The following is a 72,089-nucleotide window of genomic DNA, read 5'->3' as shown; positions in this document are numbered from 1 at the left end:
CAGCCAATGAGCACATGAGAAATGCTCAAAGTCATTAGTCACAAAGGAAATACAAATGAAGTCTGAGTTACGTACAGTGTGAAAACTTAAAGGCCTATGTATTTCAAGTGTATTACACTGTGCATTTTAACTGAAGCTAAAATATGAAATGCCTTTTGATAATTTACATGAAGTGTTCAGAGGTAAAATAGGATTCCAAAAGTCAAAGTGCATTAAAAATGTTGAATTAATGGTAGATAAATGAAAATGTAGAATTTAGGTTGTGGACACAAGTGTTTGCTGTATCATTCTTGCGGTTTGTCTTTATCAATCTTGTAATAAAATGTTGGAAAACTATATGAAAGTGAAGAAATACAAATAAAGCCTGGGTTTCTTATTTGTGACTCTTTATATAGCCACAGCTGGGTTTTGGCTTACCATGTTTTTATCTGCTCTGTGTTCCTCTTGAAAATCAAAGTTGTACTCCCCATAATCTGACACTCCAGATGGGTTCAATCCCCATCTTCCCCTTGATCCCTTGAAACTTGTCTCCAGGAGCAGTTACAGCTTTTCCTATTTAGGACTGTACCACCTGGTGGGCACAGCCATGGCCTCACCTCCTATCATCAGTTGATTGCCATTTCTTGGGGGCAGGGGGGAAAGGAAGACCTTCTACAAAAGCTCCACCTTCTCATGGGGGTTGCAGAGTGGCTAGGTCTGACTGGATGGTAACCACACAGCATGGGACTTCCCCAGTGTCTTTTTTTTTTCTTTTTTTAATATTTGACAGAGTGTACACAAGCAGGGGGAGCAGCAGAGAGAGAAGTGGGCTCTCCACTGAGTAGGGAGCCTGATGGTGGGCTGGATCCCAGGACCCTGGGATCATGACCTGAGCCAAAGGCAGATGCTTAACTGACTGAGCCACCCAGGCACTCCTTCCCCAGTGTCTTAACAGGAAGGATAGATATCCAGACTTGGAAGTATGAGAGTTACCACCCCACAGGCACACTTAAAGATGAATCACTTATACAATAAGCTACCACCTCACACTGGTTAGAATGGCTAAAATTAACAAGTCAAGAAACAGAAGTTGGCGAGGATGCAGGGAAAGGGGAACCCTTTTACTATGTTGGTGGGAATGCAAGCTGATGCAGCCACTCTGAAAAACACTATGGAGGTTCCTCAAAGTTAAAAATAAAACTACCCTACAACCCAGCAACTGCACTACTAGGTATTTATCCAAAGAATACAAAGTGATTTGAAGAGGCACATACACCCCAATGTTTACAGCAGCCATGTCCACAATAGCCAAACTGGAAAGAGCCCAGATGTCCATCGACAGATGAATGAATTAAAGATGTGGTATAGATAAACAATGAAATATTACTCAGCCATCAAAAAAATGGTATCTTGACATTTACAAGGATATGGATGGAACTAGAGAGTATTATGCTAAGCGACATAAGTCAAAGACCAATACCATATGATTTCACTCATGTGGAATTTAAGAAACAAAACAGATGAACATAGGGGAACGGAAGGAAAAATGAGATAAAAACAGGGAGGCAAACCATAAGTGACCCTAAACTATAGGAAACAGGGTTGCTGTAGGGGAGATGGGAGATGGGGTAACTGGGTGATGGGCATTAAGGAGGGCCCTTGTGATGAGCACTGGGTGTTATATGCAACTGATGAATTATTAAATTCTACCCCTGAAACTAATAATATGCTACACGTTAACTACATTTAATTTAAATTAAAAAAAAAAATCACTTGTCTTTCTCTCCAATGTTTCTGTCAGACTCCTTGGACCCATATGTCTCTCTAAGGACCTCTCCTATGATTAAGCAACCTGCTATAAAGTTTTCTTGAAGCCATACCAGCTCAGTAATCCCCACACCTGTGATTACTTTTCTTCCTTTCTCCTCCACTTCTTTCTCTCCATTCCTCCTTCCTTGGGATTCTTCCTCCAATGATGTGTTAGCTTATGCTCTCGAGAAAAAAGCCTGAGGCAAGTTGCAAGTGCCCCTATTTGCTTGTTCTGCAACTACATTTTCATTTTTGTTTACTTATCTTGTGTTCCTTAAACTCTACCATAGTTCTCTAGAACTGTGAATTGAATATCTAAATAGACAACAAAATTACCATAATTTTACAATAACATAATTGCAGTCACCCAAAGGAATACTATACACCCAGTAGAAAACTTAGTATTTAGAACATGCAGAACTGACACTATATTTGATTTTTATTCCAAGTATGTATTTACATGTTGAAAAAGGAAGAAATAGTTTGCTTTACAATCTTAATGAAGATATGTGCAAGATTGCCCTCAGCAGCAGAAATGCAATAGCTGAAAGCCAAAACAATCCAAAAGAAAGTAGTAGATAAATTCTGTATGTCTTAAAATGAGAATTTTCCAGACAAAATACAGCTTAGATTGCTAAGCTTTCAGGTAAACAAGATTTCTAAGTATAAACATCACAAATAGTGCACGGGACATACCAAAACGTGTTTATCTGAAATTCACATCTAACTGGGTATCTTAAATGTTTGCTGACTCTGGGAACATACTGGAATACTACACAACAATGAAAATCAACAGACTCTAGCCACATGCTCAAAATGAATTGTTGAGCAAAAATGTCTCTACACAAAACTTGGTCAGGGCTCAACGATAGCTTAAAAATCAAGATAGTGGTTAGTAGGTGGGGAATAAGAGGCTAGTGATCTAAGGGGACCTGAGAGGATCTTCTGCTGATAAGGTCTCTTAAATTAGGTGGGGGATATTGTTCCACAAAGATTTTTTATGTTGCTTTAAATCACAGAGCTGTGACAATTTTTGTGCTTTTCTGTATATATTACAACTCAGTAAAATGTCTTAAGTGAATAGTGATTACTCTGGACTGAATTTTACTTTGTGCTTTTCTATCTTCTCAGTGTATTCTTTTTTGACTTGGAACCTGAGAATTGGGCTACTTTTCTGTAATCAGAATTTACCGAAGTAATATTGTATGTAATGATGGCACCTCTATCTTTGAATGAACAAAAAAACCTATTCTGCTACAAAGTTTGGCTGTGAACTCTTTCAGATTTGGGAGAGGAGAGAACTTAAATATTTTAAGATAACTTCATTGTTAACCACCATTTTTTTTTCCTCCCGATCTCCCACTATTTAGGAGCTTGCCTTTTCTCCATTACTCAACTTTGAGTATTCAGGAAAGAAAAAAGCCAGTTTCTTCCTGGTGGGCTACATAAGTTTTAGAAACAGCAGGGATCTCCTTGAAGATTTGTCAAAAATAGGTTTAGAATCATGAACAACCTGTCTCAGCACAGGTTCAGAGCCTGGAACTTTGGCAAAACAAAGTTTGAATCCAGGTCTGATCGTAACCACCTTGAGCAAGTTACTAAGGCCCCCAAGCTTTGATTCTCTCACTTAAAATTCATTTATGTCTCCACCTAAGGAGTGACCTGCTTCACCCAGTGCCTGGCACAGAAGAAGCCTTCAGTTATCAACATGATAAACCCACAAGTGTCCTGATGAAGTCTTGCATTAAGGGCTCGCCCTTCAGCCTTGAACTTTCTGTGGACCTAGGTTTATGTGCCTGGCAGCATGCCAGATCAATTTACTTACAGTTTCTTCCCTCCTTGACTTTTAGCAATAAAACACTCCATGAAAGTGGGAGGTTGATGAAATTATGTAAGTTAAGATGGTTCCTTCCCCAAGCCCTCTGATTCCTTCCCAGAATAATCATATGAGAAGAGCTCTTTGTAAACTAGACCAGTGTCTTTGTCAATGTCCCAGAGCAATGACAACGAAATGCCTCAGCTACAGGATGCTTATCTTGTTGTAAAATAAGAGACCTGCTCTGCCCACGCCTCATCAAAAGGGCTGATTTCACTGTAATGCTGTATCACTTGGCTGCCCTCCAGGGTCTCCGAACATGCTGGGAAGAAAAGAATGGAAGATGTGCATTATTTCATTGCTTAAGCTCCCATGAAACAGCAAAATGGCAGAAACAGCAGTCTGAGATGTTGGAGATAATTGCTGTTTAATTCTAGATTTGATGTGTTAGCACCATACAAAAGGCATACGATGGGGTCTCATTTACAGCAAACTGTGTCACTGTGTGTATCGGGGGAATGTGTCATCTGTGTGTATCCTTGCAAATTACATTTTTCCGCGTAAGCAGTAATCCTGCCAAACAATTACAATGTTTACAGAATCTGATGCAATCCATCTGTTGAAAAGACTTTTCTGTGTTTAGGCTGATAAAATATAAAACAGTTGAAGACTTAACAAAATCCATGGATCTTGATTTTTGGGGAGAGTGTCATGTTCTTTCTATGCTGCGCAATGACAATTGATGGTGGAAAGCTTCCAGAGGCTTCCTGGGTTCTCTCCAATTCTGTGGAATGGAGAAACAGCAACACTGTCAAGGCTCAACTGCCTTTCCTCATATACTACCTTCTTGCTGAGAACGGACACATAGTCAGGAGCACTTGCGATGCAAAGTGTTCAGAGTACATCGTTTCTTCCCTCTGCTGTCAGTTCTTGCCTTACAGTTAAATTTGGGACAGGGTTAATAGTGATTTAAAGCATCTTGGTTGAATAGCCTTTCTCCCATGAGAGTTGGACTTTACTACTGAGGTGAGCTGAAAGACAATGAACCAGATACTTTACAAATGTTAACTTTTTTGAGACTTGGTTCCCCCCAGATGCAGACCCTGAGACAAAGATGTGATGCAAGTCGTTGACTTGGGAGGTATAGTGAGCACAGGCAGGGGAATGGAGAAGTGAAAGAGGGAATACAGTCAGTAGTGAATGTATTAAGCTAGCTACCACAGTTGGTGGCTGGAGCTTAATCTCAGAATGGTGTATCCCTCAGGATTTCCCCACTGAGAGGCAAGACAGCTGAGGCATTTACATCCACTCTCCCAGCCATCCTTAGTTGAGGACTGCTTCTGGGTGGTGGTCAGTCCCCACATCCAGCCCGCCACGCATGTGGCAGCTACACAGCATTCTGGAAACAGCAGAGATGCAGTCACTGGGAGCTGATTGGAACACAATAAAACCATCGACGCTGAGGGATAAAGGTCGCACTGAAGTCTGCCTTACTCTGTTCCCATTTTAGAGGGAATATTAATACTGCCCATGCTATGTCAGTATTTGAGGGTCCTATGGGCAGTAAAGCCTTAAGTGGGGAGTAGGACCAATAGGACTTGTCTTGAAGCAGTCTTGGTACGGCAAGCAACCGGTCTCTTCCTGGAGAAACATGGTGGTGGTTTGTTGCTTCGATAAGGCCCATGGGGGGGAGGAATCCGAATATGATGGGGGAGGTACGACCTTCTCCCTTGAAGCGATGACTGTGAGTTCCCCCTACCTACTTCATATGCTTGTTAAGAATCTGACTTAAGATCCTATGACTGATAAGTGGTGAAGCCAAGATTCAAACACAAGTCTATCTGATAGGAGAACTCAGGGCATAATTATTGCTTATGAAATAAAAGCAGTGGTTCTCAACCACGGTAGGGATGGCAACTGGGCTCCCCAGAAAACATTTGGCAATGGCTGGAGATAATTTTGGCTATCACAACTCGGAGGTACCTTACTGGCATCTGGTGAGTAGATGCAAACATCCCACAACGAACAGAAGAGTGCCTTCAATAAAGAATTATCTGGTCCAAAATGTCAACGGTGTGAGGTTGGGAAAGGCTTCCCTAAAGGTTAAGGGCATGGCTCCTGGCCCTACAATCTACTGACAGTGTTACTATGGAGCCCAAAGGCCATCTCCTAATCCACCATGAAGAGAGGTGGGAATTACTTTATTGAGTCTCACACTTCAGTGCCCATAACTTCAGGGCGAGCTGAAAATCGATGCCTCAGCCCCATAGATCTAAGTTATTCGAGAATAAGGCCCAAAAGTCTGTTATAAAAAGTACCCCCAGGTATTTGAAGTGGACCATACTTTGAGAAACTTCATTATACAGTAGTTTCCACAATTGATGAAAAACAGTTTATCATTTTAAGTGTGTAACATGGTTTAAGGGACTCTAAATATAAGCTGCTATCATGACTACTTGTCTTGACTTTGCCAACAGAACCAGCCTTGGCAGAGAAGTGAGATCATCCAGAATAATCAGATTGGGAAGTTGATAGGGGCAGACATCCTAGGCAGGGCTGTGGAAACACCAGATGTAATCTTATAGGGCTTTAAGATTAAATGCCCTGTCCTGATGAATGGTTTTGTGACTACAGTAGACTGGGACTTCAGTTGCTGTATAAAATCTTAATGCGGTCTGTAAAATGCTGGGAATAGGGTGTTCATCATAGCAAGATTGTCTGATTTATTTCCATATCCTCAAAGCATAGCATGGTGTTTGCCATAGTCCAGATTTAACAAACTTCACGTTAGGTGCTCCGGGATGTGGGAGATAGCTGGGGAGATAAAAGATCTTCTCTGCCATGGAGTATTCTCGGGTGCAATTTCTCCTTGGGGCCTCTCTGGAGAAGTCCCACATGCTGTTACAAGCTCATCTGCCAAGCAGTATGCTAGGTCCCTTCAGTTTATCACAAAGTAGCTGCCAGTACAATGTAGCACTTAACTTTGCTTCAATCCTTCCTTGCCTCCCTTCCCTTTCTCCTCATCCTTGCTTCCTTGGGTGTGGCATCCCTTAAATAAATCCTCAGCACTTTAATCCTTTCCTCAGGCTCTGCTTTCTAGAGAACACTGGCTCACTTTTGATTTGGTGAATTTCCACTTATTTTTCATAACTCATTTCTGGAGTCTCTTCCACAAAGACTCCTCTGATGACGACCACCCTCTTCCCTGCCTGAGTCAGACATCCCTCTATATGCTAGAGCATCAGACTTCCATATCTCCCAGCACTATTGATCACCTTTTGTATCTAATAAAGTGTGAAACCTCCCACCTTCTAACTAACCCCCCTCACCCAATCAGGCTGTCTCTATTCACAAGTTTGATAATCTTTTTGTTGTTGTTGTTGTTTTGCTGGCATCAGCCACAATGATTTTCATAGCTCAGGTCTCAAGAGGTATTTATAGAATAAATGTGGGGAAAGCATGAAAAGAACATAACCAGTGGGCGCCTGGGTGGCTCAGTTGGTTCAGCGACTGCCTTCGGCTCAGGTCATGATCCTGGAGTCCCGGGATCGAGTTCCGCATCGGGCTCCCTGCTGATCAGGGAGTCTGCTTCTCCCTCTGACCATCTTCCCTCTCATGCTCTCCATCTCTCATTCTCTCTCTCTCAAATAAATAAAATCTTTAAAAACAAAAACAAAACATGTAAAAAAAAAAAAAAAAAGAACATAACCAGTTCTCTTGCTAGCTCATGGAAGCCTGGTTTGCCATATAAGGAAGGGAGCTGGAATAGTCGTATGTCATTAGGGCATCTGATTCACATACAGGAAGAATTGAACAGGTTCTGAGATGGGAAGGATCAGGTGGCTCAGAGCACCAGCCAAGGGAGGCCCCTAGGGAGGCATTGTGTATGGTTCCATAGGAATGAAGGCTGCCCTTATAAGGTGGGAGAGCAATGTGTCTCAGACAACCCTGTTCAAACTTGGGAGTCCTGTCTCTGCTGCATGAGCTTAAACAGGGGCTCTTAAACATTCATTGCCCTGAAGAAAGGTGATGTTTTAATGGGCCATAATGAAAGGAAAGTTCCACAAGTGCGTGGATTATCTGCTCTCAGGATCTCCGAGAACCACATGTTAGGTGCTCCATGATGATTAGAGTGGATGATTCTCAAAGACTCCACTGACCAATAAATCTTAAAATGGTTTCCAACAAGCTTATTTGTATACCCAACTCCTAGTATACGGCTTAATCCAATGGCCAGGGGCCTCTTCTATGCATGGTCAGGTTTATTCCTTTCCCTGCAGGGATTTACAACACAGTGGAAGAAGTGGCCCTATAAGACTAAAACAAAGGGGTTGTGGATATTTGTACACTAACTGTTCCCTTGTCACAGATTCATTCCTTCCTCCCTCATACAGGTACACTTTCCAGAAAAAAATTTCATCTTACCACCTTGGTTCCTGGACACTTATTTTGCAGAATTAGGGTAATTAATAAGGGAAAGAATTACGAGCAGTTACATGACCCGAATAGTAATTTACATTGGAGAGGGCAGGCATTTTGTGGCAGAAGAGAAATGGATATATCCAGGTAGTAAGTTACAAAAGTGGGAGGCACTCCAGTTGAGGTTTAGAATTCAGGAAGTTTGGGAAGGGAAAGGAGACTGCTGGACAACTGCTTTGCATGTTAGAGAAATGGGAAAAGAACAACTTAGGAAATACGGCAGTATGTCACGAGCTCTTTCCCTTTTGCATTTTTGAACTATGTCTAAAAATGTGAAAAATCACTTTTTTAATGTGACATTATTCTAGGGTTGGACCGCTAGACCTCAATTCTATTTGGTTTGTACCGCATTTTAATCCCATCCAGGGAATTTGAAACCATGACTAGAGTGTTTTTGAGGTGATTTTAACTAATATCCACTATCTCAGGAAAACCTACTGTAAAATCCTGACATGTACATGTTTATGCATATTCTTTAATTTTTTTTTTCTAAAATCAGCTAAAGTCCTTTTTTTTTTCTTAGCATTGTATTTAAAATGACTACACACATTGACTACAATGAAGGAGTAATTCTTTTTGTGGATCTAATATAAACAAGGTTAGAATGACTTTTTGATGTGAATGTTTCCAATGATTATTAGCATACATTATAACTGCCCTTTGCTCTATAGGTCTTGTGATGTTTGTGGCCAAAAGCAATATAATTTTGACTAGAACTGATTCAGCAGAAACATTTACTTAATCTTGTTAACATTCTCACTAATGAAGCATCCAATGATCATAACTTATAGAATGTGGCCAAGATATCCAGGTGCCCCTCATCACGTGTCTGGCTGTTGACATTTTCTGTTTACTCTAATCCCATACAGCAATGTGAGCAGGCGAGGCTTGAATGTGGGAGCAATCTGCACATCATTCACTGGTCATTGATTTCTGACAACCAATTCAGAGGGAAAAATTTTTGACTTAAAGTCCAATTAGTCAAGGAGTTCCTCCTTTTTCCTTTTTACGGGATTAGAAAATTTGGAAACTAGCTTGGAAGATTTCTGTCCATTAACGCTTCTACCAGCATGTAAGCAAATAAGGGAGACAAAGCAGAAATCTCAGCAAGTCTAGATTCTGCAGTAGTCCCTGGACTCGGGAAGGAAAGTAATCAAGCATTTACAATGCCAAGGAGGTGCACTGCCCAGAAATGCTTAAAACCATTAAGAGTAGGAGTGGCAACATCTTAAAACTCCAAACTCCATCTCCAAATGGAGGGCTACCTTGGGGTAGGAGATGCAGATCCTAAAGAACAGTGAGCAGAGCATTCCTTCTGCCACTGCCCAGAATCCAAATCTCCCAAGGCTTCATGCTCTGGGCAGCGTGTCCACCACCCCATGACTTGACATGGTCTGCCCAGTGAATGCCTACTCAGCCTTGAGATCTCTTCTACTTAGCACTTCTCTTGGAAGTACCACAGTGGCACAGATGAAACATGTTTATGCCTACACTTCTTTATAGTACTTATCCCAGTCCTACTTCTGTGTTATAGATCCGTCTCCTCTGCCAGTCTTTAAGCTCTGTGAGGGCAGGGGTCCTCCCCTGATGAGATCATTGTGCCACGATGAATAAGGGCTCAGTGGCTTGCTGGATGAATTTCTTCTCTGGCCCTAAATTCTCTACCTTTAAAAGGAGGGGTTTGGAGACTTGTAAAGGAACAAACTTAACGCTAAGGGGGTGGCTTTCAGATGATGGAAAAGACCTTCACCAGCCCTAGGGCATACCAACCTTGCCCCCTAAAAGAGGTTTCGAGCAATCTGGAATTGACAGAGCAAGACTCCTACAGACCCAGTGTTGATTTCTCATGAGAGGACTTCAAACACCAGTATTCCTGGGGATCAGGGGAAAGCCACGGAAACCCATTCTGGAACTGTTTTGGAAATGTGGGCTCACACAAGCCATGAGGGCTTTAAAATAGCAATGCACGATGTTGTATGGATGCTGATAGAAATGGATCTGCTATTTTTTAAAAAAAATTTTAAACCCCGAACATGCTCAAATGAACCTCAGATTAAAATCTTGAGTGGCTGTTTTCTTAGTTCCTTTAAACTTTTTTTTTCCTTTTGGCATGTCAGTGACTAATAAATTACAGTAAAGCCTGAGTTTATACTAGCTCATAGGTGATTACAGTGGACAAGTAGTTTTCCCCAAACCCAGGGCCCCTTGGAAAATGAAATAACCCACATATGGAAGGAATCAGCAGACAGAGGGGCCCCTACCTACCTGCATTCTCCAGCTGCTGAAATTGTGTTTTGATAAGATAAGAGGAAACAGGGCAAGAAGGAACTCTGACTCCTAGAAACTGAAATCTAAAGCTCTCTTTGCTGTAAAAGCGCCACAGAGGTCAGCTGGGCCTGGATGACTGTGGTGGGACCGCTGAGCTTGGCCCTAACCTGGGTTCTTCATTTCCATCCCATCCCAGCCTCTTGCTGCCTCTGTCCTCCATTGTCCCGTTATTCTAGAAACCGTATTGCAGATGTTCCAGGAGAATCCCAGTCTCCATCGTTGTTGTCCTGATATGTCCACAACGGCCCGCAACCTTGTCAGCCCAGCTGTTGTATGTTTGCCTTCAGCAGCATGGTCCTGGAATCACAAGTCGGAGGGGTGTTGCAGCCCCCGCAAAGCCGATGGAGGCCAGTAGCTAGCAGAAATGATTGACGCCAGCCCGCTAGGATGGGGCAGTTCATTACTAAAGCCCCCACTAGTCATGGCCTGGGAGAAGACAAGCCCGGTCTTTTAAAACTTTTCAAACTTTTAAGTGTGGATAACCAGAATAGTCTATTAAAACAAAACAAAACAAAACAAAACCCATTACAACTAACCTGGACAGAAAAAGAATGAGTGTGCGAAGAAACAAAAAATACAAAAGCCCATTTGTCTATAGGCTCATGGGCCACAGCCTGCCAGATTCCTTCCATCTTTCCCTACATTCTCCATGGTTTTTCCTGTCTGTGGATGTCCCCCATATATTTCACCAACTCCTCCAACATCTTGTGAGCTAGCTGAGAGTTGTCCTGTTCAGTTCGAGGGCGCAGTGGTTCAGATGCTAATTTGTCCTTGGTTACACAACTCGGAAAAGATCCAGGTTTTGAAAAGCGTCCTTTGGGACTCATGTCCCATTATTTTTTCCCCCATTGCAGCACTCCATCCCATTTTTTAAGAAACTACCATAATAGACCCCAAAAAAATCTATTAAAGGGAAATAAAAATTTTAACAGAATAATTTAGCTATCAAAAATAGGGTGTTTGGGGTGAACAGCATCAAGAAGCACAAGTTGAAGGGAGCAAGAAATAAGTCACACTCCTAGTGGCCAAGTACATAAAGTCTTATTTTTTAAAAAAATATTAGATTCAGTCTTACCTTTTTGTAAATCTGAATATAGTTGACACAAGATTAGCAGTGACTGCTTCTGTTCTGCTATGACAAGTGTAGCTACCTAGTCACCATACAATGCTATTACAGTAATCTGACCATATTCCCCATGCTGTGACCTTTAAGAAATAATATTTAAACATTCAAGTTGAATTGTTGTTGATTCTATACTGTGAGACAACCCCCCCCCCCACATTGTCCAACCACTCGATAAGTCTGGTGCTGCACAGCTGGTATCGGTGGTGGTCAGAGGGTAAGAGATGGGACCATGAACCATAGAAAAGGGACCCACCCCCCCCCCAAATAGACAGCCAGGCAATGGATAAGATGGTCTAATTCACGAGAATCGGGAACTCCTTGCCATAGCCATTATATAATCAGGAGAAGCACAAACCTCCCCAGAGGCCTCCCACCCTAGAATTCCAAAGGAGAGGACTAGGGCAGTGGGTTTCTCATCTTGTGAGACGGTGGTCAAGGGAAAATGCTTTTGTATCTTAAAGAGCAGGGTGACTCCTCTTGTGTCTTCATTATCCCTGGAAATAGATACAAGAAAAGGTCTCCATAACCATCGCCCTGATGACAAGCAAAGCGAATCGCTGCAGCATCTGTGCTCCCATTGTACTTCGTTAAAACCTGCTCTGCACTGTGACTGTATAATCTTGGTGGAAGAGCGAACGCCCTCAGCCCCACACCTCCAGGACCTACCACAACAGGCACAAAGATGCACACTTGATAGGTCAAAGATTTTAAAATCCCCCCACCATCTCCACATTAATAGCTGTGTATGTCATGTCCTTTCCATCAGTTATGTTTACACTTAGTATTCCTTTGTAACTGAGTTTAATTTTCCAGAAGGTACTAATTTTATTGCTGCCAAAGTAGTCAATTTTTCTGTTTATATAGCATTTTATGTTTCAATTTTCCCTTAGACCCGTTTGCAGACACCCGGTTGGGATATGCACTTGGTAACATAAACCCAAATTAATTTGCGCAGTTTTGCTTGACTGGGCTTTTTTTTTTTTTTCCCCCTTGAAGTCACGCTCCATGAAAAATTCTAACCAGGTGAGCCTTGGCGAAGCAGCTGTTCCTCTCGTGGTCTGTAGGGAGGAACCACCAAGGCATGAGCTAAGGGGAGGCAGGTAATAATTGCCTTGCCTATTTGGGGTCTTTGTCTAATACTGACTTTTAATTACCAAGGCCAAATGTTTATTTTCTTAAGGGATCCATTTCTACCCCTTGGTTGTTGACACAGTTGGAATATGAAACAAGTTTACTTTTTTTTTTTTTTAACATGGGGGTGGATAGGTATGTTTACATTATAGTAATATATTCTGAGTGTCAGCTCTGTCAACTCTGACCACATGATCAGTTTTAGATCTTTATACTCCATAAGCTAACTAAAAATACATTAAAGATGTATCCCCTATTCTGGAAAACACCCCAAAAATGTACACCAATACTGTAGTTTGTGTTTATTGAACATTGGGGCTGACCCATAGGAGGGGCTCAATTTGTCAAGTGCTGGGGATACAGTAAGTTTCAAAAAGTCCAAGGACTTCTATCTTGGGGCTAATGGACGACAGCAGGTTAAGTGCTGTCATAGCAATAGGTGGGGGCTATTTGGACCCGTAAACCCTACTTGTAGAATTCTTTCCCAAAGAAATGGTCTGAAATGCAGAAATGGCTCACCGAGCTTGTTCCTACAGTGGACATTGTTATCGACAGACTGTTCATGCGGATCGGGTTCACACAGTGAATTAAACGGTGGGAAAAACTGTGGAAGCAGTGGGAAAATTGTGTTAGCTATTCTGAGCCAGGCGAAGTCCAAAACAATCTGAATTAACATTCTCAACTCTATGAAGGTATTCCTATTTTTACTGATGTATAAGAAAATCGACACCAAAGTTAACTCGTCCAAGGTTACTTAACATGCAGGTAGCCCTAGAGCCTGCCTTATGTTAGAACCATTAAAAGTGTTACATACTTGATACTGATAGGGAGACAGGCTTATGATATTGACATAGAATTGGACACACACTGCCAGTCTGAGCCTTGGGTTCTCCTAGAACGCACAGCCTAAGATAAGGGCCTGCAAGCATATAACTTGGGGAAGTTATTTGAGGAAAGAGCAGTAGAGGGATGGAAGGAGTGAGACAGGAAAAGAGAGAAAGCCAGTGCAAGGATGTTATGGAGCTTGTCACCCTGTAAGCGGGGGGAGCTCTGTCCCACCAGCACCCTCTGAAGAGCTATAGAGAATGTGCTTCAGAATCCTTTGCTGAATGGATGGGGGAGGGGAGGCTATGTCCCCCAACTCCATTCCTCGTTGGTCAAAGCTTACCCATCAGTGGCCTCCCTCTATGTCTAGGGTGGCACGAGCACGAGTGTTGAGCGAGCTTCTGTGGACCTCACACTCTGAGGTGTCAAAGAAGACGTGGGGCAAAAAGTGAGAAGACAGGAGGTGTTGAACACTTAGGCCTGCGTGAGGCTGGTGTGGCAGCGATGGGTGAGGGGCCGGGAGGGCTGACAGGACCAGTGGCAGAGCAGCAGAGGTGCCCGACACAGCCCCTCCTTTAGCCTAGTCCTGCCCAGTCGCCGCCCCTGCCCCGTTGCGAGATTGCTCAGCGCAGTCTCCTTCCACGAGCATGGCCCACCGCAGCGTCTGCCAGAGTCCAGGACAGGTGGGTGAGCGGGACAAGCTCCAGCCGCACGACCGCGGTCCCAGCCATGATCTGCTGCCTCACTGTGCCTTCTGACAAATGCAGACATAGAGAAAGACTGACTTGGCTCCCCTGATCTTGGACTCCGGTTTCTGAAGCCTCTGCTGCTACTTGACACAGAGGAGCTTGCAGAGAGCATCGGGAGAGGATGCAGCTGCTCCTGGTCCCTCAGGTCCCTGGAGGGCTTGCCCTGTTGTGGTGCCTGCTTGGAGCCCATGCCACTGTCCTAATACCTTCTACCCTGGGGCTTTTGGGTTGTGGCTGAGCTACCATGGGATCAGCTTCCTATTACTTGTAGTTGTTCAGCCTAGAAGCTCCAGAGAGTTGATGCTCTATGGGGCCATCCCTGACTGGTGGCAGACGGGAGTAGGTGGACAGATGCTTTCTTCCAGAAAGACGATCTGGAGACACAGCAGCTTCATGCCGCTGCTCTGAAAATGCCCGGACGTGCAGGGAATCGGCTTGTTGGCAGGCTGTGGTGGCACAGAGCACACAGTTGCCTTAACTCTCCTCGTCTCCTGCCTCCTTGGGATTTTACTCTTCAAAATGTTCACGCAAACTTTAGACTTCGGCTGCTTTTCTGGAAGAACTGGGTCAAAAGTCTACCCATACATCTTTTGGGCTCTGTGTGACTTGAAGCAAATCACTTAAAATCACCTTATACAAAAGGTAACTCAAAGCTTTAACCGAGTTTAACGATCGAGTGAGACGGTTGCATATAGGGGTTGGGTGTTTTAGTGTAAAAAGCACCCAGCATATTTCCTGACCTAAACAATAGCCAAGAAAAATCATTTTGCCCTTGGCTGTCTCCTAGCTTTTGCTGTGTTGAATCTGCTGGTGTGGCTGGCAACCCAAATATAAGAGGATGTGTAATAAGGTGAATCAAAGTGAAAACTGTCAGCAGAAGAGAGTAGTAGGGTGTTGGCGGTCTCATGTGGCTCGGCTTCATACAACCTAGGGAAGCAACCATATGACCCACTACGAAACACACTGGACCTCATGAATCCATACTCCGTGAGGCAGAAATGAGTCTGTGAGGATTTTTTGGGAGATAAGCTAGGTCAGCACTTTGCCCAGTGTTTCTCTTTATAGGCTTGGGACAAGAACAGGATTTCCTTTCTCCTCATCTTTGCTTCCCACATGTATTCTAAGTCACCTTTGCTAAACTTCCCAATTCCAAACAGGCTCACCCAGAAAGGCTATGTTTTTAAAGGACTAGATTTGTGTGTGGTACAAGCAGCCCTAGTTCTTGGGCCATATGATCTGGCAGACCCTTTGATGTTGGAAATGTCAGTACTAGAAAAAGATGCATGTGGAATTTGTAGCAAATCCCAGGGAGACAATCACAACACAGGGAAGGACATGTCCTCTTCAACGGATAAGTATACATCTTTATTATACCAACCCAAAACGTCTCTTTTAAAAGGAATTTACATAAGATAGTAAACATAATAGTTCTTCATAGTTATCACTGTCTTCATTATTTCTCAACTCCTTTAGTAATCCCTTCTAGAATTTCTTGGGGGTTGACATTAAGCTTATCGATCTATAGTTTCAAGAAGAAAAAAGGCAGAATTCTGGAAAGTTGGGGCATATTTTCATCTCCTACATCTTATGGTCTATTGCTCGATGGTGACAAAAAGGATTTCCACATCAAATCTACAAGTTTTATATTTCTTAAGATGTGCTCTTCTGAACCTAGAAAAACTAGTTTACTTATATTTTATCTTATGATGGCATAAACCTAAAATAGGTGAAAAACCAATACTTTAAAACTGTTCTTTTTGATAGAGAAAATAGATGTTTGATATTTCTGCTTTTTTTACTCTACCATCAAAGTACTTTCACCCTCACCCAATGGTAAATACAGCATAATATTTCTTCATTTTCTGCTGATCAGAGTTTTTAGGGGTTACTGGAAAATAAGCTAACTTGGAAACTTTACTTCTTGGGCATTATTTTTAAAAACAATTATTATGGTAGGTACCGGATCCTGGGAGAGTTGGGGATGCCGATGCCAGGTGATATGTGCCTGCAGATGCCTGTTGTGAACTGAATCTGGGAGACCCATTGTGTCCTAAGATCAAATGGGCCCAGCAAACTTCATCAAAAGACAGAAATGATCCATTTAAGATCCAGTGTAGGCAGAACAAGATGTTAGGTTTAATGAACAGACAGCTCAGACCCACCACTGATGTACCAGCATCCCTTCCCTAAGTCCATGCCAAGGACCATGGTTTTGGCCAAGTCAGGTTGGAGAAAACCAAGGACAGATAGTCAGTGGTTGTACATGTGATTCTGGAGCTTGAGGAGGAAGTTTGTCATATACCTTTAGAGATCAACAGCAAGGCTTTTCTGATGTTCCTCACAATTAACATTCCTAAGTTGACTTCTATCCATGTAAGGACTCGGTCACTGAAGGCCAAGGTGGCAGATATCAATCAAGATCTCACTAACTGCTGTAAGTTCCATCCTTCAACTATGACCGAATGCCTCCTGATTAGCACATGATCTGAGACCACTGACCCTTGGCAAATGGCCTTGGGTTCACCTCCTTAGCTACTCCCTTTGCCTCCCAGATAATACTTGAAATTCACTCACCTCTTCCCTGACCCCAAACCTGGCTTGTTCTCTACAACCTGAAGTTATTGAACTGCTTGGTTTTCCTTGTGGAGTGACTGGGTCACGGCTTCCTTCAAAGACTGAAAAAAGCCAAACATTGTATCATTTCCCACAACTCCAGTAAGTGAAGAGTAATCAAAAATATCTCTTGAAACGTTGTTTAAACTCTCTGCTACAGATGTTTATCTGTTCCTCATTTCTGTGTACATAAAAACAAGCATAGACAGGGCTTCAGTCAAGTACTGTGCTGTGAGTGGTAAAAAATAGGTACTTCCAATATTACCCAAAGCACAGTAGTCAGAGCTATACCTATAGAGCAAAGGGCTCAGAAGCTCCTCCAGAAGCAGGAGGTTTCTACCCTTGGAACTAGTTGTACAAAGAGGATAGACAGCCGATGCAGGAATATTTTAGAGATGATGTATTATATTTGGGCACCAGTAGAGGTAGCAGATAGAAACCAAATGCAAGTCTTTAGTTCTAATACACAGAGGCCATTATCAGAAGGGACTTGCCTGGCATAGGAACCATAGCGTCACTTAGAGAGTCTGGCCAAGGTCCTGGTGCTGGCATGGGAGCCCACCCTGCACATAGTGGGCCCCCAGTAAAGAGTTTGTAGTCTGCTTCCCCTTGTGCATGATCTCACTCCAGAACAATTTGCTTCAGCCCACCTTGTATTCCACTGTTGGCTCAACATGTGTGTCTACTACATGTCTGTCATTATCCTGGGCATATTTCGAGATTGAGTGAAAAAGACGCTTCCTTGAAGTCTGGAGAAGTCCCAAGTAAACAGGTGTGGAAACAAAAACCTTTATAAAGTACCACAAATAAAACAAGGAGCTGAGACAAAATTGGTAGGGGTGAGTAATGACCTCTGCCTTAGGTGATCAAGAAAGCTTTTCCCTGCTTCTAACCTCTTGACTCAATTCGTGTTCTTATTTTTTGAAGCTAAAGCTTGATAAAGCTCCTCTAACAAGGGCCCCTAGCTTCCATTCTCATCTACACGACGCAATCGCCTTCAATCAAGTTGTTGGCATATGGACACAAATCATTGCCTGGTATACCGTACTTCTGTGACCTCCCCTGCATCCTCACCCCATGAGTCAGACCTGGGTCTGATCATTTAGCCCAAGGCCCTGTTGACCAGTATGAAGAACTGCCTAATCCAATCTGGGTTTGAATCCAGATATTAGACAATGACTTTGACCTACCATTAGAAAGAATTGATCTTGGAATCACTTTTTGGAATTGTGAATTTCAGCCCCTTGTCTTAGAATCGAGGTGAACTAGAGGAATGAAGGCCTTCTTAGCCCTGATTTACAAGAGTTTCACCCTGGCCTTAAAATGGATCTCAACTTCACTGACCTCTGTAGTACTGAGCACTGTGGTGGAAACTAGCCTGGAGCAGCTTGCCATAGCCAGGCAGTGACCAGAGCCCTGCAGATCCATGTGTCCTCTTCTATAGCCACAGCTGCTGGTCCCTGAGACCCCTCCACTGCAAAATCTGCATGCCCCAAGCCTGACAAGTCTTCATCCTTTAGTGTTTACCACCCTTCCTTCATTGGCTCCCTTTTCTGTGTTCTCCTTTCCATATTAGACGCAGTAGATGTTAAATATGTATGTCCTATTAGTTGTCTTAGATTTTCTATCTTCTTCCCTAGCTACACCTCAGTTTTACCAAGTATAGCTTTGCTCTCCCTGCCACTACTTTCATCAGGCTGTCCTCTCATGCCTAAACTACTCAAAATGCTCAGATGATTTCCTGTCCAGGTCATTGATGTGGGATTTACCCTAACACACAAAATGGGAGAATTTGGAAGGATGTGGAGAACTTCCTGAGCAGGGCAATAAGGGCCCCATGTGCCTACCTAACTCTCCTAATCGTCATCTTCCAGGTGCCTCCACGAGCCCCACTTTCTACATGCTGCCCTGATTCTCCAGTTTTGCACATGTTCCTTCTGCCTAGGATGCCCTGGCTTCTGAATTAAAACACCCATTATGACCTAAGTGACCAGAGGAAGAATAAAAAGAGCGAAAAGAAACACCATGAACCTATTGGAGTCTTCATCTAGGTTGAACGGGGAAAAAAATGCCCCCACTGACTTCACTGTACAGGGACAGTGAGAACCAAAAATAAGTGTTATTGTCATTAAGGGTCGTTAAGACATGAGTTACATTTCCAGACTTTCTGAGCATCCAGCTTTTATCAGGTTTCCAAAGGAAGGTGTGACAAAGGTTTAGGAATTAGCGTTGTTACTTTCCAAAGCAAGGAAATGAGCTGGAACAGGCTGATGGGTAGAGAGGACCTGAATAAATGCCTCTTGCTCTTGAACCAGGGTACTGAGACCAAAGCCTTAGGGTTTTAAACATCAGGTATGAACATATAATCTATATCTAAAAAGATCAGATTTTATGAATGTTCACATTTTTCTCCTAATGAGGTATCACATGGCTATTGACTGATTTGAAGCATGGGGGGAAAAGTCTCCGTAACGAGACTCCACTAGTTTCTAAGCCATGGCCCCACTTGCACTGACCGCATCTGTCTGCATATGTGATGGACTACAGACTTCATTTGTCCTGGCAGCGCTGATTACCGTTGACAGGGTCACAAACCCCAGTGCCCTTGGGCTCAGGGAAGCAGGAGTATCCTTGAGAGCTTGGCCATCCTAGGGGAGCTGTGTCCTGTGCTTTACTGGCCTTGCTGAAGGCTGGGGACAGAAACAGTATATGGATGCTTATCTCTGTAAGGAGACAGAAGTCGGAGGTCTCTGGTAACCGTCCTGTTCATTTATGTGGGTGGGGTAGAAACCTAGTTCCAGAGTTGGCTGTTCCACTCCTTCATTGGAAAAGGAGAGATAATCAGTGGTACAAATGATCATGACTATATTTTTTAATAAGGACTTTACAGCATGGTGTCTTGCATCTTTTACACTTGCTCTTTGAATAAGTCCCATCAGGCTTGGCTTGTGGCAAGTGTCCAGTAAATTTTGGCTGAATGTTGTCTTTCCTGGAGACAGTTGAGTACTATATAAAAGGTACTGGGCTACAGGCACAAATTGAAATACAATCCCCCTCTGGGGAGCACAGGCAAGTAAACAGAGGAATATAAAATAGGACATGAGTGTGTGGTGATGGGGAAGCATGGGCAGAATGTACCCAACCAGGACGGGCAGTCAGAACAGCTTCTGCAAGAAAGGGAAGTGTCCACTAATGTCTAAAGGAAGAGTGAGAGTAAGCTAGCCAGGCCAGTTGCAGGAAGAAAGGATCTTTTAGGGGGTATAAGCATGAGTGGGGATGCATCCTGGGAAACAACCAGGTGTGCAGTGAGATTGGGACAAGTCAGGTAGAGGTTAAAAGGACACTGGGGCTCAAACATCAGGAAGGGAACTGTGTACTTGATGGTATGGGGCTCTGGTTTATGTTTTAGCTTTCTTCATACCTGTTGCTTTGCCTTCTCCTTTATCACAGGGCCCGGAAGCCTGGGAACTGCATTTCCCAAACTCTCTTGTCACCAGTGTTCTGCACTAGTGAGATGCACACATGTGAGATTTGGATGGCAGAAATGAGGCCAAATCCTATTCTCCAGCAGTTGATAGTGGATACAGGGTTTGAGCAGATGTTGGATTTTTGTAGCAAACTGGGGGCCCCCAGGCCAGGAGGGCACCATTCCTCCTGGAGGCTGTGGAGGAATTGGGAAGCCAGCCAACCTGGGCTTAGAGGCAAGAAGAAAATAAGGAAGCTTACAAAAGTAGTCGGACTGAGGAAGAGGAGGTCCTGAATGAGTACAGTAGCTATTGGGAAAAGTGGAGAGGGCAGACGCAAGGTTCACATGAGCTATTGGGTCTAAAAATGAAGAAACTGAGAAACACTATCTATAGAGGAATACAATCAGTATGGCCCTAGTAAGAGCAGCATTTGGTGAGATTGTGCTCAAGTAAATTGAGAGCCAGCTTTGAATTATTTCCCTTGCATCTAAGTGCAAGAGCCGCTGGCTAAGCCTTTTGGAGGAAGTGAGATAGATTTCTTTGGTTCTCAAGGGATGAGTATGCTTTGGATAAATTCTTTCATCCTTCTTCCACCTTTAGCAAGCTTCTGTTGTATCCCTTCTATGCACAAGGTGCTCTGCTAGGTGATTGTACACATATTACACGAGGTGTAGGCATTGTCAGCCACCTTTCTGGAGAATACAAGAACTGGCTCCACGTGACCCAGTTAGAAGATGACTAATGAAACCAGAATCTCCTGATGCCAAAGAGAAACAAGTACTCTTTCCACTCTCTTCCATGTTGCCTCCGAGTAGGAGTGTCACAGGAATGTTCACAGGTTAGATGTGTGTGGGTTGTTCCAAGTAGATCAGTCTGGATTGGAAGGTGTAGAGAGTGGAGAGGCTCACTGGGATGTCCCAGTAGAAAGTAAATGCACTGTCCTTGTAGGAAAACTACTCACTCTTCTCCCACAGGAGCTTTGGTCTATCCTATCTGAAGTTCTGCACTTAGAAACTTATTTCTTTGGGCTATTTAGTTTTATAAAGAGCTCCTACAAGTCAATATGACAAAAGCCAGTAAGGTAACAGAAAAACGTGCAAAGATCACGAACAGATATTTTGCACTGGCCAAAGGACAAAGGAGATCATGGATGTGGCCCACCCCAGTCAACCTGGAATGTAGGGTGGAAAATGGATTTAGAAGAGTACATGGATGATACCCAGTGGTTCCTTTAATCCTGCAGATTCCTTCTAGAAGAGTCCTTTTATTAAACTCTCCTTAATTCCTGCCTTGTATGTACTGGGACAAGATGCATACATCCACATACAAAACATTTTTTCCCCCAGTAAATGTCCTGAACCTCCTTTCAGGTAGCTTTAAAATTTTAGTCATGGTGAAATACACATAAAATCTGCCATGTTCACCATCTTTCAGTGTACAGTTCAGTGGCGTTAAGTACATGCATTCACCTGGTTGTGCAACCCTTCCCAGCACCCATCCACAAAATTCTTTTCATCTTGCAGAGCTGGGACTTTGTAGCTATTACATCATTCTCCATTCCTTTCTCCCTCCAGCCCCTGGTCTTTCACCATTCTACCCTCTGTATCTGAATCTGACTCTTCTAGGTATCTCCCGTAGGTGGAATCCTATAGTAGTAACCCCTGGGTGACTAACTTGTTAGCACACTGTGTTCAAGGTTCATCCATGTTGTAGCCAGTGTCAGAATTGCTTTCCTTTTTAAGGCTGAGTAATATTCCATTGTATGTATATACTACATTTTGTTCATTATTCTGTTTATAGACACATTGTTTTTACCTTTTGGCTATTTGGAGGAATGCTGTCATGAGCATGGGTGTGCAAATACATATTGAAAACACTGATTGCAGTTTTTTGGGTTTATACCCAGAAGTGGAATTGCTGGATTGTATGGTAATTGTTCTTAATTGTTGAGGAACCACCATACTGTTTTCCATAGTGGCCGCAATATTGACATTCCCACAAACAGTGCACGAGGGTTCAGATTTTTTTCACATCCTTGCCAACACTTGTCTTTTTTTTTTTTTTTTTGATAGCAGCCATCCTATCAGGTGTGGGATGGTGTCTCCTTGTGGTTTTGATTTACATTTCCCAAATGATTAGTAAAGTTGAAGGAAATAACAAAGATAAGAGCAAAAATGGACATAAAAAACAGTAGAATGAAACTAGAGCTGGTTTTTTGAAAAGGTAAACAGAATGAACAAATCTTTAGCTGGACTAAAAGACTTGGAATCAAAAATGAAAGAAGGAACATTTGAATTAATAACACAAATACTCAGGATCATAAAAAAAAACTATGAGCAATTACATGCCAATAAATTAGGTAACCTACAAGAAATGGGTAAATTTCTCAAAACATAATTTACCAAGACCTGAATCATGATGAAATAGAAAATCTGAACAGACCACCAGTAAGGAGATTGAATCAGTAACAAAATATCTCCCAACCAAGGAAAGTCCAGGATCAGATTGCTTTACTGGTAAATTCTATCAAACATTTAGAGGGCAATTAATGCCATTCTTTCTCTAACTCTTCCAAAAAACAGGGTATGGTACACTCCCAAACTTCCTCTACCTGGCCAGCATTATTACCCTGATACCAAATGTTATAAGAAATCTACAGGCCAGTATCCCGGATGAACATAGTTGCAAAAATTCTATGGTCCCTTTCAGTATAATATCATTATCAGAAAAAGTCAGATTAACATCCAAGAAGAATTTAAAAGCTAATTTAAATCTTCAATGTAGTCTCCTGAGCAATGCCAAGTGATGATCCCATTCACAGCATACCACAAATCATCATAAAATTTGTTCTCCAGTTAGCTTATCTACACTTTCCCACAGCCCCACACCTCCCGGCCAGCAGCTGTAAGCCAATCTTCTTTTATTATGTCAAACTTTTCCAAAATAGTCCTGTAAATCTTTACCTGTGACATTTCCTCTGTTGTCCCCAACCCCCACTGTACCTTCTCACCTACCTCTGGCTCTTCAAGACCTAGTTATTCCTCTCTGGGCACAAGCCCATCTGTGAGATAGAACCTAACTCCTGTTCTTCCTATTTCCCACAGTATTTCAAAATGAAACAAGAGAACATATGTGAAAAGTCCTCATCAATTGAAAAATGCTACAAAAGTAGTTTAGTGTAAGATTTCATAGTCTCAAGACATACAGTTGTCCATTCCAAGTTTTTGTTGTTTTTTTTTTTTTTACTTATAAGGGAAAACACAATAACATCCAAAACTTTAAATAAGTGTATTATGGTATCCAAAAATATATTCTGTGATCCAAAAACACATGAAGACTCTGATACAGCTGGGCTCCTGACCAAGGGCCATGTGTTTACCACCAAGCTCAAGACATCTCCCTAGTACCTCCGGATGGTGGGCTCTAGGAAAGTGTACATCTCTAAATCCTTCTCAGGCATTTTAATCAGGGCTCTGGCTCACAGACCAAGAGAAAAATGGTCTTTCATTGAATGTCTGAAACACTGAAATGAGGCCAATCTGTCTCCAAGGGAAAAAAGTTTTGGGGTAGTCAAGGGGACAAACGGAAGAACTTGAATTCTTATAGTAGACATGGAGTCTATTTTTCTAAACATATCTTAACTCATCTAAACATTACACAACCTGAAGATTCTCTATTTTACTGAAGATGAAACAGAGGCTCCAAGAGCTAAAATAATTTTTCCAAGGACATGGGGCTGGTAGATGGTAGAGTAGGATATTTAACTCGAGTCTATCTGCTCTGAAGAGCATGGTCTTAACTTCTGTCCCCTACCTGTGAGGGGAAACGAGTGGTCTCATCTTTTCCCTCCTGTCCTTTGTCCTCCTGATCCAGGAAGCCTTTTGATTCTGAGGAAGGCAGTTTACATAATAGAGTTCTCAGGCTGAGCTTTTTCAGTGACTCCAAGTATCTCTGAGCTCATAGGCACATCATGTAGCCTCTTGGATCCTCAGCTTCCTCATCTGTAAAATGGATATAGGTTTGTGGTATAAAACCATAGGCCATATATATTAAGTTTCTGGGTAAACCTTTGTGGTATTAAATTTTTAAATAAGGTTAGAGATAATGCTTTTAACATGTGAAAAGAATTATACTTTATTTAGATACAAAAATAGCCTCATTTTTCCTGGTTAGGTAACTAATAAAAGCCCATATCTTTAAAAATGCCAAAGGATATTTAGTTGTTTAGGAAAACATATAAATATTATGGATTTGCTAGTAATCCCAGAGTTTGGGTCCAGTTCCAATAATCACTGGCTATTGATTATTGGTAACTTACATAACTGCTAAACAATCTGAAAAATAAGCTCAAATGAGATTTAATGTACTAAAGCTTCCAGTCCAGAACTTGGCACACAGTAGGTGCTTACTAGTGAACTTAAATGGGTAGCTTATTCCAAAAACCCAGTGATCAACCATTCCAACATCTGGATATATCTTAGGCATATAAAAAGGTCCTGTTAATCATACATCCAACTATTCTATCACACCTTTACATTTATTGTTTCTGCCAGTGCTGTAGTCAGATCTACTGATGTTTCTATACTAGTTCATTCTGAGAGTCTCCTACCAGTCCCCTTGTTCCACTCTGGTCCTCCTCCAAACAAGTTGTGGTAGGCAGTCTCCAAAATGACCCCTAATGATCTTTGTGTCCCGATATCGATGCTCTTGTATGGTCTCCGTCCACATTACATCAGAGCTGAAACCGCTTCTATCACCAGTAGACTATGATGGTGGTGACAATGTGTGACTTCCATGCTAGGTGATAAGGACATGGCAGCTTCTACCTTGGTCTCTTTAATTGCCTACACTCTGGTGCAAAGCATTTGCCATGTTTGGTTACTCAAGCAGAATAGTGGATGCACAGGTGTAAAGGAACAGAAGCCTTCCATGGACAGCCAGTGCCAACTTGCCAGCCATGGGAGTGAGTGGAATAACCAGTCCTTCCATTTTCCTGAGACTTTCCTGGATGTAGCCCTGGAAAGTCTACATCCTTGGAAACCCCTCCATCCCATGCAAAGCAGAATGGTTGCTTTACCCTATGCGTGAGTCCCCTTGGAAGTAGGTCCTGCAACCTCCGCTGACCTCTTCTTGAACCTCCTGAGAAACTCTGAGACAGAACTGCCTGGCCAAGCCACTTCCGAATTTCTGATCCTCTAACTGTGAGAGATGATAAATATTTAGTTTATGCCACTAGGTGTTGGAGTGTTATGCAGAAATAAGAAACTAATGAACAAGTCTCATTTTTGGAACAAGATGAATATAACTCAAGTCCATTACCTATCATTGGGCATTGCACAGAGGCCAAGAGGGTACTGGGGCTGAAAGGTATTCAGTTTCACTTGTTCTGAAATTTCATATTGTGGCCCTTCTTACAAAATACTGTTAACAGCAGCCTTTCATTCCATTAAAATAAAATCCTTGAACACACACAGTTTACTTGGGTGTGAGGGCGATTACAGTACTAGAGCATATAATTTCTTCTATCTAGGAGTCCGATTTTGCAGTGATGTGAGTTCTCTGAGACCTTCTCTGGCCTTAACCAAGTCTTGGAAGATGGAGGAGTTGGATGGATGGCATCCCAGTTTGGGGGGACAGCACGAATACAAGGGGGAAGATGAAAAATGACACTGAGTGCCTGGGAACTGGGAGGCGGGCAACGCACAGAAGTGTGGTCCGGCAGGATCTGCACCTAGCAACTGCCAAACATTGTGCTCTCACACACTGACCCCTGATTTCTCTGGCGACTGGTAGCCTTTCCTTTAGCTGCTATTGGGAACGATTTTTTAGTGTGTACGTGCATGTATGTATAGAACCATACACATTTGTGGCTTATTTGAGTCTTGCCTAGGTAGCTGACCCTCAGGCCTCTGTTTGATCATGATTTTTACATTGTACAGCAGCTCAACTGCAAAGATGAAAATGGAAAAAAGATATGCTTGGCTCATAGGCCAGACTAGATTTCATAATGGGTATTGAAACCAGGTCCCAATCAAGTGGTCCGGTCTCCAGGCCAGGCGATGAGATGCTGACTCGTGCTCTGTTGCAGTACAAATAAACACGAGAGCTTGCTTGCATTGCATCTTCTCGATGCCTGCACAGTGTTCTCGTAACAACTGCTCTCCCTCACCCATGCACGTGTGTACACACCCCACCACATCCCACTTCCGCACACACATTCTGAAAAGGACTCAGACTGATTGTTGACAAGTTTGTCTTGATCCTGCTGGATTCCGGTATACAAGAAGTAAAGGTGGGGAAGGGAGAGAAGGAAACTTATAATTGATTTAGCACCAACTCTGTTCTAAGACAACTCTAGGTGCCTTGTGCATATTGTCTCAAGCTCCCCTGTTCTTACCCTTGCAAGTCCCAGTGTGTAGTGGAATGAAGTACATTTGGAATGGTCATTCTGTTACTAATGAACTCTGTGGCCATGGGTGTGTACATGGTAGAAACAGGAAGCAGCTTTCTTGGAGGTGAAAATTTAATACATGTAAAGAGTTGTTACCCACATACATTCTTTGCAGATGCATGCTCATGGTAGAATCACATTATATTGATTTAGGTCTATATCCAATGTTAGATAGTGATAACCTTTTAACTCCCTGCTGCATTAAAAAAAAAAAAAAGCCCAAAACAACCTGTTTCTTAACCCATGTTAAATCTCCAGCTTAAAAACAAAACTACTTCATTGCCAACCATCTGCTTCAACCAAAAAGAGGCTAACAAATACAGTCTTTTAGCTAGAACTAAATCTGTGTTCTCACCAGGTGAAAGGGAATGAGATAAGCAACTAGCAGTTTCTACCACAGTGGATAAGGTTAAAGATCCTTTCAACAATAAAGCTTAGTATTTTGTAACCTTTCAGGAGTAAAACATGGTGTGCTAAAAGTTGCTATTTCTGGTAGTGAGCATGTGGCTGGTATCAAAGAAAACATTTTTGGAGAACTTGAGGAATTGGTCTATGGAATGAACATGTGTGTTCGTGGATGTGGATTTCTCCTAGAATGGCCACTGCATAAACGTCTTCCTGCTATCCAGAGTGACAGTCTTCTCCTTACAGAGCCGTCATGAGCCGGTCTATGCCACCCAATCCTATTCCTGTATGTAAAAACACACAGAGTAAGCACTGTAGTATAAATGCCTTAAGATCTCCTAAGCTAGGACTCCCATGAGGACTGACCTGGTGGTGTGCACCACTCTGCCCTTCTGCCTAGCAAGGTCCCTGGCAAGTAGTGAGTGCTCAACAAGTATCTGTTGAATTAAATGTCCATTTTGTCTCCTGAACTAGGTTTCTTGTTATCATCCAAAGCCATGTACTCAGGGAATAAGCAAACGAATGAATGAGGGTGAAAACTACATGAACAAGGAAGTAAACAAAACCAACAAATCCCCTTTGATGTTGGAATCATCCTAACTTCACAGATACTGACCCTCAGAAAAGTGAGTTTTCTCTAACAAATGCTCTAAACTGGCAAGCGATGGGATTAAGATTTAAACCCAAAAATGACAGGCTTTAAATATCATGCCCTTGACTCTGAAGATCTTGTTTTTGGTTTTTATTTGGCTGAGTTCTTAAGACACTAAAACATGGATTCTAAATATGTTTTTTTTTTCCTTGTAAGAACATGTCATAAGTTTAAAAGCCCCTTGACTAGTCTAATATTTGCTCAACTTCCTGTATCTGCCTTGGGAAGCTTTCCAGCTAGAAAGGGAGTTGAAATTCTTTTGTAGAGTAAGGCTATTTAGTTATAGAAAGATGCAATTAACAGAATGTTACGCTCTTCTTGCAATTGCCCCAGCATGTCCCCCCTCCCACCAGGAACAACTAGTGCAGCAATTAGTAGGGTTGAAGGATCTATCCTTACGCTCTCGAGCCCAGGGGCAATGGAGTGATTTTCTGCAAGAGCACAGATGATTCCTTTATGCTTGTCCTGTGAGCCAAGCAGACAGACCATTCACAATATCAAGTTACAGTGACCTCTAAGTGCCAAGGTCAACACAGGCTTGCTCCCTGTGAATGCATTTATTATGATGGGTGCTGCAATTTACAAGGTCTCTCAAAGGTCCTGATTTCAGAGCGTGTGTCTCTGCCATCCTTGGAACTCATGGTCCTTCAGCATCATTAAGGATCCCAGGATAGCCAAAATATAATGGGTTGCTGGGAAGCTTAGACTATGAGGCCATCTGGAATGAGTTTGGAGCCAGGACCCACCTGTGATGCATTAGGCCCCAACCCCAGAACTGGCTTGGAGGAGAGGAGCTGCTGGGGCCTGCTCACTGAGGAACCTGGGGGAGTGTAATTGGAGAAGGGTGATTTTGGAGCACACAACTTGCCAGGATCTTTGTGTCTCCCGAGAGCATGCAGGCAGGCTGTCTGCCGAAAGGGTTTAAATTTTCCACATTGTGGAAGGAGAAAATGGCTACACATAGTTTTGCCTTTTCCCAGACAATCTGGTGAGAGAATTGCCTCTAAAACACACCACTGAGTGAAAGGCGGTGGAGCCTGGCATGTAGGACCTGAGGATTGAAGGTCAAGTAGCCGAAGTTCTTGGCTCTGACTCTAGGGTGATCTGTCCCTCAGTTTCCTCATCTGGTTTAGAATAACCAGTGTCTTAGTCTGCTCCAGCTGCTATAACAAATACTATAGGCCGAGTGACAAACGACAGATGTTTACTTCTCATGGTTCTAGAGGCTGGGAAGCCTAAGAGCAAGGTGCTGGCTGATTTGGTTCCCAGTGAGAACCTGCTTCCTGGCTTACAGATGGCTGCCTTCTTGCTGTGTCTTCAAATGCGAATATGAGGGTAGGGGTGGGAGAGAGACCTCTAGTCTCACTGATCTTATCAGGGAGGCCCCACTTTTATGACCTCATCTAATTATAAGGGGAGAAAAAAACTGCAAATAGCTAAATAATGCCAGTTTTCTATCTGTATGCTATTGCCAATAGAAATCATTTGAAGCTCCTATTTCTAATTGGATAAATACATATTCTGTACCAGAACCAAATAACACTGAGAATACCTACACTCTTGAAACATCTGAATTTGGTACAAATAATCATAGACCCCCCTATAGGGTGAATTTTATCTTCTAAAAATATCTCCAATATTTTCAAAGTGGGGGCAAATGATAGTACCCATAAAAATATTTGGACTACATTTTAATATACACAAAAATAACAATTGTAAATCTCGGGGTGCCTGGGTGGCTCAGTCGGTTAAGCCTGCAACTCTTGATTTCAGCTCAGGTCATGATCTCAGGGTGGTGAGATCAAGCCCTGTGTTGGGCTCCACGCTGGGTGGGAAGCCTCCTTAAGATTCTCTCTCTCCCCCTGTACCCCTCATCCCCGGGCTCCAAAAAAAAAAAAAAAAAACAAAAAACAAAAAAATGAAAATGCTAACTAGAGCGTTATATAAAATGCAGTGCAAGCCAAAGGAGGCAGCAATTAAATCTGGCTGGGGGATCAGCGGTGGTGACCTTGAACTGGAGCTTGTGGGATTTCCACAGAGGAGACAAAGTGTTTAGGATAGGGTAGGAGAAAAGGCAGAGAAAATGCACCATACAGCCGGTGCCCACAAAATCAAGTGTTGGGTGGAGAAATGTGTTGTTCAGACAGTTCTTAGGGGGGAAAAAAAAAAATCACATGAGAACCAGCAATAATTGACAGGCATGGTGTTGTCTGAGCAGTTGTTCCCAGGATCCTGAAAGGGAGATCCAGAGCAAGGATATGTATATCTGACCTTCACTTTACCCTGCTGGAAAGTCCGTAAGAAAGATCTGGATGGGAAGTGATGATGATCAGCAGACACGGTGCTGCAGGAATCCTGCAGGCCGCCTTAAAACTGCACAGACAACAGTGGTATTGGGAAATAGAAGTTTTTATTCCGTTTAGGATATAAACTTTTTTCTCTATCCCATCGCCTCCAAAAAGTGATCTAATCTATCTTGCCCCAACTGGACCACTTACTAGCATATAGTAGTCCAGTAACTGGCTCTTCTTGGGACAGAAAATATTTTAAAGAGTGCTAAAAATCTGAAATTCAAAGAAGGGCCTCGTTTCCCTTTATCTGCTCTATTCCCTGGAGCATGAGATAAATGTGTGACACGAGAAGAGCAGAATTCTTAAACTTTGGCTTTTTCCTGGCATTAACAAAAGGTTTCTATACTTTCACGCACTAATACTTGAAAAATAAGGTTTATAATTGGAGGTTCTTAAATGCCTTTCTAAAGTATTTGTATTTTCATATTGCCTATAGTGTCAAATTCAAAGATTTATCATGAGTAGCATCATTCAATTTATGTCTTTGATAGCAATATGAATAATTGGAGAAGGGGCATTACCACAAGTTGTTAATCAGGAAAGTGATTAACAAGTCACTGTAATAATTCAGCATTATTCATCTCTGTCAAGGCAGTGGAGTACCAGACTCTTCGGAAAGTCAAATAGGAACAGATAGTAATTGGTATGGAATGTCATGGGAAGGGTAGAGTCAAGGATGGTAGAGCAACTTCTAACTGGCTTATATGGGTGGATAGTGGTAAAAATATCAATAGACTATTTAGAGGGAAAAGAGAGGTGGGCTCTGGGGATGAAGAGGTATTATGGATTTTGTTTGCAAAATCCAGAGCTCATAATCTATGAGCTTAGACCTGGTGGACCTCCAAATTGGAACTATCCAGCAGATATTTAAGTACATGGATCTAAAGCTCATAGGGGTGATCAGAATACTGGTTAGAGCCACATGAGAAGGAGAAGTATCTCCTTTATTCTATCAACTGCTAAAACTTAGAGCTTTTCATCCAGAAATCTGGCTGGCATCCTAGAGAAAATTTGGTAGTTAGTTGGACATTATCTTCAGATGCCCAAAAGAGAAGAAAATGTGAAAATGCCAGTAAAAGAAGGTCTAAGCCTTGTTCTTACAAGACTTTACTCATTAGTTAGCTGTCCTTAACTTTGCAAAGCCTTGTATTAATGCATGTCTGTTCTTTCTCTTGATAAAGGCAATTATATTTTAATGCATTAAGTTGGAATACTGCCCCAAAATGCAGACAATGATGTGCAACTCTAACTGAAAATATGCAGCACCCACTTGGCCAAAAACAACCCTGCCAGGGACCACCCATTCACAGCAAGAGTTCTGTATGGTGCATGTTCTGCTCCACCCATTGCCCCAGTGATCTAGGGAGAGGATGCACCAGGTCAGGTGGAAACCTGGACATTATTTAGGGAGGTGAGGAGGAAAAACAGGATATGTCATGTGGAGATTGAAACACAAGGATGGAATTTGGAAACTCCAGACTCTGCTTTGTTCTTGGCCGGACTTAAAGGAGTGGCCAATTCCCTTAGCCACGGCTCCTTCAACATCTCCTGCCGCTGTAGGAGCTGCCCCTGGCAGGGGCTGGCTTTCGTTGAGCCAACATTTAAAGAATACATTTGAGTAACATCAGGGTAGTTTTAGGTGCTCGGAATATTAGCTAAGGTTCTTTGGGTTGCAAACCAACTAGCAGTGGCTTAGGTTTAAAGGCAGCATTTTCCTTTTTTTTTTTTTTTTTTAAGAATTCTGGGCTATCCAATGGAATCCAAGAGAAATTAAGTAGCAGAATGGAGTAAGAACAAGGATTTTTCCAGGGACCAGTAGGACTTCCTAGACCTTTTCTGGAAGCTCTTCAGTGAAACTGGCTCCCAATTTCTAGACTCCAGGCCTTGGGTGAAATTCTCAAAGGAGAGAATTTGGCACATTTTGACCAGCTATCAGTATGGCTTTCCATGGCCCTAAACTGTGGAACTGTAACCTCTTCTCTAGCATAGAAAATTGCCTGGGCAAACATTCTATTCAGTGTCTACCACACTGGGGTAGTGGCATCAGTTGGAGTGCTCAGGATCAAGACTTATTAGTCCCATTATCCCATGACAACAAACAACATTGCAGTGATAAAAACTTACTTTTCACTCACAGTATGTGCTGGCTTCAGATAGGCTGTGGCTCCATTCTGGGTCATGTTTTGGGTCAGCTGAAACTTTGCTCTTCATGTCTTTTTATTCTGGAATTCAGGCTGAAGAAGCAGACCCTATCTGGGACATGCCATTCTTGGAAGGTGGAGCCACAGAATAGCTCTTCAAGTTTCTGCATGGACAGGAGTATGTCCTTTTCTCTCACATTCCATTGGCTAAATGAAATCACAGGGCCATGTGTGATGTCTGTGTTGCAGGGAATTACACTCCTCCCCTAGGGAAGCATTGCATATCCATGGCGACAGATCTGTATAATCCTAGATATGTGTAATCCCTTACTAGGAAGGGGGGTGAGTGGGTACAAGAATACCATCTACCTTAAGTGATTGAGGTCTTCAATATCAATCAGTCTAGCTGCAGAGCTGGTACACTAGATGTGACCTGATCACTAAAATAAGCCACCTTCCTGGCCTATGCCCAGCTCTCCCAATGCTCCCATTGTTGTGTCTGGTTGCACTACATGTTACTGACAAGATAACCTATCTGGTAGCCCTATTTATCTCCACTATGCTCATTAGACCAGACTGACCCACCCGTGTAACACAAGTGGCAGCTGATAAAAGGAAATGTCAAGTAGGTTGATCACATTGTTTAAATGGTCTATATCTTTACTGGCTTTCTGTTTAGTTGCTATATCAATTATCAAGAGATGAGTATTGGAATCTCTGCAATGGTTACTTTTATGTGTGAATTTGACTGGTCCATGGGGTGGCCAAATGTTACGGGTGTGTCTGCAAGAGTGTTTTTGAATAAGATCAACATTTGAGTTGCTAGCCTGAGTAGATAGCTCTCCCTAATGTGAGTGGAGCTCATCTAATCCATTGAAGACCTAAATAGAACAAAAAACCTGAGTGAATGGAAACTTTGCCTCCCTGACTATTCAACTGGGACATTAGTTCTGCCCTTGGACTGCAACAGCCTTCAGACTTGGACTGGAACTACGTCACCAGCTCTCCTGGGTCTCCAACTTAACAGCTGTAGATCTGGAGGCTTCTCAGCCTCCACAATCATGGGAGCCAATTCCTTATTATAATTATATTTCTTAGAACATATGTATATAATAGATGCACACACATATATACACACACCTCCTATTCCTTTTCTCTGGAAGACCCTAATTAATCTCCAACTAGAATTGTTCAATTGTCTTTCTCCTTTCATTCAATTTACTCAATTTTAAAATGTATTTTGGAGTTCTGCTTTTAGCTGCATACACATTTATGACTTATAGTTTCCTGAGCTATTGATGCTTTTATCATTTTTAAATTATCCTTTGTCCCTAATTTTCTCAGTCTATTTTGTCTGAGATTAATAAAACTACTCCAACTCTCCGATGATTGCTGCCTGCATGGTTTGTCTTTTTCTTTTTTTAAAAAAAATTTCACCTTATTGGTGTCTTTAAATTCAAGATTTAAAGATGAATCTTGCTTTTTCATCCAGTCTGACAACATATGCCTTTGATTAAAATATTTAATCTATTTACATTTAATGCCCTTACTGATAGGAATCTGCCACTTTGCTGTTTTCCATTTAACTTTTTGTTCCTCTTTTCATTTCCTTCTTGTGTTATACAAATATTTTGAGTGTACCATTTTAATTACTCTGATAGTTTAAATGTACTTCTGAGGTATTTTTCAGGGCTGCTTTAGAAATTTCAATATTTACTTGTAATTTATCACAATCTAACTCAAGTTAATGCTGACTTTATTCCTGCAAAAGATAATTGCTAGTTGGACCAATATAGCTCCATTTCCTTCCCTCTTTTTTGTGCTAGTGTTGTCATACATATAACTACACAGGCTATAAACACAATAATATTGAATTATAGTTATTGCTTATGTTATTTAAAGAAAGAAAACAAAATGGTGGATATTCTGGTGCTCTCCATTCCTTACTATGGATCCAAGTTACCATATGATGTCATCTCCTTTCAACCTGAAGGGCTTTATTTAGTATTTCTTATAGGGAAAGTATGCTGGCAACAAATTCCCTCAATTTTTGTCTATTTGGAAAGTGTCTTTATTTCACTTTCATTTTTTGAAGGATTGTTTTGCTGGGTATAGAATTCTTGATTGATTTTTTTTTTTTCTTTCAATGCTTTGAATATGTCATTCCACTGCCAGCTGGATTTTTTTCTTTTTTTGCCTGTACACAATTTTTCTTTCCAGCAAGATTTCTCTTTGCTTTGGTTTTTAGCAACAGTATCTCCAAATGTTTTCTTCCATATTTTTCTATCTCTAACTTCCTAACTCCATTATACACATATTGGAACACCTGACATTTTTGTACAAATGCCTGACACCGCTGATTTTTCTTAAACCTTTTTCCTGTTTCTGTATTGGAACAATTTATATCCATCTTCAAATTCATTGATTATTGAGCACATCTGGTGAGTTTCACATTTCAATTTTACTTTGCTAGTTAGCATTTCCATTTGGCTCTTTCTAAAATATATTTTCATTTTCTTAGGTTCCCTATTGATTTATTAAGATATTTTCCTTTAAACATAGCTTACACATTTGTATTGGCTGCTTTGGAGTTCTCATCTGGGAATCTAACATCTGGATTCTCTCACCCACTGTCAGTTCTATGTGGGTTGGGGAATGCATTTAAAGTTTCAGGCAATTCTCAAGTGTACCTTGGCTTTAAATTTTTACCAGGCTCCTTGGTCTACCCTATGTATATGTAGTTTTCTAGACAGCAGAAAAGTGTGGAAAAGCTTATCTCAGCTTTTACATGACTGTCTCCTTTCCACAATCTCTCCATAAAATTTCTGAATGGTCTGTCACTCATTCCAAGTTGGAATGGCAACCTTGGTCTTGCACAGCTGTGGGTTTTCCCCATCCATTTCCAATTAAGTCTGCCATTTTAGCTGGCAAAGCCAAAAGTTTTTGCTTCCTGTCCTTACTTGAATTAATTGCTTCTGGCAGTAAAGCTGCGATTTTGCCATCAATTCCAGGCTGACAAAGCTACTGTTCTTCCTACCAATCTGGTGTGAGAAAAGGAGGGAGGGAGCAAGGAGCAGACCCAGGCAAAAAACAACAAGAATAAATGCTTCTCAATTTTTTTGTTTTCCTTTGGTCAATACCTTGTGACCTGAAATGATTGTATTTGACAATTTTATCCAGTTTTATAGTTCTTCGTTGTAGAAAGGAAACCCCAACCTCTTCAGCTACTATTATTGAAAGTTCTCCTCTGTTTCCTTCTCTTCAAATGCAAGATAGTAATACCTACCTCAGATTTGAGTGTGAAATAAGATCACCTATGCCAGTACTGTAGTATTTCATAATTACTGACTTACTACACTGAAGACAAAGGCATATTCAGATCTAAGAAAAAATTGTATCTCTTTCAGACAGATTAATCTATTCAAATATGGTTTCTGCTAAAAAAGACTCAAGAGAAGTTACCTGTGAGGGTTTCCAATACCAAACTTGACTGGACATTTAGTATAAGAATCTGTTCGGTATCTGAGAGCATGGATATATGGCTGTGAACGTTCTCAAAGTGGATATAAAGGAAATGTTCTTTTGACATCTTAGAAAAACTTTATCATAGGTAATTTAGTAAAGAGAATGATACATAGCTGCAACTATTTTTATATTTTGCAAAAATTATTCCTTAGGATCAAAATTTCAACTTGTGTACTAAAACAGACATTACAGAAATGGGAATGGAACTGAATTATATATTTAATGAAAATGTCCATGATGTGTGGTTAGGGAAAATTTTTAAATAAAATTAGACTTTAAATAACTCGGTAAAATTGATAGGTAGTGATTAAAAACGTTCATTGAAAAATGAAAAAGCAATGGATATGTTCAGCATTGAAAGTTGTTTTATGGCAAACTTTATTAATTCTTAAATTATTTACATTTTTAAAGTTAAAATATAATTAAACATAAATTTAAAAACTTGGAGTTTATGGCAGAATGGAAATGAACAAATAAAATAGCCTGGGCTATTTCAGCCATAGGACCAGTGTTAGAGGCAGCCTCTGTTTCCATCATCTCTATATTTGAACTTCAATGCACGGGAGCTGCTACCAGCTTAATAGTGATGTTGCGAACTTCACACTTACTTCGGGGCTTAAGACGTGCTAGTTCCTTTCCTTCAGAATCTCAGACTCTCAGACAAAAATTCACAAAAATGATTTGTATGAAACCAACCCATGGAAAATATCACTAGTTGGAAAAAAAAACATCGATTACCTTTCTAAAACGTTGGATCTGGACTTCTATCCACCTTTTTGAGAATGAGTCCTTTTCACCTCATTTTATTATAGCATTTATCCTGTATTTTCCCCCACTAGACCAGAAGCAATTCGAGAGTAGGGATTATTCCATGTATATAATGGATTACTAGAACCTTCTACAGTGCCAGATAAGAGATGCTTCATAATTCATAAATGATTAAATGCCTAATTCACTCCTTTCAGAAGCTCTGATTCTAGCAACATTAAGAACTACAATAATACATACACAAACTCACTAAAATTCTTAGAAATTGGTTTAAGAAAGATAACCGTTTCATAAGAGAAACATCCTCTGTCAGAAACAAAGAAAAATCATAAAAATCAGCATGGATTATGTAGTTAGGGCACTTAACACCAGGGGTTAATTGCCCCCCCCCCCGGTGGGGGGAGTGGAGAAGGTGAAAAAGAACTGGAACCAAGGACCTCTGCATAAAAGTGAGCCTCAAAAAGATGCAACATTGGTTTAAAAATGATGTAAAAGTAGTATGCCTACTGGGACAGGGAGAGGGCAAGGAAGCTTGCCTCCCCTACCTGGACTCTGACTGGGAAATATTCTCCCTAAAAATTTTAGAACACTAGGCCTGTGTAGCTCTTATTTGGAGTCAGAATTATAATTAGTCATGGGGCTTAGGAATCTTTACACCAATCAAGTAACATAAAGATGATCCTGGACAGTAATATACTTGGAGTTTATGGCAGAAGGAAATGAACAAATAAAACATATACTGGGCTGGGACTATACTCTGAAAAACAATAGGATTCCCTCAAGTAGGGGGAAAAAGTGAAAGATCAGCTTATAACAGAAAATGTAAAAACAAAGAAGAAATGATTATGAAACAAGAGTTAACAAAAAAATTCCGTCCCCCAAATTAGAGATAATTTTTTTTACACTGGAAAGAGTAGATAGAATCTGATTTGTATTCTTATAGATTTTAAACAAACAAAATGAAACCTAAGGCCAGCTTTGGCATTATGTACCAATATCTGGTTCTTCCTTCCTACTTTCCAGGAAGAATATATTTCCTAGCTTCATTATAGGTGGGTGGAAAAATGACTTGTTTTGGCCAATAGTCTGTTATGGGAAGCAATGCGTGTCACTTCTGGGCCAAAGCACTTTAAAGCTAGCGCATGACTTTCATGTTATATTGGTCACCTGAGGCTGCCATAACAAAATACCATAGAATGGATGGCATAAACCACAGAAATGTATTTTCTCACAGTCCTGGAGGCAGAAAAGTCCAAGATCAAGGTGCAGGCAGATGCAGTTCCCTAGGAGGAGCCTACTTCCTAGCTTGCAAATGTTGCCTTCTTGCTGTGCCCCTCAAGGGACAAAGAGAAAGGCCGCCAGCTCTCTGGCGTCCCTTATAAGGGCACTAATTCCAGCATGCAGGCCCCACATTCATGACCTCATCTAACTCTTACTTCCAAAGTCCCCGTTTCCAAAAACCATCACACTGGGGGTTGCACTTTAACATGTGAACTTGGGGGACACACAAACATTGAGTTCATAGCACGTGCTTTCTTCCTTTGCCATGGTTGACTGTTGCTGTTTCAGTTAACACAAAAACAAAATGTTGACACTTCAAAATCAGTCTGGATTTATGAGGGATTGTGTGGAGCAGGGTGTCTTACCACTCTTTTTTCAGGGCATTTAGCATACAGAATAAAATTCTGTTTTAAGCCATCAAGAGTTTGAGATTGTTATTGCAGAAATGACCTAGCAAAATCTAATCTAAGATACTATGGAAGGAAAGGCCAATGTGGAAGAGAATCAAGAGAATCAAAGAATGAAATATGAGATTATAAACACAATGAACAATGTGGAAAAGATGCAAATGAAGAACTAGTAAACTAAAAATCTGACCACTTCATACACAGCACACAGATTGTACTAAACGTCCTAGCCACATCAATAAGTCAATAAAAACATAAAAAATATCAAGGTGGGGGAGAGTAAATGAAACTGCATCATGAACAGAGATAATTGTCTACTTAAAATTTAAGAATAGCCACAGAAAAACGAAGAGTTCATAATGGTTTCAGGTTGCTGTATCAAGCAAAATTCAGTTATAAATTTGTGAATCTACAACAACTTAAAAACTATAAATACCTTTTACAATAACCAAAATAGAGGGCACTGAGGCATAAATCATTTAAAACATATGTTGGCATCTGTTAACATCCTTATAGAGGAAATTATAAAACTTCATTGAACATAAAAAAGAATCTAAATGGAGAGAGAAATCATATTCATAGTTGGGAAGACAATCATATTATTTTTCCCTGATTATCAAAATCCCTATCATTCAAATTCTAAATTTCTACAGTGGATTTTTTTTTAATTCAAGTCAAGATGTTGATGCCAAATTTTTACAAGAAAAAGTAAAGGGTCAAGAATAGCTTATCCAATGGAGGTGTGTCGGGGGGGGAAGATCTACTTTATCAGGTATAATAACTAAAACAGTATGATATTGACAAAGGGATAAACAAGCCATTAAAAAAAGTGTTTAGAAATGGATCTACACGTATTATGAGAAACTGAATATGAGAAAGGGCATTCAAAATTGGTGGAAAAGGAAGGACTAATTGCCAAATGACACTGGGATAATTGGCTGTCTATGTAGGGAGGGAAAAAATAAGATTAGATCTTCAAGGTTCATGAATAATCAAGATTCAGAAAGTTTAAAGCGGTAAAGTTGAAAGCAAATCTTAAACTATTAGAAGGCAACAGAAAAATACTTAATGATGTCAGGGTAGGGAAAGATTTTCTTCATCAAACCACAAAAAGTAAACCTAAAAGGAGAGACTAATACAAAAATTATAAAAATAAACATCTGTTGGACAAAACCAATATACTTGAAGTGGCAAGGCAAGTCATCGATAGGAAGAGGACATTTGTCATGCAGGTAAAGTAACAGGTTTAAAAATGTTCGGAATCCTAGCAAATGTAGGAGAGCTTTGATCCCTGAGGTGAGCAGCCTGGAGGTAATCATGTAATTGTTGAGAGAGAAAGAGATGCAGCACACTTTGTAGCATGGTGACTATTAAATGAGGATGATGGATATTCCTGGGCATCTGTTATTTTCTTACTTGGAATATTTTATAATGAAAGAAAAGCCTAAGTCTATAATCATAGCTCCTACCTTTTTGCTGCTCTGTACCTGGACACTGTTGTTACCTTTGCGTCTGTGGACACAGAAAGAAGAAACCAAAACTCAGTCCTTAAATTGTTTACAGTAGGCAGACTTTTCCATTCCTTTTATAAGTACTTGGTATACAGCAGGTGCTCATAAGTGCTTGTTGAATTAAAATAATAGATTTCTGCAGTTCCCAGGATTCCCTGTGTTTACCCTCAGATTTGATATCCCCAAAGTTCCCTGTGCTTTCGCATCCCACCAGTTACTCATGAGACTGGACTAGAAATAGTATCTGCTTAGCTCTGTGAGGGCAAGAAGAGTAACTATGAGCTCTGGTAGCCCCGGGTGACAGCACAGTACCTGATATTTACTAACAGAACTTAATTCATTAATAATCCCACAGCATAAAGTTCATACTACCTGTTCCTTACTGGTAACTACCCAGGATTAGCCCATTCCCTCCACACTGGATAGGAAACATGAACTGGCCTCCCCTTGCCGCTTGCCTTCTAGAGCAATATTGGAGGTCTGCTGCTTCTCCACTTCCTCCCATTAAACTCCACCTGACTGAAAACTGCTGTAGGAAAGACGTTAGGGTTTGAGGCCAACGGCCAAGAAAGAGTTCTTGAGATGTCTTTGGAGCAAAAAGGTGGTTTTATCAAAGCACCACAGGGCAGGACTCATGGGCAGAAAGAGCTGAGCTGGGGTCATGAGGAGTGACCCATTATATACTTTCAAGTTGGGAGGGGGTTAGGGATAGCGTAAGCCTCCCGCGTATTTTGGAACCAAGGTTTCCAGGATCTGGAGGGGGCTGGCTATTGTTGGGAAAGGTCATTTATTACCGTCCAATAAAACCTGAGCCATGAGACCCTTCAGATGTATATCGGTGGGTCATATGCTTGGAGGATGATTGCCAACATGTATCTTGGGGGATAGAGATAAAGGAAGTGTCCAAAGGGATTTTTGTTAAAGTAGACTTTACAGGGTCCTGAGGGTTGAGCTAGGATTGCCTTTTGCCGATAGCAAAGTATCAACATTGAGGCAGCTGAGTCCCTAGAGGAAGGTCACTCTGCCTGTTTCAAGGACTTGTCAATGGGCTGTGGGTAGTAAGGAAACGTAATAATTTTTCTTCTGCCTTTGTTTCCCACATCAAAGTCCACCTTTGTATATTGTACTCAGGTTACCTCCCAACTTCGGTGACCCACCTCTGTACCTACCTCCTCAATCTCAGATCTACCTCATATCTTTGTCATCCTCCTCTTGCCTTCGGGCACCCAGGCAGAATCATTCGGCTCTAAGCTAAGTTTGTGCCTGGGTTGATTTTTACCATTGGGCCACCTGGATTTGGCAACCGCCTACAAGGAAACGATCATCCAGAGCCACTTAACTGAGCAGGTCCTACCCATAAGGGCACCAAGAAAACAGTCCCTCCAACTCAAGTCAAGCCTAAATGGCCACGTTTCTGACTCCCATGGAAGCTGCCTGCTCTGGTCCCCAGGAGCCAGGCCCTGCCCTGGGCAGGGACAATCTTGTGGCAGTCACATAGTAACCACCACAGTGATTGCCAGGGCTAAGATGCCTGTACTGGGCTGGCGGGCTGGGCTTGGTGAAATACGCCTCGATGGTTCTCTCTTTAGAAATGGATTAGATGGGGTGCTTGTCTTATTTTCTTTTCAGTAGCTGAGGTTCAGACACTCCCATCTCCTAGCACTTAACATTCCTACCCTGGGCAGCACTGCTGCTATATATCACTTACACTCCCTGCTGACATTTTACGGGGATTTTAAAGCAGCAGGTGTGTGAGATAGAAGCCATTGTCAATCATTCCATTAAAATAAAAAAAAAATACTCCACCCTTTCACATGCCTAATCAGGGGGCTTGATGGGTTGCAGCTGGCTGCTAACCAGCCAGGGTTTGAAGCTTTCAAGGCAAGTGGCACCACCTCATTTTGGGAAGGGAGCCTGTGGGAGGCTGGGGAAAGGGGCAGCTGAGAAGGCCAAGGCACTACAGTGTCATGGTGAAAGCGGAGGGAGTGCTCACCACCCAAAAGGAAGTCGGCACAGCATGCGCAGCCTCCCTTCCCTACTAGTATTTTCTGCATGGTCTTCATTCCGGGAGGGGCCCATTCGGGTGGAAGCAGCCCTGTGCAGTGACCAGTTCCCTATTCAGATAACTGAATAGGTGGAGGACTCACCTCTGAAGGTCTTGATGAGGCTTTGGTTTCCTTCCTGGGGCTGGGGCCAATTAGATGACAGGCAAGTAATGACCCACTTCACGTGAGGGTCCAGAGATGCTGTGGGATCACTAAGTTGGCCTGTTGATTAAACTGAGCTCATTCAGCTTGTACAGGAAACTTCTCTTTTTTCTTTTTGGCAAAGCTTTTGGGGACAGTTCTATAATCAATGCCTGTGGCAGTAAGTCCTTGGCCCTCATCAATGTCAGTGGTCATTCTAACAATTTCCATGGTCTTAATCTCTTATAAACAGCTCTCCAAATGTACTTCACGTATCCCCTCCTGATCCAGACTGCAGTCCCAAACCCTCCCTATTTGTAGATCTGACTAGTGCACCAAAATCAAGGCACCATGCCTTTAAGCTAAGGAGCACGGGGGGGGGGGGGGGGGGGGGGGGGGGGGGTTGGCTTTTGTCCTTTGTAACCACCAGAGAATGTCTGCATACCACTTCCTGGAGACCTGAATAAATTTGAGTCCCTGTTAACCCTGTTTTTGGATTTGCCTCTTAGACATTGGTTCTCTATTCAATGTCATCTTGGACTTCCTATCTTCTGTCACCTGTGCTTCTCAGCGTGTCCACTTAGTAGGTTCTGTGCATGCTCACTGGTGGCCTGCCTACCTTCTTATGACCCCAGCCTCTGACCTCAAGTGCATACCTTTTTTTTCATTTTTTAAAACATTTTTTATTTAAATTCAATTAATTTTTAAAACTTTAATTAGCCATAGCACATCATTAGTTTTTGATATAATGTTCAGTGATTCATTAGTTGCGTATAACCCCCAGTGCTCATCACATCACGTGCCCTCCTTAATGCTCATCACACAGTTACTCCATCCCTCCACCTCTCTCCCCTCAGCAACCCTCAGTTTGTTTCTTATGATTAAGAGTCTTTTATGGTTTGTCTCCCTCTCTGGTTTTGTCTTGTTTTATTTTTTCTTCTCTTCCCCTATGATCCTCTGCTTTGTTAAATTCCACATATCAATGAGATCATATGATAATTGTCTTTCTCTGACTTACTTTGCTTAGCATAATACCATCTAGTTACATCTACATCATTGCAAATGGCAAGATTTCATTTTTTGATGGTTGCATAATCCATATTCTCTTTCTCTCTCTCTACACACACACCCCACATCACCTTTTCCATTTATCTGTTGATGGACATCTGGGCTCTTTCCATAGTTTGGTTTTGTGGACATTGCTGTTATAAACGTTGGGGTGCAGTTGTGGAATATAATCAGACAAGTGAACAGAATAGAGCAATATGCTGGATTCTGTGTGTATTTTGGTCTGTTTTTTAGAAAACTAGATCCCAAAAGTGTAAAGAATGAAACTCATGTGTACAAACATAAAATTAAATACAATGGAAGGATAGAATGTAACTGTAAGAATAGAAATTAAGGCAAGAGGGAAAAAAACCCAAAACCAACAACAAAAAAGGAAGGGATATAAACAGACAGGTGAACAGAACAAAGCAATACACTATCTCCTGAGTGTATTTTGGTCAGTTTGTTAGAAGAAACTGCATCCCGAAATTGTAAAGAAAAATATATGTATACAAAAATAAGATTAAGTACAACAAAGGGATAGAATGTAACTATAAAAATGAAAATTAAAAAAGATTTTTAAAAAGGAGTTGATAAAATAAGTTGGCTGAAAAAGGAAAGAAAAAAATTTTTTTAAAGTTTAAAAACTAAAGAATCATGGGAAAAAAGCCATGGATTCTATGTGCAGTATTCCCCTAGCACTGGAGTTCTGCTGTTCTCATTGATCGGTAAACTTGGTCTTGGCTTGCTGGCTGTTCGTGCTGATCTTCTGGGGGAGGGGCCTGTTGCCGTGGTTCCCAAATGTCTTTGCCGGAGGCGGAATTGCCCCACCCTTGCTGTTCTAGCTAAGCAAGCTGCTCGGGTTTGCTCTCAGGAGCTTTTGTTCCCTGCAAGCTCTCGGTACAGCTTTGGAGGACCAGGGTGTAAATGGTGGCCTCCCAATCTCCGCCCGGAGGAGCTGAGAACTCGGGGCCCCGCTCCTCAGTGCGCCCCCAGAGAAAAGCAGTCACTCCCGTCTCCCCGGTCTCCGGCCGCACTCCGTGCTCACCCGGCCTGTGACTGAGCGTTTCTGTCTCTGGCACCCGACCCCATGTGGAGTCTCCAAACCCCGCAGACTCCTGCGGGGGGGTGGGGGGGGCAGGTGGGGCAGTCTCCCCGGATCTGCCGCTTGTTGGGTCCCTGCTGGCGGAGCAGTGGCCTGACTGGGCCGCGGATCACAGTTTATGGCCACCCCGAGCTGAGAGCCCGCACCTCAGCTCCGTCTCTGCAGCCGGCTTCCCCGCTCGATACCTGGGAGCTCTGCTGCACTCAGGCACGCCCGGTCTGTGACCCCGAGGGTCCTGAGACCACACTGTCCCAGCCAGGGTTCCACCCCCCGCATAGCCACTGGAGTGATGTCCCTCAGCGGAGCTGACTTCTAAAAGTTCCGATTTTGTGCTCCGCGGCTCTATCACTTGGTAGCAGCCGACGGAGGCCCCCTCCCCCGCCGTCTATCCTCCCGAATATCGCCTCGGATTCACTTCTCCGCAGGTCCTACCTTCCAGAAAGTGGTCACTTTTCTGTTCAGCGTTGCTGCTATTCTTTCCTTAGAACTCCAGCTGAGTTTGCAGGTGTTCAGAATGATTTGATAGTTACCTAGCTGAATTCCTGGGACCAGATGAATTTAAGGTCTCCACTCCTTCACCATCTTGGACTCTTCTGTCTCCCTTTTTTTCATTTTTGAACAGGCTCTGGTGGCTCAGGGGAATTTTCTTATTACTCTTTCATCCCCCCCCACCCCCCGCCATTAGCTTCTGGAAGGTATAGACTATCTTTCAGCCATACTTTATCTGTAGTAACTCAAATACAAAGTGGATTACCCGCCTCTGCATTATCAGTACTTCTACCTCTATTGCAGTGTTTATCACACTGGATCCAACTTCAGGGAGCTTACAATCTGTTGTAAGAGCAAGATAAGTAAACATATCGTAAGGAACTACATAAAAAGATGTCACAAATGACAGAAGAAAGGGACAACCAAGACAAAAAGATCCAGAGTAGTATGGGATGGGAAAAGGTTAATTCTCACCTGGAGATCCATTAGACCTTGCTTAGAACAGGTGATATTTATCAAATACTAGGAAGACTAGTCAAGCTTTCTCTCTCAAAAGAAGAGCTAGTGAAACCAGGTGCAACCTAAGCTGTGGTGGACTCTCAACACCCGTGTAAGGACATGAAAGAAGACACCACCACAGGACACACAACTTCAATCTTCTCCCCTGAGTCTGTTCAAACTCCATTTGGCTACTTCTCTGCCCTCTGGGTGAAAACCAGGGCAATGCCTTTGACCCTTTTGCCTACTTTTTCATCTCAGTAAGGAAAAAATCCCAACCCCATGGAATAGTCAGAAATTCCAATTTTCATTGTAAGTTAAAACATCTTTCACAGAGTTGAGGGGTTAGCATCTTCTCTCTGCTTGCTTCCTCCCTCTCCTTTTCTCCCCAGCTGGCTAGCCTAGGCGTAGGGAGATGTGCACAAAGTCACGGCAGGAGGAATGAGGGGGGAAAAAGACTTTCCTAGATTGGACCTGTTTTGGTCTTCCATTGCTGTCCTCAGGGATTGGTAAATGTTCAAAACCAATCTTTTCCTCTAACGGGCTGCTTCTGTGACTCCTTCAGTGATCGCCTTTGGGAAACACTGATTACAGCACTCGCAACAAGAATTATTAGCACCGCAGAGGTATACATAAAATACCCTAAAACTTAGCAGCTTAAAACAATCATTTTTACCTCCCATGGTTCCTACATTTGGGAATCTAGGAGCAGCTTAGCTGTGTGCTTCTGGTTCAGGGTTCCTCAGGAGGCTGCTATCAAGCCATTGGCCAGGGAATAAGTCATCTGAAGGCTTGACTAGGGTTGAATGTTTCCAAAATGGCCTACTTCACCTGGCTGTTGGTTTGAGGCCTCAGTTCTTAGCTCTGTGAATTTCCCTTTAGAGCAGTCCCAGCGTCCTCATGACATAGCAGATGGTCTCTTTAAAACCCCCACCACCAGCTTCAGCCTGAAGTCCTCTTGGGTTTTTAAAACAGTCCTCCATCTGGTTACTGCAAAAGAAGGCTGACCCTGGAGCGCCTGGCTGGCTTAGTCAGGAGAGCATGTGGCTCTTGATCTCGGGGTTGTGAGTTTAAGCCCCACATTGGGTATAGACCTAAAAACAAAAGGCTGACCCAGCTTATGACGCCACAGAAGTGCAGCTTGCTCCCCAAGTAGCCACTTGGGGAAATAGCAAAACCTCTTGCTCTTAAGACTTCTCAGATGTGGGTGAGACACAAGGTCCAGGAACACAGACCTGTCTCTTGGCTGGACTCTTTGTAGTCCTCTTACTAGTCTTGAAATGAGAAACCATCCACTGGGGAGGCAGAGCAGGGAAAAGACCATAGCATTACAAAAAACCCTCTTCTCACCCCAATACACAACTGAAGGGTATAGAAACAATGGACTTTGAACAGGCTGGGAGTCCAACAACCCGATAGATCACCCCCTTTGCAAACAGTGCATGAAGTTTTTGCCACATATTTTGTATCTGCTATTGAAAGCTTCATCCCAAACTGAGAGGACCCATTCTGTTTTAACGTTTTGTTGTTCTAGGGCAAGGATTTCATCAATATGCATGCGTCAAGCCAGCTCTGCATTTTGAAAGTCATTTGTCTCCGGGGTTCCCCCGAAGTAAACCCTAAGATGAGGATTTGAGTGCAAGTGGTGTATTTCAGAAGCAATGTCAGTAGATACTTTTAGGAAAGTGGGAGAAAGAGAGAACAAAGAAGAGAGCAAGTAAATATTGTATTAGCAAATCAGTTACTACTATAGACAACTAGAGATTAATTCTGTTGAGGAACTCTTGATAACAGCAAAAACACCTATTATCCCCTACCAAAGGACAAAAAAGGTGAGTATTTATCCACCAACTTCCTGTTAGTCATTATTTGTAGGCAGAATTGCTTGGGGACTTGATGTACTGACATGAGCATGGACTGTGAGTTAGCTCCCCATTTTCCAGACTGGACTTGGAGCCACTTAGACATTTTTTTTTTCCCCAGTCACAGGCCCACAGGAGGGGAGTCCTAGATGTGAGAACAGACTGTGTTAGAAAGCCACTTTTGAATCTGCATCCTGCAGTGTGGGGAAAAGAGTTGGCATAGGTCCACTCCAAGTGGTGGGAGCATGCTCTATGAAACTACTCTACTACTCTAACTACTCTAACTAACCTCTGAAGCCCTCTATGAAACTACTCTAACTACTCTAACCTCTGAGGCCCTCTTGCTCTGACCCCAGGAGGCTTTTCCAGTCTTCTCTCCTGCTATTCTCTTCCTTGAAGCTTAATTTTCAGGCCAACCTAATTTTATGGTTCTCATTGATCTCATCCTAAATTATGTCTTTCCCGTGTTTTCCCTCTTCTGCTAAAATCAACCTGCCCTCTTTCCTGGATAAGATAATGCAGCATAGCATACTCGCTGGGATTCCTGTAGTCTGAGAACAAGGGGCAAGGTGGGGGTGGAGTGGGGATGTGTAATCCCAGACTCTAAAATGTAGACATCTGAATGCAGTCTCCTGCAATGAGGCTTACACACTACAGGACTTTACAAACCGACCTTAACCTCTCTTTGGGCCTCAGTTTCCTCATCTGTGAAATATAAAGAGTCCTCCCTACCTGGCAGGGCAGCCACAAGATAGTGATGGCAAAGTGCTTTGCAAATTGTGAAGCAATCCCTTTTGTGTGAGTTTGCTTGTGCAAATGTAAGGGATTGTCATTAGCATTCAGGACCTTCCTAACTGATGTGTTTTTGCAAGAGTTTGGCTAGAAACATGACTAAGATATGTCCCAGCTGAGTAGCTTCTTCCACTGCAGCTTCATCCCATAGCCACAAAGGGGACTGAATAGGCCTTTTGTGATTTTCACACAGCTGGAAGCATTTCAAAGCATCAGATTTTTTTTTAATGAACTTTGTTTTATTTGCCTTAAATCTAGCTTCATCAGTGCTGAAGAAGCTTTGGCTCCAAAGTTAATAGGATATGGATCTTATAAACTATCAACTCTTTAAAAAAAAGATTCAGAATTTTCAAAGAATTCATATATCCCTGACAATACTGATGAATCACATTTGAAAGGAGAACTGAAGAAACAATCTTGATTAAACATTATCAGCCTAGAAAAATTTCCTGAAGTGTAAAGCTTTCTTCTTGACTCTTAGAAAAATATAACTGAGATCCAGTCAATAAAGAAATCCATGAGCAAACAAAATAGAAATAAAAAATAACCTTTAAGGAGAACAACATTCTAAAGTGAAGGGTACTGGAAAAGGAGCAGGTTGGAAGAGAGTATGAAGAATTCACTTGGAGTCTATTGATTTCAAAGTGCCTTTGAAAGAGGCCTTGTTGGGGTTCAGATATACAAAGCTAAAATGCAAAAGTGATGAGTAGAAGGCAAGACTCCAATATGGCAGATACTGGAATTTAGATGGAGTGAAACCCTGGGCCTAGAGATGATGAGCTAAGGGGAGAAGTGCCAGCAGTTAGGGATCAGGGCAAAGAAGGCTCAAGAGGGCAGTCAGAAAGCTGGTTAGGAAAGTCAAGTGAGATGGGGGTGTCGTTGAGCCAAGGTAAGAGTAAATCAAGACAGAGGGTCAGCAGTCAGCAGTGATAAATGGCGCCCTGAAGTCTAGCACAATGAGAATTCAACGTGGTTTCATGGATGCAGCAAGATGAAGGTAACTCTAGTAAGAACATTTTGATGGAATTATAGGGCAGAAACAGATTGCAATGGGTTGAATAGAGAATGAAAAATGAAGACAGAATGTAGACCGTTTCTTCAAGAAATTCAGTAGTGAAGTGGGGAAAAAGATAGCAGTACTTGGGGAATGAGGACTCCAGAGAATCTTTGTAAACTGGAGGAGACTGGGACATGTCTGATTATTGATAGAAGGGGTCCAGTTGAGAGGGAGAAGTTAATGACCCAGGGGAAAGACGTGTAAGATTACATGTTTGCCAAGGCACAGATCAGGATCACCCATCCCACCTGTTGGTCAAGGGCAGTCACCTGGAGAAGGTAACACCTGAGTTAAGCTACTTAAAGGATGAGTGAATTTCTCCATGCAAGAGGAGTTGATGAAGAAAAACAGCATTCCCCATCCAGTGCACTTCTCAATTTCACCACCGGGGCCTGTCAAACTTGCCTGAGTTGAATGAAGAAAGTGCTCTTGAGTAACATTTGGTGGGGCTGTAATTTTTCTAAACTCATTTTTATAAATAAAACGTGGGCTTGCTTACACAAGGCTTATATTGTGTGTCTCTACACTGAAGGTACATTTCTCATCTGGGTTATTTCCTTTAGAAAACGTGCAGGCAATAGTAGTGAGTCTTAACTCCCATGCGTCTGCAACTGTTTATATCACAGAATGGGTTGCCTTCCTCCCTATCACATTTCCTCTGTATTTCATAAGTGAATAATTTCCTTATAATCATGATTATGCCTAATTAGAGCCTGTCCATCTCAGCTGAAAGGGAGAACTTGGCCTTTTTAGGTGGTCGGTCAGGTCTGAACTCACTTGATGAAAGACATATTTTTTAGTGATGAGAGGTGGCGGGGGCTGGGTCTGGATTGGGAAGGAGGCTTAAGATGTAGCATATTCTGTGAGACACACTATCCACAAGGAGGGTCAGCTATTTAAAAACTTAGTTTTTCAAAGCTGATTATTATACACTAACAAAAACTGAATAAACAGGACAAATCAATTCACAATACATGGAATCTTCAAACTCTAGTAACTTAAGCAGTGCTCATTAAATTGAAGTAACATTTTCACTATTCAATTAGCAATAATTTCATTTAAAATACAAGTAACTAAAGCTAGTGAATATATGGTAAAAGGTAGTACCTTTGATCATTCTTGATATTGGGGTAAATTAAGGTAATTTTTTTGGAAAAGGATCTAGAATCATGAAACAAGAGATGTAAAAATGTTTGTATATCTTGACCCAGAAATTATTCTTCAGGAAATTTTTCTTAAAAAAAAAAAAAAAGACCTAAGGATGGGTGTGAACTTTAGCTTACTTACACAGGGTGTAAGAGGTAAACTCAATTTCTGACTCTGAAACCTATTTCTTTAATAGTCTTGGAAAGTTGAAGATCACTTATTGGAGTTTTCCTGAATACAGAGTCATGTACAGAGTCTGGGATCGTACAAAATGCTGAAGACTCATGTGATTGGAAGGAGATTCGTGTTCAGTTATCCACTGTCACACCTCCAAGGTACCCTGGAGCTCTGCCTCCGTTGCTTCTGCATCTTGTGGAAGGCCTGGGGATCACTGAGAAAGCTCAGAACTGTCTCCTCAGCCCCACACCATGCATAACCCCCTTGGTGGGGCCTTGCTACCTTCCCGGTTCTTCTGCCAGGAGGAAGACCTTGCTTTATTGATGTTCTTGGTCACGTAGTTTTCTCTCTCTTTCTTTCTTTCTCTCTCCTTCCTTCTCAGCCCAGGGCGCTTGGCAGGAAATGTTCCCCAGCAACCCCCATACCCCCAAAAAAGAGAGGAGAAGGAATCATGTTCTCCTTCTGTTTTCCAATGCCCTCTGCCTCTCCCCAGACCCCCCTGGCTGCCCTTTCCTTTTATCCTTCCTCAACCCACACTCCCACCTCTTCCTTTTATTTTCAAAGGCTTGAGAAGAATTTTATAGAAGGCTGTGCTTTTAGCCCAGTCCTGGGCCTCCTCTAGGCCAGAGTAAAAACAGTTTTTCTGTGTTTGGATGAGGGGCCATCGACGGCGGAGGGGGCAGGGGGGAATCCTCAAAATATTATCCTGGTGAAGGGATTAGAAATAAAACAAATATCCAAAAATTGGGGACATGATCACATAATTATATAAGCAGGGCAGACTCATTCTCTCAAAGATTACCTGCATTTAATCTTCATAATAATCTTTTGAATATCATGTAATCATTAGGAATAATTTTGGAGACAAGGCATCAACCTAGAATATTATGTTAATCTGTGCACAAACATATCTTATACTACTGCAAAAACCAAAAGCCACCAGCAATGATGAAAATGTCTGCAGCATTTGGGTGGCAGGATTTTGTGTGAGTTGTTTTCATAGTAAGGATTATATAACCATGTTAAAAGAAACAAACTAGAGAAAATACTTCTTTCCAGATTTGGAATGAGAAATGAAGAAATCCTTGTGGCTTTTGTCTCAGGGTATCAGCAAGATGTAGTTCCAAGAATTCCAAGCTATTTCAGCTGTTGTCATTGTTAATGACTTGGGATTGCAAAGACCACTTTTTTCTCTTGATTTAACTTTCTGTAATTCCCGAAGACCTAGTCTCTGCCTCTCCAGAGCCTATCCATCTTCTAGATATGAGAGAAGTTCAGAATAAGAATTTGGAAAGAAATAGTCAACAAGTCATCTGGTAAGAGATGAGCAACGTCTAGCCCATATGATAGAGCATTTGTTCCCAAGCAAGTGGAAATCACACTTGTCGGATACCTTCTATGTTCCAGACGCAGGGGTGTAGATACTTCACCATTATTACATAATTGTATTTACTAGACTCTGTGGGCTCTATTTTACTGATGTGGAAACCAAGGCTTAACCAGTGATTTGTCAAGTGCTACTCAGTGACTGAATCAGAATTCAGACTCCAATCTGGCTGAGCCCAAAGCCCAAGTTACTTTCGATGACACTGTGTTCCCTCTCCTCAAAGTGGCCCCTCATTGGCAAGTCCGTTCTGTCTGCCTAAGGTAAAATTTTAAAGACCTAAAGAGTTCCATTATTATAACTCATAGAAATATCAAGTAGGGCATTATTACTGAAAAGTAGTATCACCATAGGCCAGCAATTCCCAAAAGTATATAGTCCATGAAGTGCTACTTGATATATTAGATAGAAACATTCCATGGCCAAATAACATGGACAGAGGATATATCTACGGGCTCCTTTTGGAGATTCACTGTCCACTAAAGGCTCTGCATAGTTGGAAAAAAAAAAAAAAAACTCCCTCTTTTTAATTTCAGTGTTGCCCAGACTGAGATAGTCTTAGAACCCTTTCCATCAGAACACACAGCCCCTGGCCCAGTTGTACAAACCTGTGTCAGAGACCATGGAGGGATCTCCAGGGAGAAGTGAGAAGGCAGTATTTTCCTGGGGAAGGAGGGTTATTCTGTAAGACACTGGGAACACCTGGACTCTGCGACCTAGTAGGAGAGAGGGATGATCTCCTCAACTCTGAGCAGAAATAAAGGCCTTGGCACAGTGAAGACTCCAGATATGACTCCACATTGGCACAGTGAGAGCCGGCCCCCTTGGAGACGTCAGGACCCAGGCAGCACCAGGGCATGGCCAGTGGGACTCAGTGGTGATGAGAGGTCTTCCAGTGGCTTCCAACACACACCTCAGCAAGGGCAGTTAGAACAAGAGCAGGAGCCCTGTGCCTGGGCCAGAGCAGGCACCCAATGTTAAAAGGCACGGTAGAGGGTTTACTTGAATTTACTCCAGTTTCCCCTGAGACTCCAGGAAGTACCTGGGTATATCACCTTGGCCTTGGCAGGAAAGAGATGGCAAACTCAGCAGGGTTTAACTGAGTAAGAATTTCATGAAGGGACTCTTTACAGAGACACAGAGGTTTAAGGGAATCAACAAAGGGTGGAGAGGCGCCCAGGGACCAACAACTCCAGGAAGCTTTTTCCACCCCTGAGTCTGAGGGAGAAGAGAAGAAAGCCATGTTGTCAGAGCCTGGTGAGAACGAGAGCTGTGAAAGAGGCCCCGTCTGACAGGTGTGTGGCAGGAAGAGCAGAGCCAGCCCAGCAATAAGACACGTGGGATGGGCTAACAAGCCTGCAGAAGCAGATGGGGGAAAACTGCCGGCAGACTGTGTGTAATTATTATCAAGAGGTCACAGTGTATGTCCACAGGCTAGCAAGGCCTGGGGATGCAGGAACTACCCTGAGAAACTCCAAATCTAAGAAGCTCAGAATCTTAGAATTTTAAAATACAGGAACTCATGGTTAACCTGAAAAAAAATAATTGGGTGAAATTGAGGCCCCCCCCTTCCCATTTCTGTGGCCCAGTGACTGCCTCCTGCTCATTTACGCAAAGCATGCAGAGTTAATTTACATGTGTTGCCTCCTTTTCAACCTTCGTCAGATGGGACACTTGGAAACTGTGGTTGGCACATTTATTTGCTTACAGATTTCCTGTAGATGAGCCCACCCACCATATCTGGGGAAAGGTTTATGCCTTGGGAGGAACTCTTCTACCCCAATTAAGTAGAAAGAGACTATCAGCCCACCCCCATGAGCCATTCCAGAAACACCCAAGAAACCGTGGGTCTTTTAGGCTTGGGTCCCCATGTCCTTCCCAAAAATGTGCTTGGAAACCACAGGGATGCCTGGATAATGGCCCAGAATGTGGGGAACGTAGGGCCCAGGATTCTGCTGACCAAAAATGGATGAATATAATCAGACTTGTCTCGAGGAATAGGCTCTGTATAAGGAAGAGATGAGAATGGCCGAGGGAGGGAGGATGAGGCAACTCTGATACTCGCCTCAACCACCTGTAGGACTGGAGACACTGTTTGCAGACCTCTGTGGAAGCTGGAGGGACCTTGAACCTCAGCGGGCCTCCCCAGTGGGAGCTTGCGCCACAAAGAGAAAGAGCTATCCACTGGTAGCCAGGTCCATGGGGCAGATGCAGTCCCTGCTGGAAATGTTACCAAAAGCAGAAAATGCATGGAAGAAATACTCTGGCTTGTCTTCTGTCCTCCAATGTCCTGCCAAGGCCTTCCATAAACTCATCTGGTCTGAAGTTTGGCAGTTGGCAGAGCACATTAGAGATTGCGTTTCTCTGCGGTGCTGAACAGAATGAGGAAAAGGGATGGAATGGATGTAGGCAAAGGACTGCACACTATTGTATGCAGACGTTCACCCCTACGCCTCTGAACTACTCTTGTCAGTGTTACCCATGACCTTCACTTTGCCAAACACTATGCTAAATGCTCATTTCTTAACTCTCAACAGCATTGGAACTCCTTCAGTATCACTTCCTTCTTCAAGTATATTCTTCCCTTAGCTTCTGGTTTTTCACCTATATTACTTGCTGCAACGTTGGGCCCTTTGCTGGTTGCCCTTTGCTGGTTCCTCCCCATCTTCCCATTGTTGATGTTGGAGTGCTTCAGGAGTTTTTCTTCGGTTATTTCCCATTTTTTCTTTTACTCCTTTGCTGCTCTCATCTGGTCCCATGGATTTAAATAGCACCTATCTAGATGATCACCTTAAGATTTCTAAGTGCAGCCCCACTCCTCTACTTCTGTGCTGTTTGGTATAGCCATGTGACTGGGAGAGTTCCAGTTGGAGGCTAGTAGACATCTCAAATGTGTCATAAATTTAAACATTTTTCTTTCATAAATCTATTTTCCCCCATTTTCAAAGCTTAGTTTTGTGCCCATAGTAGATGTGGAATGTACATATACTTTAATGAATATTATAAATGTATTTTCCATAATCATTATGAAGTATTTTAAAAGCCTCCCATTTAACAAATACTGGCAGAGCGCCTGAGAGGTGCTGGACCCTGGGCTAAGTTCTGAGTAAACAAAAATGAACCAGGCATGGGACCTGACCTCAAGGGAGAGACACACGTCACCTGTGCCCACCTGCACACGTATTATGTATATAATCAGATCTTCCACCTGACTTTAGGTTCCCTGATGACTAGTGTATTGTTACTGTTCCTTGAGTTGAAATAGAGGCTAGTTTGAGCAAGAAGCAGGATCTTGGGGTATGTCCCAGAAGCCAGGGAAGGTAGAATAATCAAACCACAAAAAGGCAGGGACCTCAGCATCAGTTTGTAGACTTTTCTCTAGAATGCTATAATAATAAGACTCAGCTCCAACTCACATTGGCATTAGAACAATAGAATCACAAAGTGTAAAAATGACAAGGATCATCTCTGTGAACCCCAGGCTCATCTATGAAATAAGTTAATAATATAGTGCCATTATAAGGATTAAGGAACATAATGCACATGAAATACAGGACATGCCTCGGTGTAGTAAGAAAAGCTACCATTGAATGGGTGCTCACTATTTTTGTCTTTATTATTTACTCCAGCTCCTCATCTTTTATATGGTTGGAAAGTCGAGCCCAGGTGAAAGCAACTTAATGTCAGCTGTAAGTTTGGCAGGTACAGAGCTGGGACCAGAACAGTGGCCACCAAACAGTGGCCACTGTCATCATGGCAGAGCTGTGTGTCTTCCTAAGTGTGATTTGTTAGAACTCAAAGAATCCTAAAGTCACCATATTTGAGGGAATCTTCATGTTCATCAATGATTTGTCTTATATTCTACAACTAAGGACTGGACTGGACCTATTTGTGAATCAATGAACTCCTTGTCAGAGCCCACTTAATGACAACCATTTAGAAAGCTCGATTTATACAAAACCCAAATCTATCTCCCCAGTCTCAGCCTTTTTTGTTTGGCCTTCAGAAGACATTCAGAACTTGAATCAAATTTTTTTTTGATGATGGTTTTTGAGGTATTTGAAGAAAGATCTTATCTCACTGGGTTTTCCTTTTTCCATTGTAAATGTTTCCATCCATCCTAAGACAACCTTGTCATCATCCAAGAGTCTGGTGTCTTTCATCCCCTAGACTCTTAATACCAATCCTTTCACCTCTATCGCATTTACTGTTTCTCAAACCACTCTCTCTGCCCTGTCTCCACCACCACTACCGCGTTGACCTTTCTGGTCCCCTTGCGGCTAGAGTATTGCAATCACCTCTTTAGCCTGGACTCTGTCCTTTACTCTTAATACCTTTTAATTCATCAGCTATACCTCCAGAGTTATTTTTCTAAATGCAAATCTGACACCATCACTTGGCTCCCCATTACTTACCAAATAAATTCTGAACTCCTTAGCATGGCATATGAAGATCTTCATGATCAGAACCTCCCCATAGGTCTCCCCATTACTATCCAATAATATTGGATATTGATCTCTTGAAGGCAGGGTGGGAAAGGCTCTTTTGACAATTGAATGGGAGGGGGAAGGAGAGTGGTCATAATGAGGACAGTGGGATTAGAAATTAAAAACAGGGGCTGGATTTCAAAGGCACCTCAAAAGTAAACTCAAAAGAACATGGTTGATTCTTATCTTTACCATTTAAAGATAACTGCCAGATTTCTGTGTTGATTGACAAACGAGATGATGGTGTTATTCACTGAGACTAAGACAGAGGAGCAGGCTGTGGGAGCTTGGGAGCCTAAAATGGTGAGTGCACTTTTCAATGCAAGTGAAGGAACCCACAGCTAATACAGAGGCAAGGGACTGGGGGAGATATACCCGTGGAAGCTGCACATTAGTAATGCAGCCTGGTATGGAATCAGCTTCTTTGGTGGCCACAGGGCATGGCTGGTTCCTACCAAGCTACAAATGGAGTAAGTTCCACAGATGAAAGAATGAAGTCTTGCCCCCTGTCTGACCTTGGAGCGGGAAAACAACTTCAAAACAGCCATGGTATATGACTGTAGAAGGTTGTTTTTATTGTTGTAAAGAAACATTCTACTTTGCTTAAAAGATTTGTTTATCTTTTAATCATGAAGGATGCCTCCAGCTGCTGTAACTCTTCATAACTTATACTTTACTTTTCATTATCCATGACTGGGAGGTCACCCATTCAGGGAGAGGAATGGGTCTTGATTTGGCATAGGAAAGAGATCTAGGCAAGAATGATACCTTGTCTCCAAAAGCAGCAGATAACCAGATAATAACCTCACTCGTGGCCAGCTGAGGTCAAAAAGTCCGGGTGATCTGTTTAATAGCTATCATTTTATTATAAATAATAATAATCACTAATTATATAAAACTGTATTTCAAGTGAAGATACTGTGGTCCAGAGAAGTTCAGTAATTTGTCTAAGGCCATACTTCTGCTAGGGGTAGAAACACCTTGAATCCAAATCTGTCTCCTTGAACTTGACCTCATCGTATCCTTCAAGGCAATAAACAAATCGAAGAGATTGTCTTGACTCACTAAGAAGCTATGTGCAGAGACCTGTAACTTGCCATGAGACCTGGCTTTGGGTATAGAGACTTGGATTATCTTCTCTTAACTGTGTGACTTTTGTTGAGCAATTCACAGGAGAATATTTTCTATCCTGTTTGCCTGATGATGTTGCTATGGTGTTCAAACAAGATCAGTTAAATAAATACTTTAAAGCTTTATACACATACAGATATTAATCATGATCGTAATTCTGCTTATGATTGTGATTATTATAATAGCAGAGCCATTTCCTTTTCTTCTGAACCCCCATTACCACATCCATGAAATGTTTGGGTTTCACCAAATACTTTCTAGGTCCCTCCAAGGTCTATTAGCAAAGAATCATGAGAATGTTAAGTACAGAAAGCAAGGGACAAAAGTGTAAGGAACACTAGTGAGACCCTTTGGCTGAGACAACTGCAATGTAAACTGAAAACTGAGAGTGGTTGTCAAATTAAATGCTAACTGTTAAAAAAGAAACTTGATTAATATTCCAAGAATAAAGTAATCAAAAATTTGTCTAGAAAACCACTTAGCAAGTGCTTTAGGGCCACTAAATAAGATCACATTTGTGCATGGTCAACCATGAGCATGAAGCCACAGATGCTGACTTCCATGGAGGTGTTCTCATGGAAGACTTTATTGTCTGAACCCCCCCCCCACCTCCTTCATCCACAAACACTTCTATTACGTACATTTTGGAGCATGCTTTAAGGCATTCCCCTTGGACAAAAAGCCTATGTGGCCTATTTATCCCTCATGTTCCTGCATCTTCCTGGTCTTCCTTCACATTGACATTCTCATTTGAATGTCATGTAACCCTGTCAAGGGTCCTAGCTGGAGGGCCTGGAGGGTAGTTAGAGTCCAGACCCTGCTGTCTACTTGGCATGTGGGACCTTGGAAAAGTCTGGTTTAGTCCAGGATTCCTTTGAGGAGAACTCCTCTATGACTTTTAGGACTCACTTGAATTCAGAACTGTGTGCTGCTTCTGGAAGCTTCCCAGCTTTCCTTGAAGAGAGGACAAGTCCAAAACCATTTCTTAGTCCATACCAGCTTATCTGTGGACAGAGCAACTTGCAGACAATCTCCACAGGCTGGCACCTCCATCTCCATAAGCACCGGGCACTCTGTTAGGTGCTATGAATGCTATAGATGAAATGTCTGTGCCCTGAAATTCATGTGAAATCCTAACCTCCAATGTGATGGTATTTGGAGGTGAGGCCTTCGAGAGATGTTTAGGTCCTAATGGTGGAGCCCTCATGAATGGGATTTGTGCCCTTATATAAAAGAGACTCCAGAGTGTTCCTTTGCCTCTTCTACCACATGAAGACACGGCAAAAAGACTACCATCCTTGAACCAGGAAGTGGGCTCTCACCAAGACACCAAATCTGCTGGTGTCTTGTTATTGGACTTCCAGATTATACCAAATCCCCCTCACCCCCCCGGGGCTCAAAATCACTCCCCATTGAGAATACTGTATCACAATACCTCCAAACACCTTGATGAATATTATAACTATTACTATGATTTTTTTATTACTGTGTTGTAATTATGATCTTCTTCTGAAGATAACCTACACATTTCTTTCCATCCTGTGGTGCCCTAGAGAGGAATTTAGCTTTCAAAGCTCAAAGAAATAAAAGAATTCTGGTATCAGAGTTGTTGGCTCCAGTTTCCCCACGGGTTAAATGGTGGTGCTGCTTAGGCTGGTGAAAATTCCATGAGCAAACACAGCTCACACAGCCTGGGGCTGAGTAGGAGCTCAGGGACAGTCCTCTGAATACCCATTGTATGGAGAGCAAAGCTCTAAGAAGAGCCCCAGTGTCAGGAGGAGAGGAGGTAGGTCACACACAGTGCTTGTCTCAGTAGAGCAAAGTCATGTTTGATGAGCACCGCTGGGGGCAGCTGCTCCCATGGTTTCCTAGGGGTGAAGCCTTGTTCTGTGGATGAGTCTTATTGGCACCAGAATGGACACAGCTAAGCCAACCTGGGTGTTTGCCAGGCACAAAGCAGGCCTAGCCTTCCCTACCCATCTGCAACCCTCTTCTGCTGTACTCTGATTAGGAAGTAAATTCACCTCCAGCCCCTCTGCCTTAAAGAAAACTTTCTTGCAGGGAAGCCCAAAGATGTATTGGTGTTAGACTGGCATGTAGTAGGTGTTCAGCTTATACTTCTTAAAAACTTTGACTGTGCTAGTTTTATACATACTGCTTTAGTTAATCTTTACAATAACTCTTTGGATTTAACATTAGTGGATTTTGTTGATGGAGAAATGAAGGCTCAGAAGTTAGGTGGATTTTCTAAGAAAGCATAGTAAGCAAGCAAGTGGTGGTCCTTGGGTTTAACCAATGACTGTCTAACTCTGTTCCCTTCTCTCTAATATTGCACCTATAATATAAGGGTTGGGGAAGAAAAGTAAATTTAGTTATTTTCTGGAAAATCTGGGCATCTGAGCCTCATGATAAACATACCTTGGCTTAAGCAGTTGAAGAGATTGCCCACTCACACAGACCAAGTAACAGATTTCTCTGACTTCGTTAAGAGCAGTTTCTTACCTCTGAGAATTCAATGTCTCCTCTATTCACCCTTTGGCCTGGCAGGAGTGTTTCAGGTGAATTCTGATCTGAAAAGAAAAGCCTAATTGAAAGACTTGAATGAACTTGAAATACCCATGAGGGAAAGAGAGATGGCCCTTTTGACATTTCCTTGCATGGTCCCGATGGTGACAATGATGTATTCCTAAGTGCTGTGGCAGCCATGAACAGCTCTGTCCATGGGAGTCAGAGCTTCCCAGTGAAGAGACACTTAACTGAACCTGAAAGGATGAGTGGGAATATGTATGAAATGACTTGTCCCTAAGTCTGGTCCTGTATGTGGTTGGATTTTAGGATTGGTCATTAGGATGCAGCTCTGGCTGATGGGGTATACACTTGCAGGCAATTCATAGCCCTCTAGTGTATCAGATCTAGATGTGAATGAGGAAACGGTAGTCCAGAGAAAGAATCAGGCTTGTTCAGGGCCACTGGAGTGAAAACTCCTTCGTAATTCCCGGAACAACACTCTTTACCACCCTGACTTGGAGGTGCCCCTATTTGTCTCCTACCTGGCCCAAACTCCCAGGGTCTCAAACCACATGAGACCTAGGAGGGGGGCATTAGTCATTTGTGTTACTATTCGACCAGCATAGTTTCCTGGCCGTGGAGCCGCCTGACTTTGGAGCTGTGTAACATGTGCTCATTTCCCTGCAGTGTGCAGCTTCATTTAAGCTCAAACAAATGAGAAATGCTCCCAAAAAATGTACAGTCCTTGACCTCTGAGCTCTTCCACTTGGCTGATGGCCTTGGGTGAATTCTTCCCCTGAGAATCAAAGTCAGGAGCCAAGTTGCATTATTGTAAGGACTTCAAGCTCGATGCCTTTTCCCTGTCTGGAATGCTCTTCCACCCCCACCCCTCACCCCCCGAAGTCCTACCAAGTCTTTGAGGCTTAGGCTAAGTGCCATCGACTTTAGAAGCTGCCTCCAATTCCCACATCTCTACCACATTCAGCCCATAGTTTCCTTCTCTGAACTCCGCACCTACTATCTCTACTACCCATTCCACACCCAGCCTGTTTTAAACAGGAAATAGGGAAATACAAATTATGTCTTATAACCTCCCCAAGATTCTACACCCTGAAGTATCACCCCCACCCCCCCCCCAACCATACCTTTTGGTCTTATCTGCCTCAGACCAGTGGCATATTGGCTTACTGCTCCTTGGGATGCCATTTCTACCTCTCTCCCCTTACATTGTTCTCATACGGTTTTCCTTCTCTCTCTCCCTCTAGACACTTCTCTGGCTTGCTATAGGGCCTTAGTGGAGGCTGAATGCTTACCCAAGTTACCATGCAACCCAAGCTGCTCATAATGAACTGGATGTTGTCTGACCTTTACTATGACCAAGTCATTAAGTTGGGTATGCACAGCAGTACTCTACCATAAAATGCAAGTGGTATATTCAAGTTTGGGCTCAAACAAGCCCTGACAGCCTAAGTTACATGAAGTGGTCCAAATGCCCATGGTTACTTTCCCTGGCCTGTACCTATGCCTTGTGAGGGGTATCCTACCACTAGGCAACACCGTTGTCTCCCTCTTAGGTGATTACAGAAGCCTCCAAACTTGTTCTTCTTCCTCCAGTCTCTCTTACCTCTAGAGCTCTCAGCACCTGATCAGAACCCAAAGCAACCTCTGCAAGAGTCCTTTGAGGACTAATGGCTTACCTAAGAATTATACCAACTTGACCTTCTAGTCCATAATATTTCTGGATGTTTTAATGTTATGTTACGTTTCCCTGTTCAACTTGCTATTTCATGCAAATGCACTTTTTATCCTGTAACTCTCTATATACAGCACTGACATGCCACCATTCCTTTCCCATGTCCATATTCCCAAATTTGGACCCATGGTTCCCCTCACACTTTTTTTTCATACTTCTCCTATCTCTTTGGCATGGTTCTGTGCCTGAGAAATTCAAAATCTAATGAAGGAAATTTCACACTATGCTATGATAATACGCATATCATCATAAATTATAAATAGTAACCAGTACTGGGCATTTGTGGGGTTAGTGTATTCTCAGTGTCCGTTCCTTAGCCTGAAACCAAAAATAAGTCAGGACTGCACACAATAATACTATCAACACGATATCAGCAGCTACAACTTATATAGTGCTTACTCTGATCAAATTCTTTGACCCTTCTCAACTGTCTTTAGTATTAACTAATAGCATAAGAGCAGTAACAGTAATAGTAGCAGCAATCACAGTAACCACACACACATACAGATGTGGTCCATTGGAAGTTAAATGAGATTAAGCATATGAAATCACTTTGAAATCCTTCTACCACGGACTAGTTCATTATGAGACCAGGCTGAACAACCCCTCCCTGAGCTCCACCTCCCTTTCCCACCCACAGGAGTTCAGGCAGAGGTCTCCCAAGATCCCTGTGGCTAAAAGTTTCAGAGTGAGCATGTTGAAGTTGGATCTGTGACTGGAAGAGCCATAGGCAAGAAGAAGGTGGAGTTTTAACAATGTGAGCTCCTCTGTTGGACACTCAAGGACCCACAGTCTGGCAGTCCTCAAACTTAGAAACCCTCTCTCAGAATGGAATTTGTGTTTTAGTTTCAGGAAAAGGCTCTGTTGTTGAAAGAATGTGTGAAGAAGCCCGGGTGTGGGGGGCACTGTGTGCAGTCTTTGTGCTAGACTTTGGTATATAACTGACCCTATGTATTCCTCACAATGTCCCTGTGATGGGAGTAAGACCACGGCTGTTTTATGAATGAGGACCCTGGTGCTCAGAGACATTTAGTACCATACCCAAAGTCATACAGAAAGAGGCATGCGGCACCAGCATGTGGAGTCCTATATATCGGGCCACAAAGCTTATTTTTAAAGAAAGTACATGGTACGAAGAGGTTATATTTGTTACCAAGAATATAATGTTCTTATAAAACTTTAAAAAGGAGATGGCTCAAGAAATACTAGGAACTTTAAGTTTGAAGTCCCTAGTCCTTAGTATAAGAATGCTCCAATAGGGCATAGCTTCCTAAAACCTATAGAACTCAATTCCCTTCATTATTTTGTGTCTTTAGGTGAGATATCTTTAGGTCACAGGCTTCAGTGGGTGTGATGATGGTGGTCAGATGTGTGCTTTCTTGGATCAGTCATTTCCAGAGCTGAAAAGAAAGGGCAGGTGGCAGAGGGTGGATGCAGGAAGTGGCAATAGGAGAAAGTCCAGTAGAAGGGAAACACCTCTGACGGTCCAGCAGTAGGAAAAGGGAGAGCATGTAGACCTTGAGCTAAGGTCTCTCAATTAGTTGGAGATCAGTTAAAGGGATGGAGACAGAAAGTAGTTAAGGTTGCAAATCTAAGGTTGAGGGAAGGAGCAAGCAAAGACTTCTGGGCTTGGATTTCATAGGATTCCCAAAAAGTTACCAGTACATGGTATCCGAATAAGACCTGAGTCGAATTATAGGAGTATAAGCAGGATGATCAATGCAGAAGCAGGATGAGCAGAGCAGGTAACTTGATGCAGAATCCTATGAAATACCAAACAGGGACTCTTATGGCCCTGTGTCTGGGAATGGCATGTGTAGGATTTTGCCAAATGCTGACATCAGAAAGGACACTAAAGGCAGAGGGAAGAGCATGTGCCAAAATGTAAATGCTGAATGTTCATGGCATGTTTGGAGCAATAGCAAATAGTCTGGCTTTAAATTGAGGGAAGTAACACTGAGAAAATGTTCGGGGGGAGCATATTACAGAAGACCTTGAATGTCAAAAAGCCTAGAGTTTGTGGGGAGTCAACAAGTCTGGGTGATTCTAGCTGGTGGAAGATAGAGGAGAAGAGGAGACAAGGCTCATGGTAGGTGTTTGGTAGGGGAGAAATGGATCGTACGTAGATTATTGCTGTAGGATCACACACAGCAAAGGGATGAATGACAATATCCAAGCTACAAGAGATGTTGAAGACTCTGTAACTTCCTTATTTTATAGCTAGGGAGACCAGCCTACAGAGTGGAAATCAGAGATCTGTGCAGAACTAGAAATAGTGCTTATTCCAGTCAGTCATACCTCGAGATTGCAAAGTTAATAGAAGAACAATAGAGTTCTCCAAAATTTGACATTGTTGGTTGTAAAAATAAGCAGGAGGCGGGGAGGATCAGAACTGTGTCCTGGGAGTGAGGCTGAATAATTAAACTCAAAGTCAATTTTCTGACCTAAATTTGTGGAGTCCGAGGACTTGACCATGGGTGACCCTTGGCTCTTCTCCCCAACTTCTGCAGGTTGGCTTCATTTATATTTGATCCCTTAGTCTGTAAGACTTTTTAATCCATAAACTGCATAAAACATAGCAAAGTCAGGCAAATACTTGCAAGAGACTTTCTTTTTTGTGGACTTAGGCTGGAAATGCAATCTGATTCCAAGAAAGAGCTAGACACCAAATCTAGGGAAAGGCAAGATCAGTATGAAGAGAAATCGAACCACATTACCAGCCACTGGCTAACATGTCCCCTTTCCCTCAACAGGAGCCTAAATGGAGGAGGGGAAAACAGTTTCTAATACCTGATACTCCCAACATGACAGAGACCCTTTGCTTATCTGTTTTTGTTACACCCCAGTACCCTGGTGAGATCCAGTCAAAGTGCACATGGAATCCAGAGGAAGAAGTCATTTCTATTGGGGGAACCAGAGGGCTCACCAGAATTAGTTTTTGAAAGATTAGAAGGTACTTTTTAAGACAGAGGAAAGACAGAAAGGTTTTCCACCAGAGGAAATCATGTGTACACAGACATAAAAGACTATTGGCTAGAAGCAAGCAGATCAGTGTGGCAAGAAAATGAGGAGATGAGGGTGTGGAGGAAGAAAAGCATTCCAGGCTTGTGTAAGGGCATTCAGGTGTGGGAGACCCTGAGTGTCAGAAATGGTTCTATGGGGGGTGAGCCTAAGTGCCAGAAGGAACAGAGAGGGAGACGCAGCTAGAAAGGGGGATGGCTCGGGCCCAGGAGGGCTATGACTACCCTTCTAAGGAGTCTGGCTTTTATTCAACAGGGAGTAATGGGAGGCCACTAACAGTGTCTGAGAAGGGGGTGACACCAGTCATTAAAACTGTGCTTTTGAGGAAAATGATTGGAAAATGAGAAATGGGGAAATGCTTAAAAACGTGTGCTCAGATAGGACACTCAAAGGGACACAAACCTAGGGCCTTGCTAGTGCTGTAGCCCCAGTTCTACCAAGGACGTCCCCAGGCTTCCCATCTGCACCAACATCTCCCTTGTCCAAATACCTTACTGCTAACACGACTTCTGGTCCTTGGACCTCTAACAACACTACTAACTATAGATTTTTGCCTCCCTTGTGCTGTGAACAGCTGTAACCTCTATCTCCAGATTACAGCAAAGTGTCAGCCCCATGGGAGTATTGGTTGACTGAATGCAGGCTGAGATGCCTGAATATTCAGTGGATGAATGGAAATAGGATGCAGCTGTGTGCCCCACCCACCTACCCTCTTTCCCTACCCACGCCCCTCCGGGTCCTAGCACTGGCTGGGTAAATAGGGCAAAGTTGTTTCTTCATTGGTAGTACAACATTAATTCCTTCTAGGTGCCAGTTGGTTACCACTCAAACAGGAAATATGAGGGCAAATGTAACCAGCTCTCTGGGCGCCTCTGGGATGTGCTGTATCCTATGACCAGGACATCACGGATGCATCTCACACCATCTGTCAGTTCTGCCCATACAGACCCATACACACCCATACCCAGGGAGCCAAGACCCATTTGATACTGAATGTGGCTGACTAAAGGATGGGCACAGTTGGATCCTCAAGACCCATGTGTACCTGGCTCAAGGTCCTAGGCATACGATCCTTCCGGATAAGGAACTGTGCCAGGTGGTAATCACTGGCCTTTCACATCTAGCATCTGTCTTTACTGGAATATACAATGGTACTGCAAAGTAGGTCTTATTGTCCCCATGTGACAGGTGAGGGATCCAGAGCCTAAAGTGGTTAAATCTGTGGTTTTCAACCCTGGCTATAGTGTACAGTCACCTGGGGAGTTGTGATTCTGAGGACCTTGGGCCCCAGCCCAGGCTGCTCCAATCAATTTCTGCAGTGAGACTCAGACATCCATGTACAAGGTTCCATGACTGATGAGCAGAAACCCCAGGACTGGAACTCAGGCTCCCCCAGCCTTAGGATCTTTCTAAAGCTCCATTGGCATTAAGTAACATTCTGCTATAGAATGGTCCCGAGGAGCTTTCAGTCCAGTGTAACCAGGAGCTGGGGGACGGGAGGATGCAGGGAAGGCAGTGGACGGGGAAACAGGTTTCTCAAGAGTTTGTCAGTTCCTATGCTGTCGGCTTTTGATCACAAACCAAAGGATTTATTTGCGGCTTTGGTATGTTCACTATTCAGGTTCCTCACACCCATTCTACTCTGAACACAGCCTCTTTCCTGTCCAGTGGGGCCTTCCTAGCACAGAGGCCTGGCCTCTGCCTCTTCTTTGATTGGGGCAAAGCAAAGGGCCGCTTTGGCAGTTTTATGGGCTGCCTCTCAGTCTGCTGACATAGCCGCCTGACAGATGGCCTGCCACATTGCACTGCTGGGGCCATGTCCCCCAGTCCACCGAAGGCGCACACTCAGGGCATGTGCTTTGGCTTCTTTTTATGAGAAGATTTGTGTTAGCCCATGAATCACGGAGTAACCATGCTGGAAAGAACCTTCAAGGTAATCTAGTTTACTACCTGCACGATCACCACTCCCCGGACACTTTTCTGATGGGAAAATGGAGGCTTATTTGATAATTAAGTAGTAATAACCATAAAGTCCAACATAGTAAAACACTTCAATACCAAGAAATTATTATAAAAATAGATATTTATTTTGCATCCACTATATGCCAGAGACTTTGCATACATTACCTTGATTAGTGCCAAGGGCCACTGCATTGCACACATCCACGGGTCATCCATCACCTCAGAGTATGTGTGCCCTTGCCAGGATGTTCATGGGTCTCCTAGAACAGTGCTAGTCATGACTTGTGTGGCCATTCCTTGTGGCCTCTTAAGACAGGACAACCTCATGAGGAAGCTGTCGTTCCTGTAGTGGTTCAGGGTATGACCCACACAGCCCCTTTCCTTCTGGAGCACAAATCGCTCATCACACAAAGATTACCAGCCAAATGGGAAACAAGCTATCACTTTTTAAGTTTATGTGATCACCATGTGTATCGGGGAGCTCTTGCTACATAATGGGTTACTCCAAAACTTGAAGGGTTCAAAACAAGGACCCTGTGTTGTTATTGCTCACAAATCTACAGGTCAGTGCTGATCTGGGCTTGGCTGACCTTGGTTGAACTCATTGATATATATTCATCAACCAGTGGGTCTGTTGAAGATGGCTATCTACGATGGCCTTGGCTGGGCTGGCTTGGATGACTGGGATCTCTCTCTTGCTCACTGTCTTGGTGTCCCTTCATTCAGAAAGTTAGTCTAGGCTGTGTGTGGAGGGCACAGAATTTCAAGAGTATGAAGGGGAGCAGGTAAGACCTCTTGAGGCCAGAACCCAGGCCTCATGCAATCACTTTTCCTGCTCTACTTTGATAGGGGTAGAGAAATTAACTTCACCTCTCAAAGAGAGCAGGTACAAAAACTTGTGGCCACTTTTTGTCTACCATAGCCTTTAACTCAAAGGTCATGGGTTACCTCTGTTAGAGAGCATGGTTCTGCCTTAGGTGTCTACCTGAAAGCATCTGACCCACACTATCCCTGTGATAAGTCCACTTACAGGTGGAGTATTGGGAACACAGAACCGAAGATGGAGGTTTTTGTCCAAGGCAGTGACCCCACCTACTAGCCAGGGGTTAGAGTTTGACCTCCACTGGTACCGAGCTCTTCAGACACTCCTTTTCAGAGAGAAGTGTATATGAAAGTGGAAGAGTCTCCAGGGCTTCCACTGAGCACTGAGAGGGGAAGAGAATGCACATTCTCTCCTCTGTGGATCAAGGTAGGAATGTGGTAGAGGAGAAGGTCCCTTCTTGATCAGCCGTCCCCAGATCCAGATAAGGAAATGGAGGCTCAGAAAAATTGATATATACCTAAGAACACACGGTAAAAAAGATAAGGCATACTGCTCAAATTTTAATACCAAGGCACTAAGATCGGCCTTGTTCAGGTTCCCATCCTCTATAGCTTCTAGCCCTTTGCTGAGTGAGCCAAACAAGGATCTCAAATGTATTGGGCAGCTGCTTTGGTCCAAGCACTGTACTAAGCACCTTCATAAAAATTAGTGCAAAAATCGTTACCACTCCAAATGACTATTACTATCCTAATAATTAATGAAGAACAGTAGACTCAGCAATGATAAGATGTGTTCGAGGAGCTCCTGGGTGTCTCAATCAGTTAAGCTGCCAACACTTGGTTTCAGCTCAGGTCATGATCTCAAGGTTGTTAGAGCCCCATGTAGGGCTCTATGCTTAGTGGGGGGTCTGCTTCAGGATTCTCTCTCCCTCTGCCCTTCCCCCCACTTAAGCGTGCTCACATGCATGCTCACTTTTTTTTTTTTTTTTTTAGGGAAAATTCTTAGAAAAGAAAATGACGGGATGTGTTCAAGACTACACAGTTAGTAAATGGAACAACATGGACCTAAATTTGAATTAAGGCTCTCACCAACCCCAAATGCTCTTAAGTATAGGTGACTACTGGATCCTCTTGTCATGCATTGCACGCAGCAGGCAAACTGGGTTATTTTTCTCCCCAGAAGATTCTTCCTTATTCTTTTATTCATGTTTTCCCTTTACAAGGAATGTACCAGCAACCACCTTTTTGGTGATGTAACATTTCCCCCTCTCCCCCTACATCTGTTACCCTACCTGTAAGCTCTACCCTGTAAGACCCCTACCATCTTTGGGGCGCCTGGGTGGTTCAGTTGGTTAAGTGTCCAACTTTGGCTCAGGTCATGATCTCAGGGTCCTGAGATCAAGCTCCACGTTGGGCTCCCTGCTGAGCGGGGAGTCTGCTTCTCTTTCTCCCTCTGACCCTCCCCCTGCTCATGCTAATGTGTGTGCGAGTGCGTGCGCTCTTGCTCTCTCTCTTTCTCAAATCTTAACAACAACAACAAAAAAAACTCCTACCATCTTTAAAGGACCAACTGAAATACCACTCCTTCCAAGATCCAAAATTAAGATCTGCTCTTATCCTAACAGGAAGTCCTCTCTCCCTGCTTCCTCTGTGCTCCTACCTTCCAGTGCATACCACTTTTTGCCATATGCTAGTACTACTTGGTTCCTTTTAACTCCTATGCCTTGAAAGCTTATTGGGCCACAGGGCTCATCACTATAACCCCATTGCCCAGAATGGAGTCTTGTCATTGAGGAGACAAAGCAAAACAATATGATTTCCATACACAGGTGACAGGAATTGAGTAAATCCTCCTTTGCTGTTAGCAAACCTGGAAGACTGCCTGGAGGGAGCTGTGGGTCTGGGATCAGGAGCAATTTCTGAGTTTCCTTGTTGCTTTCAGTCTTTCTCATTGCTTTGGTCTCTGATGTCTAAAAGGTATTGAAAGCACTTTGGTAGAAATCAGTAGTTTGTCAAGCTTGGTTATGGCTGTTCTTGGAAAAGAGCAGGGGGAAAAAAGTGTGCACAGACTGGTGTGGTAATAATTTAAGTTTCAGCCAAGTGAGATGTGGAGGCCTGCTTGAAGTGACACATTTCTGGCAGCTGACTGTCCCTGGAAAAGATAAAAAGGGAGAATGAGAAGAGAGCATTTTGTGGGAGTGCACGCCATTTCCAAAGGAAGCTTTGTTTCTCATTCTCGCAGAAAAGAAGGGATGGGAGTAGTGACTTTCTAAAGGTAAAGGAGACCAAGTCTTCACTCCCTGTGTGTCAGGCATGATAATTCTTAGCATGTGTCCACTGCTTTCTGCTCCATAGCCTTTCCCAGCTGCTCTCAGTCTCCAGCCCATGGAGGAGAGAAACCCAGTGAAGAGCGAGACGTGCGGGAAGCTGGAACTCAGGGTGTCACGTAAATTTTTCATCGTCTCTTTTAAAGACCCTTTTACTATGGCACGTGTTTTCTTTTCCATGACCTTTGATTCTTTTTCCAAGACATGAAGACTGACTCTTTGAAGACCACTCTTCCCTGCCAGGCGATCTAATCCACAGGAAGTGATCCAAGACCAAAGAACAAAAGGAGCCAGAGAAAGGCTTTAAGTAAAAGAGACCCTTCTGGCCCCAGATCCTCGTCAAGGCTTGCCTGTGCCCCACCTCATGACCTTGGGCAAGACACTTCAACTTTCTTATGTTTCCTGGGCAGAGAGTTCATCATGCCCTCCCCTCTGCTCCCAACATATTTTCAGCACACCATATTATCACTTACGTTTTATAGCCTATGTATTGTTGGTCTGCGAGTCACCTCTTCAGGGATTCTCTCCCAATCCTCCCACATAGAGCAGTGGCTTCCACCAAGTTCTCTGTCTCAGCCCCGCATTGGTGACTTCATAACCTGGATCACAATTGATCATACTGTGTTGGTATCTCTGCTTCCTTGGGAGAGGTCCTGGTGGTGTCCCCAACCGCAAGGCCAGCTTCGTGAGGACAGGGCCAGGTCTATTCTGTTCACCAGCCTGTACCTTGGTGAAGTCACACCTCAAATACTGATGGAGTGGATGATGCCTCCTGCAGGAGATGGGGTTGGGGGGGGCCTCCTCTTTTAGTCCAGGATCTGGTATAGAGCTGGTGCTCAGTTAAGGTTGTGCTGATGACAAAGGCCTGTCTCCACCCCTCACCTCCACTCTATAGCCTTGGCCCATGAGAAAGGGGCCATCTACTTCCATCCTTGTACTCAGGGTTTCCACCCCTTATCAGGTTCTCCTGAGAGAAGGGATCATCCACATGGTTAGAGACACCCTGACAGTCCTGGACCCTGAATAGTGAGTGGGCAAGGACACTCTGCAGAAACGTACCACGTAGCTGGGAATGTACCCTTCCTGAAGCATGAGGAACAGGATTCTGCTCCCTCCCTCTGGGCTCACACATATGGGCTGTCTTGCCTGCTTCCTATCTGCCTGCCAGAGGTGACTGCCGGGCAGGCATCTCCCAAGTGTTCCGCTCTGTGACTCCTGATGGGACAAGAGAGTCAGGGCGGCAATCCTCAGTCATATGGTGGTTTGGGCAGGTGAACTTGGGCTTGGCTTCACCAACCCAGACATCTCACTTTGTAGACATGAGGCCATAAAACCAAATCAGGTCCAGGGTGTAAGTAGAGCATATGCTTAGGTCTGGGCCACCTTCTCCAAGACAGCCTTACCAGTGCTTTGCCGTGTGGCAGTCTATGCTTGCCCAGATGTCAGAACAACTAGGATTTAACTTTCTGTTTCCTTACGGATTTGTGTACTGGGTACATCGGGAGACAGAAGGATAACTCTGGGGATTCGAGTGCCAAGCTCTACCCTAACACCTAACAGTATTTCACTTCTCAGCATGTAGTTCTTAGACCACCTGGATCCTAAAAATGCAGAATGAGTGTAGAGTATCTACATGCAGGGAACACTCCAGGTGATTCCTACACTTAAAATTTGAAAACCACGTCCTTAGTGATCTGCTGAATAAATAAATGAGAATAAATTCCTGTGAATTTGACAGATGGCCCCTGTAGATCAATGGAGCCAGTTCTGAGATTCTAGGTTTACTCTGTCACCCTTGAGAATTTGATTTTTTTATGAAGAGGTCTCTAGTAAAGGCTTACGGGCCTTGGCATTAGACCCATCTGAGCTAGGGTCACAGCTCCACCATTCCTCCACTGTGCAACCTTAAGCTGGGTACCTAACCTCTCTGAACATCAGTTTCTTCAATATATAAAATTGGAAGACTACTATCCATTTCTTAAGGTAACTGTGAGGATGACTAACTTAATATGCAGTTTTGGGTGCATAGAAGCAGTTAGTGAATATTCTGCAAAAGAAAAGTTAAGTGAAAAAAATAAAACTTTCACCCCTGAAAGTCAGAGAGTACAAGGATGGAATATGCCTGTGGTAAAGAATCTGTTGAAGCTTTGAACTTGCGTCCGATTCTGGGGTCAATGTGCACACACTCACATGTGCGCAGACACACTTGTATCTGATTAGTCTCACTGCTGCAAAACAGAACATGGCCTAGTCCAGCCTGTGGGTGTGCCTGAACGAAGTCTGTTTGCCCGAAGCTGACCTCTGCCAAGTCCTTACAGTAGGCATACCTCGTTTCCATAACCTTGCGGATAACGAGTGCCCTATCTTCTCTGGAAGGAAATAAACAGGCAAGGCCACACTGTTTTGTCTTAGAGTCTTCAGTTAATAGATACCTGTGAAACTAATTGGAGCTCATTAGTTAGGTAAAGCATTCTTGTTGGAAAATTATTCCTAAAACCCCAATCAGAAGGCCTGCACTGGA

This window comes from Zalophus californianus, chromosome 4 (assembly GCF_009762305.2).
Source record: "Zalophus californianus isolate mZalCal1 chromosome 4, mZalCal1.pri.v2, whole genome shotgun sequence".
In the NCBI taxonomy this organism is placed as follows: Eukaryota; Metazoa; Chordata; class Mammalia; order Carnivora; family Otariidae; genus Zalophus; species Zalophus californianus.
This window is presented reverse-complemented; position numbering follows the sequence as displayed.